The following is a 72,089-nucleotide window of genomic DNA, read 5'->3' as shown; positions in this document are numbered from 1 at the left end:
ATATATATATATATATATATATATACTAGCAAACCCGACGAACTCCGTTTCGCCACCAGATGGTTTTGTGAGAAAGATTTTATATTTGAAGTGTTTTTTAGTTGAACTTCTCTAAGTAAATGAAAGTGAATCCGCAAATTATCCGTTTCATTGAAGTGCTTTTTGGTAAACCACATTTTTTAGTTTTTGGTCTGACGTTAACACAAACAAAGCGGATGGTTTCCGAACTCGTGAATAGGCAACGTATAACTGACCATGTGAAAAACAATGATTTTCTAAATAATCTATTTGAAATTTATCCCGCAAACACTAAGCGACTGGCCTTGCGACTTATTATTGCGAACGCAAGGTGAACTGAAAATTGCAATCGTTCGAAGTCAAACGGAAGACCAGTCGGAATCATCGGTATGTCACCAAATCGCCAGCAATTTTTTATTGAATGGTGAAATTCAGTGCGTGTACATCATTATTCTTCGCGAAAAACCCGACTTATTTTTATATATGTATAGATATATATATTATCGGGCATAACATCAATAAAAAAAATATTTTGAGAATTTATTTTATATCCATACGCTTTGGCTATAATCCTAGTCTTCATTCAGTGGTAACTAAAATACAATTTAAAAACTTTTTGCTAGTTTTAACAATCAGATTACTATATAATCTATATATTTAAAGTGATGGTATTAAAAATCAAAAATAGATTATAGAAATTAAAGAAAAGAGAAAGAATTAGATAATTGAATAATAATAATAATGGTGGTAGAGATCACTGGACCATTTTCTTTTCAGGTGTTATCGCAAGTACAAGGCTTTGGTGTGGCTTCTCAATGAAATGATAAGGTGTTGAGATTTCTTAACATCAGTTTTTATGTTCCATTTATTTAGCCATAAGTATGTCGTAGTTTTTCTTAAAAACCTTAACTGCTTTTCTCCTCCACCAGGTCCTGGAGATGTAAAATCATGTCTTATAACTGGAGATATACATATTTTTTAAATGGGTCATTAAAATGGACAATATAATGAAAGTCATTATATTGACTGTTTTATAAGAAATATATGAAAACCATCAATTGTATACTATAGTATGATTACGTGGTAATAAGCGATCGGTCAATAATCCAGGATCATCCAGGTTCATACTAAGCAAATTCTACTGTATACTTCACTATTTTTTGAATTGTAATGAGAATTACTATTATCAAAATAAGCTGAAGATTTTTACAATATTATCAAAATCTTCAGCTTATTTATGGTAAATTAGAATTTTATAAAGTGCTTCATAGATAAGAAGGCTCAAAAAGTAAAATGGCCTTCTAAACATGTGTTCTTGATCTGAATGAGCCCCCGGCGCACATCATTCTATTTGAGTTGTAAGTATTATTTTTGTATCACTTATTTTATTCTATTTTTGGTTTCCTTCATTAGTTATTTATATTATTTTTAATCGCGCCATTTTGGATTATAACACTGGTATCAACTGACACTGACAAAAGTAAATTGTTATAACTCAGAGTGCTAATAGTTTGAATATCAGTAATTCCGATTATGATATCATATAAAGAAACTGGTTTGTAAAAGAATCCACAAATTGTTAATCAACTATAACTCTATTTTGTTATGAAAACATATTAATCAACATTTTAAATTTGAAATTTACCCTATTGACAGTTATGGACAAGAACTCTTTTACGCTTTGCGGCCATTTTGTATCAACAGATGTCACTCGCGTTCCTTTGCGAGAAAACGATATGACGATATCTTTGTTGTGATCGAAAACACAAATGTCACTTTAATTAGCCAAAGATTAGAAACTGATAGCATTACATTTGTTTATGTGAAACATAATACATTATTATTACTGCATTTATGTGTGTGTTAATTTATTAAAACTTAATTAAATTAATCATTTATAATATGTTGGGCAAACGTTCGTCAAATGCAGGAAAAAATCGATCATCGATCAAACATGATTCTAATAATCAAATGTCTCATAAAACTAGCATTTCCATGGTGCCTGGATTAAATAAGCAACAAAAATCTATTGTTGATGACAGAAAAATGCGAGCAGAAGCAATTGCTTCTCTTCCTGTTTTAACAACACGAGATATTGCAGAACAGTTTCCTACCTATGCAGCAGGTACATTTAAAAACGCTTTTACTTACTAATTGATGTTTAAGTGTATTTTTGAAAATAGGTAATAAGATTTAAAACTATTACCTTAAAAAGGCAATAGTGGTAAGGATTTTATTAAACAATTATTACTAGAATGTGTTTATACCCGATCTTAAGATTATTGAGTATTTGAGAAACATACCACATAAAATAATCATAAATAACAAATCATAAACTGTCTTTATAATGTATATGTTAACAGACTCAAAATACTATATATTATTATTACTCTAATTCCTATTATATCATATTTAAAAAAATCGTACTTTGTTACACAATATATGTATGATCTATCCTAGAGATGGGCTTATTATATCTGAAGCCGGAGCAGTTTGATTTGACTCCGCTTCAGAAAGGAGTCATATCCACTTAACAACTCCACAACTCCGACAATTTTGTAACATAATACTTGACACAAATGTGTTCTCTAGTGCGTTGTTAACATATCTAAGGATTTGAAAATAGTTTACAAATAGTTCAAACATTTTTATTCATTTTATTATAATAATTACTATTTTATGCATTTCAATATGCATACAAATCTCAAATTGACAAAAAAACTTAGGAATTTTGATTTCTAAGCTTGATTTTGATCAATTTTGTAATTATTTTTGAAGAAAAAAAAATAGAATTCTTTGAATATGTTTATTTTTATATGAAAATAATGCAGTGAACCTTATATATGAAATGAGAACAAATCTTTATGTATAATATTTTTCACAAAATAATAATACTTACCTCACATTCTCTTATTATTTCCTTTTCGAGAATTAATTTTACATCCGGTAGTTTGATTAGCATACTGTTACTTTTACACAATTATAAAATCATAATTGTGTAAAAGTTATAATATAATACTAAATATTTTTAGCTGGTTGTACACCTGGTTGAAAGAGCTCATTTATGGACAAACATTATCGTATACAGAATATAGAATACAAAATAGCATTATTTTGAGACATTATATACCTGGAAAGTCCTAAAACTGGGCTGTGAGACGAGAAAAATACCACTTTTTTCGAACCAATTCTTTGTATTAGTCAAAAATCTCAAGCAAATATCTTCACATGTTAACAGATTTAGTACCAGTTTAGGGAAGTCGGATATGACAAATCCTGTGAGACAACTCCACTCGGATTCGCTCCGAGAGAGGAGTTGTATCAGAGTGATAACTCCGGAGTGTGTTGCCCATCTCTAATCTATCCCTATAAATTTTGCAAATTACTCTCTAGTATTTCAGTAATAATAAATTTATCACATATTTGCAATATTTATTACAAATATCTAGTACATTTAAATACTACATGCATACATACATTTTAATGTAATTTTATATAAATTTAAACATGATTTATAGTTACTGAGTAATTGTATTCCGTCACAGTATTAGCTAGATCAGCCACAAGTGAAACAGTATTAGATGAAGAATTGGAATCTCTTCAGTTTGAATTGGAGTCTCTTCTTTCATCATTAGCATGCAAAATAAATTTGATGCATATTGAAATTGATGTTGAAGATTATATTCAAAAAGATCATAATAAACGTCTGAAATTGAATGTTAAACAGGTGAAATGATTTAACATTGCAAACAAAAACTTAATTCAGTTCAAAATTGTTTCATACATTAATAAATATTTATGTTTTTAGTCATATTTTTATAATTTTTTCTAGACACAAGCTTCTGGGAATCGAAGAAAAACAACTGATAAAACAGTTCCTCATAAAGCTGCAAAAGTTAGCAACAATGTATATAAATCAAAGAATTTTAAAAAGGTCCGGAATTCAGGGATGGGTGAAGTGATGTCCGATATGAAATCGGATCTATCAAAACCTGTAGTAATCAAAAATGATACTGCTTTTAAGTTTTGGGCTTCTGTGGATCCTTACTGTGCCCAACTTGGAACTGCAGACTTGGATGTAAGTCTATTCTTAAAAAAAATCACATTGTCGTGCTTTTTCTTAACTAGATTTTTTAAAATATGCAATATATACACAATTAAAATTTATTAAATATGCTTTCTATTCTGCTATAAAATGTGAAGAAACATATGATGATATTTATTATTCGCTTTTCAGAAATTAATGAAAATTATAAATAAATATGAAGAACCTTTACCTGCAATACCTGAATTAGGACCTCATTACACACAAAGATGGACTGCAGATGATTTTTTAATGGAGCAAAATTTTTCTTCATCAGAAAGAATGCAACCAAAGAATATAGACATGAACTTAAATATTCCAGCTCATATTGCTACAATGTTGAAGCATACTGAAGAATACAAGTAAATATATATTTTGAATTTTACAATTAATTAAACTATTTAAATCAAACATATTGAACAAATTATAGGCTATAAAGACAGAGAATGGGTGATTTTAATATGTATACAAACATGTCTAATTCTAAAAAAGATTATCATTTTTATGGATATATATTGTCTTACAATTTTTCTTTTTAATAGCGAAATACCTGGGCCACTCACACAAAGACTTCTGTCAGCATTATTGAATGTACCTGAAATTGAAAATATAGAACATAAATTAAATAGCGATACAGAAAAATATTTGCGAAAAGAATTGATTACTTTGGGAATTATGGATGAGGATGATTTTCCAAAGGTGCTTAATTCGATGGAATAAGGTTTAAGAATGAAACTTGGCATCTATTTATTTTATATTTTAGCCAAATCCAAATGATGAAGTTTGGGAAGAAACAAAACGAGTTTATTTAGATTTAACTGCATTAAATAAACAAAATGTTCAAAAACTTAAGGAACTTCATGCTGCAGCACAAATTGAAGTGAAAAAGACATCATTAAGGAAAAAGTTAGAAGTGGTTGATGGTCAGGTAAATATTGTTAGACATTGGTTTAGTTTCTGTTCAGTGACGATAGCAATATGTATTTGTAAGTCTCCTAATGTAAGGAGATTCTGTAACTTTTTTCTTTAATCAATGAATTCAATAAAAATAATTTAAATTTTGCAACAATCATAACATTTATATTTCTATATTTTATTTTGAGTAAGTAGTTTGTAATTTTCTTTGTTTCATTACTTATATTTTATATCATATTAGATAAAAATTAATGATGAAATACTTGCAATAAAATTAATAAGATTATTATCTTTAATTAAGGGCACAAGACATTTATTCAACTTTGATTTAAAAATTTATAATAGTTTAATGAATGCTTAATTTAATTAACTTTAAACTAATGATACTGTTTAATAATGTATAATAATGTTGTTTCAGATTTTAGAAGTTGTCAAAAAGTTTCAATTAATGAAACAGGAAAACAAACCAATAACCGAAAAAGATTTACAAGAAGCTGAAAAGCTTTTGAAAGAACAAATAATATTGAATGAAAAAATTATATCGATGCCTTCAACAGGACCTCATTGGGTTTAAATAATATGCACAAATGTTCTCTTATATGTTATTATCTAATATATGAGTAGATATATTTATAATAACAGAATATAATAAGAAGGCAAATTTACATTAATAAAGATCAAAACCAGGAAATTTCACAAATTATATGAAATTTAATTTTATAATTTTAATTTATTGCTGTTTATTACATTGTATTATGATATGTAGTCTTTCTGCAAAGTCAGTTCTGATCTTTATTTTTTATATTGAATAATAAAAGAACAGGGTGTTCCGAACCTTAACGTCAATCAGAAATGAGGTAACAGTATTGACCTTAACTGTTCTGAAAAAAATTGGAAAAAAATATCTTAAGTTGTTTGGAAATTATGAGCTTGTAAGTGCAACCTTTAAAATCGGTCTACATTGATAGGCCCTACTTTGAAAAAAATGTTTTAAGGTTTGTTGGCAAGTTTTATCAAATGTTGGCATATTTGATCATTTTTGTAAAATTGTAATATACTTATATAATAATATTATTAATGAATGATAATTTTATTATTGAAAATTTTCTAGTGCTCACTTTCCTCTTAATTTCCAAGTAATGTGAGATAATTTTTTGAATAATATGACCTAATTTTATTTCTAAAGTAAAGTATTTCTAAAGGTTAAGGCAATGAATCTAGCAAATTGTATTCTAACATCTCATTACACTATTTAATTTAATAAAAAAAAATCAATAAAAATTTAATGAAAGTGTTATAAGTAAATAATGTAAGATTGCACTAATAAAGGAAAATAAATCTGTATATTCAATGATAGAATTACTGAAACATTCATACTGTATAATTAAAAACCTTATTTGAGATTTAAATTTAATTATACTATGATACCTAAACACAAAACATGCATTACAAGGTAGCAGATTTTGTAAAAGCGGATTCAGTTGGCAAAACTTAATTTTTTGGTATTAAATGTTAAAATACAATAGTAAATTCAATTAAATCTTATATTTTGTTTATGGAATATTATTCATGCATTTTTGTGACAACTTTTACATAGCTATTTTAGCATAATTTATAAGTATTATTTACACATTTAAAGTAGAATTAAACAAATTGAGATGTCACCAAACATAAATGCAACTAGGCCCTTGAGATACAGAAAATGAATAATATTGTATATATAATATAATATAGGTCCCATTTATCAATATATATATATATATATATATATATATATATATATATATATATTTATATTTATGTGTGTGTGTGTCTTTCACGTTTTGGAAGTACCAATGTATGTATTTTTATAGATAATATGCAAAACATATCGTGGCTGAGATGGTTAGGCCGTAGGGACCATTGTTAAGTTCGAATCCTCAAATCAACATATATTTTTCTAACATGTTTATTTGAAAAAAAATAGGCAAATTGCTTCTCGAAAATATCTAATGGTTCTTAATTATGTTTGGCTGTTGCCACTGCAAGTTTCCTTGGAAAGAGATTTTGTTGAAATTGGAAAACATGTTGCCAGTCTATAAATATTTTGGTTTTACTCTATGTTTAATTTTTATTCTGAAGATTATTATAAAAATAAATGAACAGTCCCTGCTGAGCCTTGGTTGAACAAGTGTCTTTATCATAATAATAAATTTTTATATCATAAATGATTGATTAAAAGCTAAAGGCTAAAGTGTTATTTTCCATAAAAATGTGATTTAGGCAAGTACCACATAATATTTTACATTTTAAATTTTAGGCGAAGTTATTAAGATTTATGTATTCGTAAATATTTCAAAATAAATTCAAATAAGCTCAATATAATTTATTTTAAGCTTACATTGTTACATTTAGTAAATCCAAAACAATTTTTATTACACGTTTAAACATTAATTTAAACTAATTTTTAACTTTACATACAGTTTTTGAGGTTAGAAACTTTAAATGTCAAACATGTTTTGACAGTTATTTTTTACTAGTGTGTAAATTTTTTTGGCAGTTATTTTTTATTTAGTACACTGTACTGAATAAGTTTGTTTTCAAATGTGTTTAAATTTAATAATTGATTAAAGAAATACCACATACAAAATAATATTTAATACTGTTTTTCATAGTTTAATCAAAATGTGTATTATTTATAGAAGGAAATGAGTTTATGTTTGATTTTGATTGAAAAAAATGATTTGTGTATTAATTTTTGTGTTAAGAAGTGTTATCATGAGAGCAGTTGTTATTAATACTTCAATATTTACATCATAAATGGATCAAAAAATTTATATTTATGCAATGCTCTTTGTAAGTGATATTTTTCCTTTTAAATCATAAGTGCCTAACTGATAAAATCAAAATTAATCGTTTAATTTCATCTATAATTAACATCTAAAATTATAATTATTTGGAAATATTAGTTAATATTTTTCATTTTACTCAATTTGAAAATATCTTAGTTAAAACCATGACGGTTTCTTTAAATAAATTTATATGATTTATTTGAAGTTGAATCCATGGATACTATCCATGGATTGTTTAAAGAGCTTTTTTTTAAACTTTGGAAATGATATCAAGTTATTCGATTAACATAAATGATGTGCCTACAAATTATTCGAATGTTTTTATTTTTTCACTAAGTTTTTGTGGTTTTATTTTCAAATAAAATATTCAAAGCTTACTTATTGTTACTAGTCTGGTATTAAGTAACAAATAATTTTATTTTAAATGTACCTATATCCTTAGAATGAATATTTATTCTTATTACAGGTACTTATGCACTTATAGGAACAGGAACCATAAAATCTGGGTCTCCGCTATACTAAAAGAAATTTATCATCAAGAACTTATTGGACAAAATTTTTTGATGATTTTTTATTACACCAAGGACGAAATTATCCTATTTGATGAGCTTTCAGGGCGTGTACCACTGGAAAACAACAAAAACTTTGGTTGCAACATCGGAATTTTAGCAAAAAAATAAATTTGTTTTGACTGATTCCAAAAGATTTTCGGACGCTGATTTCAAAAATGCTATCTATTTTTGGATAAACCCACATACAGCCCGCGAAAAATCGAAATCTTTGGTTGCAAATCTTTGGTTTTTTTTTTAAAAAAAAACGGCCCTTTCTCGCGATTTTCAAAATGTTTTGATTGGAAAATGATTGGTTTTGATTGATTTTGGGATGCTGATTTCGAAAATATTATCCGTTTTTGGATAAATCCACATACATCCCTCAATAAATCGAAATCTTTGGTTGCAAAATCAAAATTTTACTAATGAAATGAACATTTTTTTTCGCGATTTTTAAAATGTTTTGACCGATTCTGATAGTTTTCGAGGCGCTGATTCCGAATATGAAATCAGTTTTTGGAAAAAAAAGTTTTTCTGCCCTTGGTACCAATTTGAAGTTTGAAAAATCGCCAACTTTGAAGCTGATTTTAACTATGAAGACGATGATAAATTTGTAATTTTTTTGGTTTGGTATAAAGATTGTACTTTAGTCTACACAAAGCATTAATTAAAATTATTACTTTCATTCATTAAGGGCCTCAAAATTGCATTTGAAAGTCACGATTTTGGCCAATTTTGGCTGCCCCTGATAGACTGTCTTTTTAACGAAAAAAAAATAAGATTTTTAAATTACACCAAAGTAGGTTTGGTTTACTGCTAACCAGGCGTGAATATGAGTTTATTCAAAATTATCCTCCTCCTACTATTTCTTATTTTTTATATATTTATATATATATGTATATATATATATACATATACATATACATATACATATACATGCGTATATATATATATATATATATATATATTATATATATGCACATATATATTATGTCGATTTTTGTAATGCTGACACTCAATAAATTTAATTATTTATCTATATGTCTTATTTATTTACAGAGCTAGAAAAATTATTGAATATAAATTTTTTTCAGATAAATGGGGTTCGATCTGTCGATCCTCGAATTGCTATTCTGGCCTAAACCGTATCTTTACGACCTCGGCCATTTGCACATTTGACACAGAACATTTTTAGGAAACTTATATCTGTCAGTTTAGAAATAACACTTTATATTTTTACAAAAGACTACGATTTTTTAAAACCAATTGGCCGAGATCGTTAAGTGACCACTGCTCAGCGTGTCTCGGTTCGATTCCAGAAGAGGCACAAAAAATCGAACGTCTAGTTTTTCATAATAATCAAATATTAGTTCAAAATATTAAATTCAGGTGTCGCATTTCGACCTTGACACTTAGAATATTTCTGAAAAACAAAAAACTCAAGTTTCGCACTTGACATGTAAGAGAGATACATAAAGAGAAAAAAAAAAGAAAAAAAAAAGAGGAAGCACTGGGAAAAGAGAGGGGTAGAGGCAGATGATGAATAAGAGAGATGTGTATGATACATATTCTTTATTAAAATTCAATATTAATACAATATGAGAATGAAAATAACTTTTATGATCAATAACACAAATAGCCGAGTGGTTTAAGGGACCGCATACTCGGTGAAATAACTCTGGAGGCACAAGCTGAGCAGGATCGAATCCGGCCTAAGGCGTCGATAAGGAACTCTGAAGCAGAAAAAATGGAGCAGTGCTGGTGGCTGGCTGTTGGCGAGCGCAAAGGGTCCTGAAACGAACACACCAAGTGATGGTCAACCTGAGGTCCATGATGCGAGAGGTTACACGCAGAGAGACACATTGCGGAAGATGCATGCCGAACCCAGAAATCTACCCAAAAACCACAACATGCGAAAAAAACACCAAAAAAGGAAAAAAATGTGAAAAAAAAGCGGAAAAAAGGGAAAAAAAAGGGGAAGGAGGAGGAGGAGGAGGGAGAAGGGGGAGGTGGGAGCCTAAAAAAAACCCCCCTAAGTCCCAGATCAATTTTTCTCTTTTCTGTTCAGCGTTGAAACTTTTTTATGTTTTTTAGTGTTCCCTCACACCAATTCCCAAAGCCAACACTCGAATGAAATCAAGTCCACGTTGAAATTTTCACAACGAGAAAAAATTACTGGGACTTAGTTAAAATATTTAACTTTGCCCCAATAAAATTTTCTCGTTGTGAAATATTCAATGTGAGCCTCATTCATTCGAATGTTGGCTTTGGGATAATACAGCATGCATAAATAACTCGTCTGTCTTAATTGAAAAGGTTTCAGAAAATTTGGACTTAGAAAAAAAAATTATCTGAAAGAACTTGGACTTATAAAAAAAAAATTATTCGAAATAATTATAATCAGAAAATTTAGACTTAGAAAAAAAAAAATGATTCGAGAGAATTATTTAATTAATCGATGAAATGAAATGATATTAATCGAATCAAAATTGTTTATACGACTTGATAAAACATTTGAAACCTTTACAATTAATCGAGACAAAAACAAATTTAGTTGACTTGAATAATATACAAATTATTAGAAAAAGCCATGAAAGAAATTCAATAAAACTTGTAAAATGAAATAATGAAAAATGTTCGAAAACTGTTTAAAGCTGATTGTTATCCTTTAGAAATCGAGTTCAATAATTTTTACAACTTGAATCGAATAATAAACTTGTAAACAAAACTATATTTTGTCTAATCATTCAAGTCAACTCCTTGAAACTTTGATTGCAAGTTTTGATCAAAATTGTTTTTAATAATAAAAAAATAAAAATCTATCATTTAGCGATGCAGCAATATAATTGAATAAATTTAAAATAAAATTATAGTAAAAGGCTTTTAAAAGCTGCATTCAATTAACAATTTGGTAAGTCGTATTGAGTATTTGAAATAATTTGATCAAAAACAACAATCGTGTTATCCATAAATAAGAATGTACATGCAATCAATATCGCTACAGGGAAAACACATGATTCTTGATACTGGAAATGTAATTTAAAAAATTGTTTCCGAAGGATAATGAACAAGAGGTGTCACAAAAAAAGAGATTTTTGTAACAAAGTAAATTTGTAATTTGTAATAAAATACCATCAATTTAGGAGTTACCTAAGGAAGAATGCTAGGGCCTCTTAAACAAATGAGTAATCGATGCTTACAAAAAGCTGTATTGGTTAACTAATAATTTGGTAACAAAAATTTAATATACATATAAGAATTCTGAATTCCACACAAAATCAGTTCATAGTGTTATTTATAGAGCAAAGGAATCTCTGGTGGAATATTATTATGGAATTGTCATAATATAAATTACTTTCAATGTCTTTGATACATACGAGAAGTACAAACTTTTATCTTTTATATTGATTTAAAACATTCATAAAATTTTAATTCATAAGTAAATTAAAAAAACTGAATCAACATGTTTTCCCCATAACAAATTAAATAAGAATTAGTCTTTTACACATATGTCTGCCAAATTAATTTAAAATCTTTTATTCATATAATAATTGTAGTTAAATAAACAAAAAAAGAATTGTATTTTACGCATTAAAAAAAGCTACAAATTAATAAAGTTTACCAAGTTTAACTCATTAGAAAGTTATATTGACTTAAATATAATAATATAAACAATATTTTCAGCAGATATATGTACATAATTATATGAATGATGCACGAGCCAGAAAGTATTTCATAAAATATATACAGACTGCTTATCGGATATCAGATAAATAAAGGACAAGATATCAAAGGACTTTCCAATTTACTTTTTCATACAATATTCATTCATATATTAATTCAATATAACCAGCAGTAGATGTAAATAATATCAAAAACAATAATATCTAACACGATTTGAGAATTGAGCAAAACCCTAATAAAATATAAAATATAGTAAAACCTATGAAAATCAAATTTCATTTAATCTAAAATCGCCTTGCAATAGCTCAATAAAAGTGATGAAACTAATGCAAAACATAACTAATTTAATATTTATTATTTGAGCCCATACATTCTATCAAAAAAAATCTAGCCTTATCCGAACAATTAGTCAATCAGCCTTAAACAAAGATCCTTTAAATAAATATATATAAATATCTTTTAACTAAAAGCAAGATCGCAAATATAATTCTTTTGCAAAAAATAATGCACAGATCTGGAGGTAGTACAGAAAACTGCTCAGAAGATGAGAATATATTGAAAAAAAAAAATGATCGTATTGAATAGCGCTTCCTTGTTAATTATGACTAAATCATATTATTCATGATATCTATATTACTTCTTTAAAAAAATTAATAAATAAAACAATATTTAGTAAATAATCATGATATTTAGCATGTTTTTCAAATTCTTGGAACGTAACCCCTTTTTTTGTACTAATTCTTTGTCCCGTATAACACAGATTCGCATAACGGTGCATCAGATAAATGCCTGTATATGATTCCTGAAACCTATTCTTTAACTCGATTTGTAAAAAAAAACATGCTTTGCACTTACATTGTTGTAAATCCTCTGCAGCAGCTCCCAGAATACATAGCCATTACTCGAACCACTTCTAGAGCATCTGCCAGAAATCTCAAGTACTCGACACAAAGTAACTACTTTAGAACCACTACATAACAATCGACATGTCGCAATTGTCTGAGTAAAGTCTTTACACAACACACAACACACGACTCATACAGGGACTTTTGTGAATTTAATTTTCGATTAACAGATATGTGGTCGAAGTGAATAAGTATAACCTACAAGAGCACATATATAAATTATACTATTGATAATTGCATATATAAATATATATAGATAAAGGATACATTAGCACTGTAAATAAAATGTTTAATTATAATATTGCATCAAAATGGAGGCCCTGAAAAAGGTACACCCAAGCACTTCACACATATCCATTTTTTTGACTTTTTATGAACATTTCGCGATGATTGTTTTATATCAGATTGATCTACTGAATTAATTAAACAATTTGATGTACAAATTAAGGAAATCCAATCAAGGATTTAATTAAAAACTCTTAATTAACGCGAGAACATGTCAATTCACAAAAATCTCTTTGACATTTGAACTAACTGATTGAAGTTAGCAAAATGACCGCTGTATCAATCTTGTAAAATTTAAAGCGCGAAATTCAAGCAGAAAGTTTAATCTTTGCGAAAATATTTGTATTCATCAAAATAAAAAGTATTGCTATATAAAGTATATTTTTCAATGTGTATAAATTTGCCTGAAAATAGAAATTTCTTCAGTTAAAATTGCTTTATGAAATTATTTTAGCTTATTAACTTCCGGTAAGAAAATTTCAAGCCGTTCTGAATCTAATGAGATCAAATTTGAAAATTAGCTTCAATATGAACATTACCGTATCAATTGTTTGACTAAAAAGATCTCACTGGAGATTTTCTTAGATATCGCTCTCAAATATTGTCAATTTAGCTTACAGGAATCCGTATTTCTGATTGCTGAATAAAACAGAGTTTAAAATCAATTCTTTTTTTTAATATATTAGATATTTATTGCGTAATTAGTCATTACATTATAGTATAGTAAAAAAATAACATCATAATAAAGCTACCATTAATATTAAGTAAAGGTGAAATTAATATAAATACTTAACAATTCTAAAACAGTATGCGTCTTCAATAGGTAACATACTTTCATTATTAATTTAAAAATATAACAAAAACTGGTATAAATTATTAACAGCAAATAAATACTTTTTAAAAATTAATAATTTTACTTGTAACTAATATTAGTAAAATAATTTAGTTCATAAATTAACAGAGTACATATTTAATTTTCACATACATTGATCCTATACAATTATTGTTATTTAAATAACACTGTTTTATTTTTGAATGTAAACAGACCCATTTAATAATAACAGCAATAAATTATTTGATACAATTCAATTTCATACTTATTGTGAAAAATTAAGTTGAAAGCATTTCAAAATATTTTGCAAGAACTTTAAATAGTTAAGTAATATTTTTAAGCAAGGCATAGCATACAAACTGATGCATTGCAAGTAGACAGTCAATGTCTGATTATTTTTTCTAAATATATCCCTCCTGATACTTAAGTATGATTAAAATACGTAGAAATTAAAATGATTGACTCAAACTTATTAAACTTGAAAGACCATATTATAATATGGTATAATTATAAATATATATAAGTCGAAACCATACTTTAGTTTTCATCTAGTATTTGTAGGAATGATAAACTTTAAAACATATAAAAATATACTTTAAACACACTTAAAATAAAACAATTCGTTGAAAACTAAACGAATGAATAGAATTAAAAATATAATATTTCATTATTTGGCCTAGTATTATTCTATAGTTAATGGCATTAGTATAAATAGTTAAAAATCGATTAAATATATAGTTCCTATAATTACCTAAGTTTTCATAATTAAATAAAATGCCCACCATGAGATTTATGAAAATTAGCATCTACATTTTTTATTAATATTTAGCGTAATTAGCAGTCTATTATTATAATGCGCAAACTTTGGCAACTACATTTATATGTTATAATTGATGAAAACTTTAATATGATTGATACAATTCTTTTTAAAATGGGTTAAAACTGTAATGTTTTTTCCTTTTTACCATATCTGTAATGATTTATTTATAAACTGTAATGATTTATTCCTTTTTACCATATCCAATACCGTTATGCTTTGGCCTGCTTTTTAGACCAAGTTTAGATCTTAGTCATAAAGGCTTGTTGACATTCTCTGAAAACTGGCCGATGACATTACCGCGGGGCCTAGAAAATCAAATAGGTAAAAGTTCAAATATTAAATAATTTTTGTTAAAAAAATAAAATAAGTTCTCTATTGAAAAAAATATATCATCTGATATCTAAATAATAATGAATTTAGAAATTGTGAAATTTATTTAGGACGCAAATAATAAATATGAAACGTTTATGTTTTTTCAAAATTCATGTAAATGGAACTAAAGTTCATAATAAATAATTTTTGATTATTCATGTCACTTTAAATTATAAAGTTCATAATCAATTGTATACATACCTATAGTTTGCAACGACATATATTTTTCCTCTGCCGTTACTGGAAACAGCCATTCCAAGTTCTTTTGTTGCTCTCCATATGATTTGTGTAAATTGTGCTCCACCTCGCGCTTTTTCCTAAATAATTAATGATTAATTATATTATAGTTCTTAAATGCTTATAATATACCGTACTGAAATACGTTACTCAATATACTCATTACAGTTTTACCTTGGCATCCCAGTCATATTCACGCCCTTCTTCATACCAGCATCGAACAACATCCCTGGCTGAGACATGATCGCTGACATCAGATGACCATACCACAAAAATATTTTCTCCAAATTCACAACCAGGCTTATGTTTAAATTTATTTAATCGAGACAATTTCAGACTCCAATCTCGTGCTGATTCACATAACTAAAAAAGTTACAACCAGCAAATTAATGAATTGTTGTTGAATAAATATTAGAAATCTGTCTTACCTCTTGACTTAAAACTAAATTTGGCACACCGTGTTTTTTTCTATATTCATTGTGAACTTTTAAGCCTTGTAAAACAAATTCATCCCATTCATAAATTTCATGTAATTTATTATTTATAATTCCATTTATTCGTGCAATATTTTTGTCATTGTATTCTTGCATTTTATGCCTTTCAATGATTTTTTTTCTAGATTTTGCGGAACCATCTTTATGGATTTTTCTATTCATGTCATCAGATTCACCACTGCTTTCATTATTGTTCTTACTTTTTCCATTGCAGATGTTATCTTCTTCTTCATCAGAAAGCATTGTTCTAAATCCTCCAATGGGCGGAACATTATGCGTGAAACTGCCTAAGAAGTTACCCGGTGGATGGTAGTTTGCCACGATGAAAGTTTGTCCTTGTTTATTTGTAGCAATACCTACACCTGAATTAGGAAAAGAAAAGATTTGTTAAAAGTTAGGATGATATTATTTATACTGATTAGGGTTTGTCGGTTTTCAAAAACCGGTTTTAAACCGGTTTTTTGGCGAAAATGATGGAATTCGAAAACCGGTTTTTTAGTCAAAAAAGTCGGTTTTCACTGTATATGAATAGAAAATGACAAATATAGCCAAATATAAAACATAGATGATTTGATTCTTGAAATCATATTGGTTCAATAGCATTTGATATATTATTATCAGTTTGCAACGGTTCCCAGAAAGGTTTTGTATATTTAATTTAGATTTTTATACCAGTGTACATATTAATTTAAATCAGTGTGTCTTCTTCTTGAAGAAGTAACTTCCTCTACTCAAACTTAAAAAAAAGTTTTGATCTCTAGAAGCCACAAATAAAAGAATTTTGTGAGTAAACAAAGGACACGTCTAAGTAGCAATTCGATAGACGTTCTCAGTTTTTTGAAATCATATTTTATTAAACAAAAAACAATTATAATGTTTAATGTATAATGTTTTAAAATTAATTAATTAAAATTCCTCGGAACAGACAATACCCGAATTTAGCTGAATTGTTTTTAAAACTAAAATTGATATTAACAAGTATGTATCCACATGTATCTAATATTTTTTAAATTTTTTTATTTAATGAATGTTTTTTATTTAAAAATGTATTATTTATATTAATTCGAAAACTTTCCTTTCTATCATAGAAATATTTTCATTCTTATATGTGAAAATCATGCATGAATAACGAATAATTATTTTCATAGTTATTTAATATATTAAACCCATAGATATTTAACCAAGATAAACTATTATTTTTTAGTTCTACTAATTAAAATTAAAATAATTTTTTTTACTATCTATAAAATTAAACAATAAATAAATTCAGTGAAATACTACTCTAATTACACCAAATTTGTGGAAAAATTACAGAATATTCAAGCAAAATTTATTTCTATATAAAATTCGAAACCGGTTAAAACCGTTTTTTAGTAAAATCAAAATTCGAAAACCGGTTTCCTGAAATGTCGGTTTTGTATAAACCCTAATATTGATACTTACCTAATTCTCGTGAATCATTCCACACAACTTGTGTAAAATGGCCTGTGCGTAGCGTAGTCGGTTCCTTATAGAATTCATGCTGCCCAACTTCCGCGTACCATCGTTCTACTGCCTCTCGGCCGTTCGGTGGCGTGTGCAATCTCTCCGGAACACTTCCTGAACATAAAGAAGCAGTTCTTATCTGGCGCCTTTCAAATGCTGATGGCCTAGGAATGGTGTTCGAACGCTGAGGAAAAACGCAAGATGATCTACGGACAATCTTGGATCCTAAGCCTGGTTTTGGTGGCGCTGTCACTGGCCGTTCTGGAATAGAGCGAGGCGATTTCTTCAGCGATTTGCTGATATTTGGACAAAATTTATATTTTCCGTTGACAGATGCCGATTTGAAGCCGACGCATGGAGATACTTTGCCGGAACATAAAGATGGTAAATTATCCGAACAAGATGAAGTTGCTCTGGAAGTCGTCAAAAATGTTGTTCCGGCAGGCGATGTTGGTGTTTCATTTGATAATCTGCTCTCTGATCGTGCCTTTTGCGCTATAGCAGAACTTTGCTTCGTTTTTAGACTATTTCTTGATGCTCCAGAGAATTCAGATGTTATTTCAGAATGACTCCATGAATAATTTGATAAATCTCGGCTTACATTTTTAGATGGTGTAGAATCAAGGTCCCAAGTACAATATAAATTTTCCCCATATTCAGAATGCGGTCTGTGCTCCAATCGTCCCCGAATTGCTAAGGTATTGGCCCATTGTTGACTGTACCTATTTTATATGAGTAAATAAAAATTCTAAATTATGATAGAAATCGGTAATAATTTTAATGATATAATAATTGTATGTATAAATTCAAAAGATTAACTTTACACATATAGCTATTAGGCAATAAAATTTTAATTCATCATTAATATGCGAAGAAAGAAAATAAATTACATGCAATTATTTATACGCATAATCAATTTAGAATCATATGCAAATTAATTTAAATTCAACTAAGAACACTATACTTACTTGCAGAGTCGTTTACTCAATCGAAGTGGAGGCGCCCCTGCAAAGCGCGAAGCTTATTATGAGTTCTCAAGCATTCTTCGCGAAAATTTTCATTATTCTGGTAATTGTGAGATTTGCAGAAATCTGTAGAATCATAACTATCAAAACTTTCTAAGCTTTCACTTCTAGGTAAGTTTTCATAATATTGACCCATCAAATTGCCTTTAGGTTGAAATAGGGCCACAGCCACAGTTGCCGTTTGAGCTGCAAGATAACGCTATTCCAACTTGCAGGCTAGATTTCCATAACATTTGAGTGAAATTAGCGCAATCTGTATGTTTTGCATTTATCATTTTGATGTACAATTAGACGTACTAGCATCAGATTCGTAAGCTTCATTTTTTTCTGTGCCATTTGTTTTAAATGTTCGATTAACAAAATCCCGCTTAAGGTTAGATCCATGTCCATTATGCAAAACATTTTTTTCATGAGGTGACTTTGTGCCATTTTGTTTTTTGGAAACTTCTTGCATCTCATGTTCACTTTGCGAATGATCAAATTCACTACTAGATCGAAATTGGTCATCACAACTTTCTGCTCTATTCGAGATATAATTTTTTCCTTCTCCATACCAATGAGCTAATATTCTTGTAGGTGTAATAGGTGTTCCAGCACTTGACCAGTATACATTTATGCCTAGATTCTGATCTTCCATTTCTTTAGAGGCATCATTAATAGATTTTCCAGCAGCTATGGAATCTGCTAAAGTTTGCGAACTCTAACAAAAACATTACACGATTACTACATAAAACATTTTAATAAAAAAATTAAATTGTGCAATCTGCTTTAATATCAGTAAAACTAAAGTTATGAAGTCAAATCAAATATTGAATATTATTTCAAGTTTTCAATAACAAGATGTTTTGCTAATTAATCAGTATATTTTCTTACATTTCTCAGTCGATCAGAAATATGCAAATTTGGCGAGCCATGCTTATTTCTTAATTTGTTTATGGCACGTAGAAAATTTTGTTCGAAGTTTTCCTCTTCCAATGGCGGATCTGCAAGTCATAATAAACAATTAAATTAAAGAGTTTTTAAAAGCGAAAAAACGATACAAAAAATAAAAAAATAATATTCAAACCATGTTTAAAAGCGCGTCGCATGTTTATGACATATGTACATATGAAACTAATTAATAAAAAAACATATTGAAGTCATCGATCTTTATACCATTTAAAAATGATAGTATAACACGGTATAAAATATTAAAATCATACTCAAAACTGATCTGCAAAACAAAATATTCATTTTCCTTTGTTAAATCAAATCATAAGTATAATTTAGTTACGCAAATTAATTATTCAAAATGCAATAGGTGTGTAAATAATCATTCACATTAAAATTGGTTTAATTATTTTCTTACTGCAAATATTTACATGTCATATAATTAAATGAACATAATAAAAAATATCTAAAAATACCTATTGATATCAATATTATTATTATTAGAAACTGACCTTGCAACATATTTTGCGTTGCCAATTAGTTCATAATAACCATTTAAGAAAACAATATAGCCCAGCCTGGTACATTAAAAAAATGAACTAACAAATACTATTGAGTCATAAACCAAATTAGCTCAAAATTGTTTGTTTAAGATAATTTTAGTAATATAAATATAGTACAAAATAAGTGCAATAGTAGATGAGGTAAGAATGAATCTCCAAAACCCTTAGATATATCATAAAAAAAAATGCTCGCAAAAAATAAATTTCCAACGCCAGCATCTGTTTTTAAGCACGTGGTATATAATAGAAATTTTAATTTTATTGCGCTTAAGTACATAAATAATAATAGATTATATCAAACAAACTAGCAAATGTACACTATGTAAATAAAGCAACTAAGACTTAGTTACTAGGTAGACTTAGTTACTAAGTAGAAGCGCAAATGCCAATTGTTATCATAATATCGACTTCTAAACTTGGTATAAGCAAAATAATTCAAAGTAACTAAATGTATTACATTTGTAATAATTAAATCTTTTAGTTGTGATTTATATTTTATTGCAGGAATAGAAATCATATAGTTGGATGATAAACTAAAAAAGATAAATCTAAACAAAAGTTTGCTATTATGATATAAATTCTTGGTCGTCCCCTTTCTACATTTTTTAAAACGGTAGTTTTTTATTCGGTTCTTAAAATTTTTCGATCAACAGTCAGGTTGATCCGATTTATCAGGTATAGCTAATCCTGATATAATTTTGTCTATACTTTTAATATAAACTCTACACTAATTTTATCAAGTGATATGTTTTTAATCAGGGCAAAAATTGCCATAAATGGTAATTTAATTTTTGAGAGAAACGAGTGTCTGATTTAAATGATTCAAAAAACAATTCATTTGTATTGATGAAATGAAGAACAGGTGGAAATTTTGGGCATGTAAGTCTAGTGGTTTCAAAAATCCAATGAAAAAAGTGAAAAATTATGCCATTTGGCGGACAAAAATAATCATTAGGCATATGCACATAAAATTATCACATATTTTATAGATATTTTAATAATAAGAATAAATTTCGTTTCTACGCAGCTAACGTATCGCGATTGCTTTGAAAAAAAGTTCAAAATTTCCAAAATATTTTAAAGAATAAAAAAATCACATTTTTCAAAAATATCAACCGTTTCAAGAATTTTAAAAATATCTAAAATCGATTTTTTTCGATGCCATACACCACCAGTTGCATAATTTGATTTAAATTAATTTATATATTACCAAAATTTAGATATATAATTAGTGAACTCACATAACAATTATAGAATCGCTGAAATGAATAAAAGTAATTCAGAATCATACATAAATAACTTCCCGTAGGGCAACTTATAGTAATCGCAAAAAAATCGAAAATGAAAATTTTTATATATCTTTACGTTTCAAAGGTCTCTGAATATTTTGGCACACCTTAGAAAAAATGGATGTATGTGTGTGTGTGTCTGTATGTGTGTGCGTGTGTGTGCGGATACAAATTTTCGTCGACGATTTCGGGAACACCGATCAACCGATTTAAATAATTCAAAAAACATTCAATTCGTACTAATAAGGAGACGTGCTGATTAGTTTTTGACGGGGGCAGGTCTAGCCGTTCCAAAGGTACGGGGCAAAAGGTGCCAAAAACTGTAACACGGTTTTTAAGAGAACGGAGCGTCCGATTTTCAAAATTCAAAAAACATTTTACTTATATTAACAAGATGAAGAACTGATTTTCATAAAGGCTAGCGGTTTCGGAGATCTAATGAAAAAAGTAAAAAAAATGCCATTTGGCGGTCAAAAATGATCATCAAATTATTAGACATTTTATAGAGATTTTAATAATAAGCATAAATTTTGTTTACATTTTTATGGGTTACGTACCAATGTTTATCCGTTAGACGGCGACGCGGCGCTTCGATATTTCGTCTTTATGCAGTAAAAGCAATACGATTGCTTTGAAAAAAGTTCAGAATTTATAAATATTTCAAAATAAATTTTTCTTTTAGTCTTTTTTCAAAAAAAAGTAAATTTTTATCAAAAATGTATAGTTTCTCAAAAATCTAATTTTTTCAGAGTAATTTTTTTCAAAAATGTTAATCTTTTGTTTTTAAAAAAAATTCTACGGAAAGTTCCAGCAATTTGCCTTAAGGCACGATGCCATGCGCCCCATTAGTTTTTCAATTAAATGAAATGCCATATCTAGTATACATTATAAGATAAAAATACGTTGAAAATATCCTGGGCGCATTTTGAATAAATATACATCGATAAACAATTATAATATTTTCAATAACAATTATTTTCAGCCTAAAAGCTTTAAAACCGATTCAAATGGCTGCAAAAGTACTACCTTAAAGGTTAAGCTAATAAAGAAAGCGTTTAAACTAACAGTTTCTGCATGTTCAGCATCAATATTAAATCCAATTAAGTTTTATGGAAAAAGTTTTCATTGCCAAGGATTTTACAAATCGATTATACATTACACGAGCGCATCCTATGTATTTTTATATATGATTTATAATATCGAACTATGTAAGTTTCAAAGCATATATTTTGTACATTTCAAAGTTCCATAATACATTTCCTATGCTCTTCGTTTGCAAGTTTTATTGATACTGTAAACCTTGTACTTAATTTGTATTAACAATTATAATTTACACTTATATGGAAACCTTTGTTCAATATATAACTATTATTTGAACTCTTAATTTGCCGGCGCCAGTTTAACGCTAAATGAAAATCTAAATATAATTAACACAATTTTATAAGTAAAAGTATTTCGTAATACATAATTTGCTATAATATTGAATCTTCATGTCAAATAATGAAATTGAACTAAAAAAAATAAAGATTAACCAATTAAAATAGATCTGAAATATACAACACTATTTTCACTCATATAATTACATGGTGCAACTTATGAAACTGTACAAGAATATAAAAAATGCATCCTGATGCATAAAATAAAAAATAATAAAATCAATCGAATGTATAACAATTTACACAATCCAGAATATTGACCATTAAAATAGTGACAAAACAAATTCTCACCTAAAAGTCTCATAAAACATAAAACAGCAAAAAATTACATGATGAAATAAAATCAATCACTGATTTAATGATTCAACAGTGAAGTACAAGATTATAAATTGGGTTATTTAACGTTCTCAAGAAACAATAAAGGACACAATCTACCTGATGAAATAAGATACATTAAATTAAAAATTAAAGGAACGATGAGCAAAACCAATGTCTTTCTACCCAGAAAAAGAAGGTTGATTGCTCTGTTCTTTATTTTAATGACTATGTATGTGTATATTTTTAAATAGATTTGAAAAATATTTAAATTTTTGACAATAATGTATTTTAATAAGATATATGTGTTAATATTATTACTTATTACCTTCAGAGAGCGAATTGGACAAATTTGAAGGCAATCTGGCTAGTGAGTTTGGCTTCAATAACCTGGTAAATTTTCGATCCGTTTTCTCATTACCACGAAATGTTTCTATCGTTTCTCTCGTAACAATTTCCTATAATATAAAAATATTTATATTTTTATATATTCACATTTGATTATTAAATTACTTTTTTCTATATTATATTAAAACAAACAAAAAACAAAACAAAACAAAACAAAAAATTAAAAAAAAATGATGAAAACGATAAACATACAATAATAATAGGTGACATAAATTTAGATTTAATACCCATTAACATATACAGATTCAAATAAAGAAGATTGAATGGAATATATAGTATGTAAGATATGACATTAATTGTAGTGTTTGTTGATTTATGATACAGGGGATATTATATATTTCATTTGTATTAATCATGCTTTGCGTTGATGCATGAAAAGAATTACTTAGAAACAAGTTAATTTTCTTAAGAATAAACAAAGAATAACTTATTAAAAATTTCATTGTCATTTGTTTAGAACTAGCCCCAAACACTGGGTAAGTTGCAGCAACGCACTTTTTTTAGAAATTGATTAGTTGTGAAATAATAAACAATAATTATAAAATTATTTTAACTGGTTTTGGCATAATAATAGTTAGAGCATATATTTATCTTTATTTCTTAAAAATATAATCAGTGGTCAATATATATTAATTAAAAAAAATCTGTTACAACAAGCCCTTAGCTCCTCTATTCATATATGAGTAAAATCTTGACAGGATTAACATCAAATAAAAAGGATTGAGTCATTATGTATCTAATATACTTAAACTACTTTAAATACATATTTAAACACTTTTAACATATATCTATATATTTAGCGTAGGGCGGAGCATAAAGGTCCAACTTGACCTTGAGCAATTATATTGTGAAAACCAAACCAACTATATCACAACAAATAATACATATCAAACAAACAATTATCTGACTATATTCAGTGAAACTCACAGATAATTTATCATTGTAGAAATGTGTTTTTTACTTTTTCTCAAAAATTTGTCGCGAAATCCTTCTTACTGAACGGCCAGGAGGCACTAGGTCCAATGTCTTATTTTCCATTTTGAAGGTAAATTACGAACAAATAGCTACATTATTCAACCAAATATAAATTTCATGGGTGCAGTTTTTACAGAGATAACACGGAACATCACCTTCATCTGGTATTTTGCCAGAAATATTCATCAGCAGAGTTGGAACTACTATTTATTTAATTCATCATTTGTAAAATTGTTTTCTTAAATTTAAATTACTTTTTTATTTACTACTTTATATTGTTTACGCTTTTTTTCTGGATGAAGATTCAGTTGGTCTTTTTTACCCCACTCATCCACAAGTAACATTTTATATAGTTTATATAATAAAAACTGTTGAAACCAACTCAAAATTAGCAATTCATCTAATAAAACAATTAAATAACGTTCAAAAACTAAGGTTTACTAAACGTTTAAATATTAAGGTTTCGTAAACTAAGCAACAAATGGTCACAACTAAAAATCTAATTATGAAATCAAGGTGATGGCTGGATATACATCTTTGTCCGTCTACTTTCAAATATTGTTGTTAAAATTTTTTTACTTTACTTGTGTTTGAGATATTGGTGGTGAACCTTTTTACCCGCGGAACTTCAAGCCTCGCTCTACCCCATATACACATACACACATATTATATATATACTTTATACTCTCACCTGTCCATTTTTCGCTTTGAATGTCCTCTCCTCCAGCTTCCTGACCATAACAACGCGGTTGAGGCCCCCAAACTCCGCATGTCCGTGGGCAGAAGTTCGGAAACGGGACAAATCAAGAAGGCAGGACCTGTTGAACATTGAGATTTATTAGAGTCACATAACTATTACTATTGCAGCGACACTAGCTCTCCTACTATTGAAAAATAGTAGTAAAGAGCTACACTAGCCTCCACACTATTAGGGACCCTAATGTGTGGAGGGGGTCAGGCTTCCAGGTATATAACCAAAGCAGCTACCATCCTCGATCTCTTTTCTCTTCTACTGGTCGAGCAGGCAACACCTAGATAAACTACGGAGTCCAACCAAGGAATACCAAGAATACCGGCATTCAACCAAGAAGATTTTGTAAATTATTATAATTTTGTAATAAACTTTATTTTTCATTTATAGTGTCTTGATTTTTATATGTGGGACCACTCCACATAATTGGTGACCCCGACGCTGAATTGGACCACATAATTGGTGTGAGCTGAATTACTATAGAGCACTATCCGTACAGAAGACAATAAAAAACAATGAATAAAGACATGCAGGACACTAAAGGGGAACTGGATGCAATCTCACGCACTCCGCATCTACCGCCATTTTTAAGTGAGAAACCGACATTGTGGTTCACAATTGCCGAAGCAATATTTTCTCGATGCCGCATCATCAATGACCTGGCTAAATATGAATTTGTAATAGCTCACCTAGATTGCAAATATTTACTCCAGATAGAGGACGTGATAAATTCTCCGCCTGCAGAGAACAAATACATAAAACTAAAGGAGGAATTAATCAAAAGGCTATCAATTTCCGAACGGCAAAGGATAAGACAATTACTTTTGCAAGAAGAACTTGGTGATCGAAGTCCTTCTCAGTTCCTACGTCACCTTCGTTCATTGGTCGGAACAACTACAGTCGACAATTCACTCCTACGAGAAATCTGGATTCAACGACTACCGGCACAGACTCAACAAATACTGCAAACCCAGATCAATGGAGACCTAGAAGAACTTGCATCGCTCGCCGACAAAATATGTGAGATTGCACAACCACCAGTAGTCGCAGCAACTAGTAACAACCAACAGCAAGACATCATACAAAAACTAATTGATAAAAATGATCAACTAACACAGCGTGTGGAAGATCTTACAGAGCAATTAGCCAAGTTAACCTATCGTAGCAGACTCAACCTATCAGCACATAGAAACTGTAGCCCATTTCGACAAGACAGGTCTAACCACTTCTTCAGGCCGAGAAGTACTTCTAGATCGCGCAACCGAAAAACATTCTGTTGGTACCACGCCAAATTCGGAAAGAAGGCAAGAAAATGCGAGAGTCATTGTTCGTTCAGAGAGGAAAACTCCAACGGCAAGGAGTGATGGCGACCTATCCTTGCTCTTCATCAAGCCGTCGCCTCTTCATAAGTGATCGCAGAACTAAGGTACAGTTTTTGGTCGACACAGGTTCAGACGTTTGCGTGTATCCAAGGCGCTTAACTGCTAAACCTAATCCTCAACTAAACTATACTTTGTCTGCAGCCAATGGAACCAACATACGCACGTACGGGGATATTATTTTACAATTAGATTTTGGACTAAGAAGAAATTTTACTTGGAGATTCATCGTAGCAGACGTAACAATGCCTATACTTGGAGCAGACTTTTTGGCGTACTACAATATCATTATCGATATAAAGAATTCTCGTCTACATGACAACCTGACATCACTGTCATCTCCAGGATGTGTCACATTCTCTCGGATACAAAGTGTCAAGTCTATATTTGGAGATAGTGCTTACAATAAATTATTAGCTGATTTTCCATCCATCACCAGACCATCAGGCTTGTGTCAAGAAAGCAAACACAAAACATTTCATTATATCAGAACCACTCCAGGACCTCCAGTTTCTTCTAGACCACGGCGCCTCAAGCCAGATTTACTTCGAGTAGCCAAAGAAGAATTTAAGAATATGGTAGAATTAGGCATTGCAAGACCCTCCGATAGTTCTTGGTCTTCACCTCTACATCTGGCACAGAAAAAGGATTCGACGTGGCGTCCATGCGGAGATTATCGGCTACTCAACTCACGAACAATTCCAGACAAATATCCTGTTCGTCATATTGCGGACTACGCCCATAATTTAGCAGGATGTACTATATTTTCAGTGATCGACTTAGTGAAAGCCTTTAAGCAAATTCCAGTCCATCCTGATGATATTGCAAAAACAGCAATAATAACACCATTTGGGCTGTTTGAGTTCCCGTATATGACTTTTGGACTAAGGAATGCAGCACAAACATTTCAGCGATTTATAGATGAGGTTACACAAGGTCTGGATTTTTGTTACGCATACCTAGATGATATTCTTATATCATCTACATCGCTAGAAGAACACCAAGATCATCTCCGCCAATTATTTGAACGCCTGAAAGACCACGGCGTTGTCATTAATCCAGCGAAATGCGTATTAGGTGCACCCAAAGTTACATTTCTTGGTTATGAAATTTCTAAAGATGGAACTTTGCCACCACAAGACCGTATCAACGATCTCCAAGAATATCCGCTACCGGCAACCTACTCAAAGCTGCGACGCTTCATAGGAATGATTAATTACTATCGAAGGTTTATTCGTCACATAGCTGAATTTCTTGCTCCGCTACACAAGCTGCTCTCAGGATCTACCAAATCTGGATCACAACCAATTTCTTGGACCCCACAGCTTCAAGATAACTTCGAGACATGTAAGAAAGAATTGGCTAAAGCAACATTACTAGCACACCCAGTTCCAAATGCTCAAACAGCATTATTTAGCGATGTATCCAACCATTCTATCGGTGCAGTATTACAGCAGTACATCAATGGCACTTGGCAACCTTTGGGCTTCTTTTCAAAAAAACTATCTGAGAAACAACAACTTTGGCCAGCATATTATCGAGAACTTTTGGCTGGATACGAAGCAGTGCAACATTTTCGAAGCTTACTGGAAGGGAGACATTTCATTTGGTTTACTGACCACAAACCTTTAATTCACGCCTTTTCCCAGCGAAAGGACAAGCTGCCGCCAATACAATTAAATCAATTAAGTTTTCTGTCGCAGTTTACAACAGATGTTCGCTATGTTAGTGGACAACAAAACATTGTAGCCGACGCTTTCTCAAGAGCAGAAGCCATAACATCGCCTTTGGATCACTCCGTTATTGCTAAATCGCAAGACGAAGATGAAGAATTGGTAACGCTCTTAAAATCAGATACTGCTCTCAACCTGAAACGCATCGCTATTCCAGGAACCAAAGAACAATTATATTGCGACATATCTCAAAATCGATTACGTCCTTATGTTCCTGCTGAACATAGACGACATATTTTTAATACTCTGCACAATCTATCTCATCCAGGTATAAAAACCACAACTAAACTCATCACGGGTAGATTTGTTTGGCCTGGCATTCGCAAGGATTGTAGAACCTGGGCTCGAAGCTGCATCTCATGTCAACGCTCCAAAATTGGTCGGCATATAGTCACACCACTTGGAGAGTTCAAAGTGCCACCCGCCAGATTTCTGCATGTTCACATTGACATTGTCGGACCACTTCCACAATCAAAAGGCTTCAAATACCTATTCACCGCTATAGACCGTTACACACGCTGGCTTGAAGTTTTTCCTCTATCAGATATTACCGCAGAAAGTGTAACCTGGGCTTTCTTGTATTCTTGGATTTCACGCTTTGGTGTTCCTTCTCAAGTAACTAGCGACCAAGGACGGCAATTCTGTTCAGCTGTTTTTCAAGGAGTAACCAAACTACTAGGAATTTCCCACATTCCTACTACAGCATATCACCCGCAATCGAATGGATTGATTGAAAATGCTCACAGGCCACTGAAAACAGCCCTCATGTGCCATGCAGACCCGTCATGGATGGATTCTCTACCAATTATTTTATTAGGAATTCGAGCTTCTGTTAAAGAAGACATTAAAAGCAGCAGCGCCGAATTAGTATATGGAGAGCCGCTTCGTCTACCTGGCGAATTTTTAATCAGCACACGCAAGGAGATACCAACAATAGATTTATTGAGAAATCTACATCGACATTTCGAAACAATACATCCAACTCCTACATCTGCACATGGATCGAAAAAGACTTTTGTACATAAAGAACTAAGTAATGCAAAATTTGTATTCCTTAGGGAAGACGCTCTGCGACCAGCGCTTTCTTGTCCATACAGAGGTCCGTATGAAGTCATAGATCGAAACTCCAAAACATTGAAAATTAAAATTGGAGAACGCAATGTAAGAGTATCCATCGATCGTGTCAAGCCCGCTTTTACCACAGAAGACGACCAAAGTACGAGTCCAACTCCATCCAGAGCTACTGAACATACCTCCAATCAATATAAAACACGGTTTGGACGGGTAGTTCGTCCTCGCATCCAATAAAATTAATACAATTTTATTGACTCGCCAGGGGGGTATTGCAGCGACACTAGCTCTCCTACTATTGAAAAATAGTAGTAAAGAGCTACACTAGCCTCCACACTATTAGGGACCCTAATGTGTGGAGGGGGTCAGGCTTCCAGGTATATAACCAAAGCAGCTACCATCCTCGATCTCTTTTCTCTTCTACTGGTCGAGCAGGCAACACCTAGATAAACTACGAAGTCCAACCAAGGAATACCAAGAATACCGGCATTCAACCAAGAAGATTTTGTAAATTATTATAATTTTGTAATAAACTTTATTTTTCATTTATAGTGTCTTGATTTTTATATGTGGGACCACTCCACACTATTTATCTAAATTAGAAGCAAGTTCTTATTATAATGCTGCATTCATAACACATATGAGATCATATATAGTCGAATAAGTTAGATAACTTGAAAATATATATGGAATATACCTTAATATTTTGCAAATAATATTACACATTTTTTTGTGTCAATACTTGTTCTTGGTATAATTTTCTCTGTAGATAGATGTATCACGAATGGTTCCAAACCGAATTCAAGATATTATGTTTATCAAGTCATTTCGGAGGTTTCTTATTGATTTACTTTGTTTCTTTGATTTGCCTGTATCTTTTACCTTTTTCTCGAATAATTCAAAATTGACTTTTTAAATTTTAAATGCAACAGTTATAACTCAGTGAATGAATATCTAGTACTGGTTTCGCTAACCAAGGTTTTGAACACCAGGATAAGTTGATCTTTCAAAGTAACAATCACAGATATAATTTATATAATTTATTTCGTTCCGTAACTTTACTCTAAATTGTTTTTAATGAGAAAATCAACTAAAACAATAATGATAATAAATATTTTTACAGAATAACAATTACGCCACTTCTGGGCCCATAATACTATTTATTTAAATAGTATTTAAACTCTTCTCGGTGCGTAATATTTAGGCTTAGAGCTTAAACGTACATCACAATTGCCTAGGGCGGGGTACAAAGGTCCATTTTAACTTTGAGCATTTATATTGTGGAAATCTAACCAACTACATCAAAACAAATAACACATATCAAATAAACAACTATCTAACTACGTTTGGACTCGTTCGTAGGTGAGTGGCTAGAACGACTGGACTTGGATCAGGGGTCCCGGGTTCGATACCCACTTCGAGCAGCCTATTGTCAGGCAGCAGTGACAACAATTTTCACTTGGAAATATAGATAGCAATATGTTTCCAAGTGAAAATAGCCCTAATACGGCATTGCTGCACTAATAAAAAGTCATCACTATTACAACAATTGTAATAATAAAAATTCAGCACATAGAGATGAGACAACTGTTTGGGTTGCTATCTATAATAAAAATAAACGTAGTTTGTAAGAGATTCATCACAACAGCTCATAGAACCCATAAGCTCCGGTCGCTGTTCAAATAAATTAAAAAAAAAAAAAAAACTACGTTCAGTAAAATTCCCAGCTAATCGTCATTATAGAACTATGTTTTATTTGCAAAACTATTTTTCGAAAATTTGTCACCTGGTTCTTTTTACCCAATAGGCGGGGTAAAAGGACAGACACGATGCAAAAAATTACCATTTTATTTTAATTTAGAAGAGGCTTTATGGAATAATATTACATTATTTAATCGACGCAAAGCTGTTAAATTATTAGGTTGAATAACAAAGTTAAAAGCCATAATTTGAATATGTAATTTTAAACATAATAAATGAAAAGACTTATCAACTCTTACTACTATAATAAATCTTGCTTTGGTAGGTATTTCTGTATAACTTATCATAATCAGACTTATGTATATTAAAATACAATTAATGCAAATAAAGTGAATTCAACTTCTGATTGAAATACATATTTTATAGGTTCATTTTTTATAAAGATCCAACCTTATAAATCTTTGTCAAAAGAATTCATCATCAAAGTCGAAATAACTATTAAGTTAATTTTACTCTTGCAAAATTGTTTTTTCAACTTATTATACATTTTTAATTATCAGTATCTTATTGTTTACACTTTGCCAGTATAAATAAGTACTACGCCAACCACTTGTAATTACAAGTCCTCTATAATAATATACTAGCTTAAGCTATTATGGAGGTTATAGCAATAAAACCGTAGAATTCAATTCCAAAACGGAAATATACTTAAAAATTAAATTCAGGTATCTTAAACTAAATAACCGTGCTCAAAAACGAAAAAAACTTTCGTTACAAAATTCAAAATGTGGCCGTTTATCTTGTGGTAGCAAAGTCGCCGGATATCAGGCAGTGGCTGGTTACAAATCTTTTGCCCTCCTCTTTAAAATATTGTTGTTAAAAAACTTTTCTTGTTTCTATGATCTGGGTAGTGGAATTTTTTACCCGCGGTCTTTCAAGCCCCGCTCTACCCTATATTATATCCATATTTTACTTAATTTCACTCTCGGCGTTGCTAGTTTCAAAATCATTATAAATTACATCAAATTTTCATCTCAGGCTTATCGCCTTGATTTATGTGCACGATAATTTCCATATTGTATTTGATTACTTGAAACACACCTATTCTGAAAATAGATCAAAGCCGAGCGATAGGATAGGATTCATGGGCGGTTTCCATCAGAAGATTACTGATTACTCTGCAATAATGATTAATTGACTAATTGTCTTCAGATATAAACTTGATAATGTCAAACGTAATAAAAATTTATGATGTAAGATACTTGATGTAATATTGTAATAGCTCTTAAATGCTAAGAATAGTGAGCATGGGATTTAATAGTTGAAACTTAAAAATTTTTAGATATTATATTTCATATATACAGTAGAGAGTAGAGCATCGGGGCTAGTGCCCAGGACGGCAAATTTTCTAGGGCAGCAAATGATTTTTACTAACTATCAAAATAGTTTAATTAATTTATTTCCATAAATATTTAAAAAAATAATATTTTGATTTTTAAGAACTATCAAATTTATGTAGTTTCTCTGACTAATCGAATATTTATCATGTTTTTTTTTGAAAACAAACTTTAATTGATAAATGATGGGGCAGCAAAATTTTAGTGATAGGGCTCATTTTTGTTAGTGCCCTCGAGCAAAAATTTAAATCCGGCCCTGCGTATATAGTTGAGTTAGTTAAGATTCACATGAATTCAATTTTTTTTCTGATCTACATCGAAACAATCATTCAGTAGAAAAATTTAATTGTAAAGGATATCATTACACAGTGGTTAAAACCAAGAAATATACTCAAACGTAATGAACATGATGATTAAAAAATAAAAATTAAAACTCTATGATCAGTTATAAAAGTTTAAAAACTAAATGAAGCTTTTTCCAAATGTATTTAGTTAAATAAAACCGAACCGAATAAAATAGGTTTTTCGTTCAGTATTTACTCACAGTAAAAACGTGGTAATCAACACCAAATTTAAAAATTGATACTCTTTTATAATAATTGAAATCTGAAAATTTCCAACCATCTTAGAATATACAAATCATACATTTTGGGAAGGTGTTTTGCCATGTTCAGCAGAAATACGTATAAGAAGAACAAATATACAAAGCATGAATTAAAATTAGAGTTTGTACCATTAGTATTAATATTTTATATTTATATTCATGTACTAATTTTTTTTTAATAATGTATTTTATTATGGCTAGAAGATCAAAAGGGTCCAATTAAAACAGAATTATTATATACATATTGAAACATCATTTAACTTTCAAATATGAAAAATTCTCAAAGGTTGTCGACCCACAGAACACTCTATATTACATTCATGAGTATTGAAAACCCCTAAAGTTATTCAATATATATTATATACCTCGCTTCTAAATTTGATAGGTAGTGTAAATATGTTCAACAAATAAAACCGCTGCATATACACATAGAATATATATATATATATATATATATATATACTCATGTGTATATCGATAAAGGTGTGTACATGCAATTACATGAAACCGGCATTGTCATTAAAATTCGCTCATGCGTCATATTTCACATGGGTAATCAAGTTTTAGAATAATACTTTTGTTCACCAACACATGGCAAATTTATAAAACAAATGCTAAGAAAAAATACTAAAATCACCAGACACAATAATAATACAATATTATTATTAGTATACAGCGATGTAATTAATACTTTGTCTCAATACATGGCGCTCATCGTTCCAAGAATTGTTTAGAAACTCAAACTCTATATTGGTCTAAAAACATATACTCTTTTTTTATCTATGGGTCTAAGCTAAAAATATTTCAAATTAACTTTCAGAAATGCTTTATTATTTTTATATTTTTTGCAAAATACATGCACATACACAAGTTTTTCTTAGAAATTAACATCTATTCAATTTCAGTTCGAAACTGTATAGAAACTGAACATGTGTATTTTAATTTTAATTGTTTTTGAACAAAGATTTCCTATCTACAAGTGACGGTTGGTATCTACAGATGTCCAAACTCTTTCTGATTAATTTAACAAAACAACCTTTCCTAACAATATTGCGTTATTCATGATTTAGGGTAGAGCGGAGTTTAAAGGTCTGTGAGTAAAAAGGTCCACCACTGAAATCTCAGAAACCAGTAAAGTTAAAAAAAAATTTAACAATAATATTTTTAAAGTAGAGGAAAAAAGACAACCAACCATCACCTTGATTCTTACTGTGATCAGGATCCTGTATTGCTATCAGGAGATAAACGACAATGTTTAAAACTCCATAACAAAAGTATTTTCTTCGGTTGTGCCGTGGTTTATTTTACTAGACTTTAAGATATTTTTCAAGTATACGTCATTTAAATGTTTTATAATATGTATTGCTAATTTTAAGTTAGATTCAACAGTTTTTCTTATATAACTTCTATAAAAGCTTACACCTAGGTGGGTTAAAGTAAACCAACTGAACCTTTATCCTGGAAAAAGAATAAAAATTAAAAAAAAATCAAATAAAAAAGTTTAAAATCACTGACTTTAACATTAAAATTAGACATTGCACTTGTTTGTCCCTTGGCCGTCTTAATTTACCCCGCCTATGGGATAAAAAGGTCCAGATTCCAAATTTTTGAAAAACTGAGAAAAAACATATTTTTACAATGATAAAGTATAACTGGTTGTTTTACTGAACAAAGTCACATGATTCGTTTAATATATGTTATTTGTTGTGATATAATTGGTTTGATTTATTAATATTAATATAATTGCTTAAACTCAAATTGGACCTTTGTGCCCGCCCTACCCTATTTCTATTTTCGACAATTGATTAGCCAGTTTAGTATCCTGATATTTAGCATTTAAGTAGTCGTGAATTGATTGAGTCAATGGCATTGATTTCCTATTGAAAAAATAAATTTTATCAGAGTTAAATTCTGAAGCTTCTGAAGTAAATAAAATACTAAAATCAATTAGAGTAGTGTCTTTTAATATGTGTTATTTGACTTTCTGATGTGAACATAATGTCGATATGCCTCAAATTAAAGGCCAAGTTCTTAAACAGAAATATAGCTATGACAAACAATTTTTTTGAAATGATTTATAAAACAAAAATATTTGTATCAAAGAAGCAACCTTTATAGATAGACTAGAATATATATCATTGATACAGTTATAAACAATTCAAGATAACTATATAATATAATTTGAAGCTTGTATATGTAGTACTAAAAAATTGTAGTAATTAAATAAATAGGTAAAAGCATATTTTTATGATAAGTAATTAATATTAGTTATTTCTCTAAACTGCGTTTCATTAAATTACATACATTTGAGTATTCTTAATACTATAACTCTATTACACCAACCTTTAGAATTATGTAATATAAACTTAAAGGGACTTGAATTAACCTAATAATTATGATCAGTTAGTTTTTACATAGGTTTATGATCTTCTTGCTATTCTACTCTAAGATCTTTAATCGATTTATAATCTATTATCTACCATATTTATAAATGTATCATTCTAATTTCTGGATGTCCAGTAGAAGACGGATTTTAAATTATATTGGAAATAAAGACGTACATATGTTATTTTTTGATATTGGATCAAAGGATTATCATTATCTTTCATTATCTCGAAAAGTTTAATTATAATGTTATTATCGAATCGGTAGATAATATTTTGTCTTCATGTGTTTTGTAATTTTTCAGTAATATAGATACATTGAAAATTGAATCAAATAAAAAAAATGTTATCTACCTATCCGTGTTGTGGCTACCTATCATGTCTATTATCAACTAAAATTTTATCGCCGATATGTTCTCACGTATAACTAATAATATTTGTGAAATTTAGTAGGTAGTTATAAATTCTTTGTTATCTGCGATGAAAGTTCGACGTAGTGTACTAAACGAATAAATTATAACAAAGATATGATATCGAATTAACTTCTTCAGTTCAGGAAGTTTATAATAGTTTAACTCATTTAAACATGCACGCAGGTACGCCTACACGCACGAAAGATTCATATGAAGCACAAACACTGATATATATATATATATATAAATATATATATATATATATATATATATATACATATATGCCCCTATAGAAAAATTAGGTTTCAAAGTGCAGCTACGGGCGTAAAATGGCGGATTATGGGAGAGATTCTTTAAGCATAATCGTCTTAACGAGATTCTGTTGTGTTTGTATATAAAGACAACCATTCAATTAATATAAAAAAAACTAACATTTCTTCAATGGATGTTTAATATTTGTAGTTTTATCCATGGTCAGATTGGATAAAAAGTAGGAAAGTCCATGAGCAAATTTTAAAATTTAATTTTCTTTCTATTGGGGAAAGGCGGGGCACAAAGGTCCAAATTGACTTGCAGTATGTTCAGTAGAATTCCCAGTTAATTCATAATTATAGAATTATATTTTTGAAGTAAAACTTCTTTAGGCGCGACTAGGGAGTAAAGCAGTACAAATGCAACTAAGGATACAAGAAAGAAATTGGAATGTCATTAGTTTTGAGGTTACATCGTAGTACAAATCTCGATTTAATAAAAAATACCTGAATCAGAATAATATTTTACACTGTACCCCGTAAATAATTATAATGAAAACAATAAAACAAATGAAACATTTGCGCCGTCTACGAAACGTAAGTTTATTGATATAATTTCTATATTATTCGTAGTTTTTATAAATCTTTGAAGTTATTCGAAATAAAAATATTTTTATAGGCAAGACAGATATTACAGCTGCTCAAAGAATGAGATTGTATCGTCAGCAATGAAGTAAAATAAAATACATGCAGTCAATGAATGCATGTTAATTTTGTTACATGAAGTTCTTCAAACATAATTACACGATGAGTGAAATTGTGAAAACAATATTTCTTCAGGCGTTGTTTAACATAATCCACTGTGTGAACGATTATTATAGAATTTATTAATCAGTAATTCCTTCATTTTGTCTAATAAAGGTTCAAGTTCTAAATGCTAATTACAATGAAAAATCAATCATATCATATTTGAAGTAGGTATGACTTTAATTACATTATTGTTTTCAAATATTATAAATATTTTTAATGCTAATATGAATATATAATTTATAATTTATTTTTATATAAATATGCATAATGGGTGAAATTAATAAATGTGTGCATCACGAGTGTTACAATATTACTAATAAACATTATTCAAAATTGTTTTATGATGTATTTATTTTTAACTTAAATGCCATCTCGCACAATAGTATAAAAGTTTTGCGCGCACTCTTTACTATTTTTCTAAAATTTGTCAATAACAAATTTTTAATTTTAAGTAACTTTACGGGATCATAGGAGCATTATTCAACTAATGCAAATTACAAATTTCTTAGGCACATTTTTTACAAAGATCACATTGTATAAAACCTTGATCTGGTATGTGGTCAGAAACATTCATTTGCTAAGTTAGAATACTTATAATTTAATTTATTTATTGTAAAATTGCCTTTTTATTTAGTATTTTCCTGTCGTTTACAACTTTGCAAGTGTGAAGATTTAGTTGGTCCCTTTTACACTACTCACATAATAAGCCTTTATAAAGGTTATATAAAATAACTTAAAAATAACGATACATCTTATAAAACAATTTAATGGAGTATACTCAAAAATTTAAATTCAAGTGTTGTAAACTAAAGTTGTAAAACAGTGCACAAAACCAAAAAGATTGACAAAGGAAAAAAATACTTTCTTTTTGAAAATGGCCGTTTATCTCCTGATAGCGACGTTGTAAAAATTAAGTAGATTGTTAGTTATACATGTAATGCATCTACTTTAAAATGGTTTTGTTAAAAAATTCTATATTTTACTTGTTTTTGAGATAAAGCTGATAGTGCCTTCTACCCGCGGACCATTAAGCCCCGCTCTACCCTTTATGGATGCTAAATTTTTTTTGTATGTATATATCTTCCACTACCTAAATATGTAGGTGTATATTAGTGATGGGCGTTGAAACAACGAACGGTTATTTTCAACCGTTTCTTCTTCGTTAACTAACTAACCGTTTCGTCGCAACGAAATAACTAGTTGAAAATCAACTGGTTTCGAAGCAGTTGAAAACATGGCGGCCAGTTAGTTTTTTCAACGATATAGGAATTCGTTTGTTGTCGAAAACGAACGTAGGCAGGTACCTGCGTCGGAAAGGATCAACTAATACTATGAAAATCGCTTATTGTTAGGCTACTGCTTTTATAATATTGCAAATGTTCATGTACATCTTAAAAGAAACTTGTGACACGCGCCAAATCGTTTAATTTTAGAAAATCAGTTACATTTATTATAGTTTTCAATGGTTAATATTTTTCATAAAAATCTCATAGCATTTGTCTTGTAATAATTTTTTTAAACTAAACCTGAAAATTGATTTTTTATTTTTCATAACATTTTATATAACTATACATTTTTATATTGCTATTTTTATATAACATGTAAATTCGATGTTTTAGTATATGGCTTTGCTATAATGAAAATATTTAAGTTTTTTGAATTAAACCTTTATTTATTATATATATATATATATATATATATATATATATGTGTGTGTGTGTGTGTAATAAATGTGACAATTCACATTTATTTCTTTTTATTCATCAAATCCAACGTCAACTTGACTTTTATAAGAACAAACTTCATATTACCAACTTTCAATGGAACAGTTATTTCAACTATCAGTTTCTTAACGTTGCCAACGTTGAATCGTTAAAAATAACTATAGTTGAAAAATAACTAGTTATTTAACTAGTTGACGAAACCCCGATAACCGTTTCGTTTCGTTGACGGCAAAACCGTCAACGACCCACCTCTAGTGCATATATAAAAATATGTATATGTATATATAAAATATATTCCTTTTATATATAAAATGACAAATAATATTTTGCCTATTTACTCATGTATAATTCATTTTTTATTCATGACAATCCATCAGATTTATGATAATTTTGTATTCATAATAGTTCATATCAGTCAAAGTTAAATGCTTTTTAAATGTTACGGAATAAATTACATTTTAAAGAGGAATTACTCACTCTGACCCCAGAATTCATTTACAATCTATTTAAATGCAAAAGATGGGATTGGAAAACATAAAACACAACTGTAGTTTTGCAAATTTTCAATAAATCGATCCAGTCATACTCAAATGTAATTATAAAATTATCTGAAAAATGAATAGAAAAAAGGTACGTGAAGTAAAACTTAAATGATTAAGACCATAAACTATTAGTAGTTCTTACTAAAATTACAAGTGATAATAAAAATGTCCAAAATAAGATATTTAATATTATAAACGCAGATAAAAAGGTGTACATTTATAACTATATATATGCAAATATTTATCTTTTATCAATTGTTGCAGTGTTTTAACACTTTTGTATTAAAACAATATATTCCTTTTCTTTGTCATATATAAATGAAATTAACAAGTGCGTTAAAAATACACCTCATTATTTAACATGCGTCAACAAAATAATTAACACATATTATGAAGATAAATACAGATGATTTAATGTTGCTATTTAAGTTTCGGAAAAAACAAGTGGCTTTTTTAAATATGAACTGAACAATTTTTATGAATCATTTACTATTGATTTATTACTAGGCGATTTAGAAGTTATATGAAGACAAGAAGTGAACTGCCAAATGGTAATATAATGATATGATTCAATTATAAAATATATTTCAATATAAATTCAATATATATTAGAAATATGTTATTCGATTCAATTATAAAATATATTTCAATATAAATTAAATATATATTACAAATATGTTATATGCATATATATAAATATAATAAAAATTTTATAGCATTTGTATAATAATAATTTTATAATAAGTATTAAACATGAGAATTTTAGTTCTTTCTTTGTACCGTTTGGTTTATAGAAAACTCGATATTAATTAAAATATTTTTTTGTTTCAACTGTATTCGAGATTTTTGCTATAATAATAAAATATTTATATTACGTAAATAAATATTTTTTTAATAATAATTTAATTATTTGTTTGGTCTTAAAGGTCGTCCAGATTTTTATTACCTCATCTAATAGATAATTAATAATAATTTTAAGCAAATTATTAATAATGTTAGACAGAGTAAAACAAAATGAGCTAAGTATTTTGCATACAAGAAAGAATAAAACTTAAAAAAAACGTTTAAAATCAAGTTAGTAAAAATTATTAAGCATATGTATTTATATTAAAATGTATAAACGTATTTATGAATTAACCCAATATTGACATGATTGAAACTGCCTATAGACTTAATTTAAAAAAAACTGTTTTCCATAGTCAACTGCTTATTGGAGCAATCACTAAAATTTTTTTCATTTATTTATTTTTCTTTATTTGTAATTCATTTTCATTTATTTATTTATAATTATTTTTTCTTTTTTTCTATGATTTTTTTTTTATTATTATATGTAATTTAGCCATATAACTCATAGGGTCTGTAAATAACTCTTATTGTTACATAATATGGAATGAATAAAAAAAATTGACAAGATAACTTGATACTTTAATTTAATATTAATTCTTAACTTCCCGTAGGGTATGTTATAGTAATGAGCCGAAAATCGAAAATAAAAATGTTTGCATATCTTCACGTTTCAGACGTTTCTGAACATTTTGGCATTCCTCGGAAAAAATGGATGTGTGTGTATGTATGTGCGGAAACAATTTTTTGTCAACAGATGAACCGATTTGAAAAATTCAAAAAACAATCGATTCCTATTGATAGGGAAATGTGCTGATTACTTTTTGGCAAAGACAGAAAATAGAAACCGAGTTTTTGAGAGAACGAATCCGATTTGAATGGATTTGAATTTTTAGTCCTTTCTGAAAACACCATCTGATTTTTGGATTTCATGATTGTGTTGGCAAAACAATTGTTTTTCTTTTTCGAAAAACAATTTTTTTTGAATATCGAAAATCATTCAGATTTTAATTTTAATTCTGGCTTGCAGTTTCTCCATTGCAGTGCACATGCCATCCGCCTATAATCAGGTCGCCTAATGCTAAGCTTGGCTATAAATGCAAGTAATAAGCAATTACATTTAATTTAATCTAATTATAACTAAATTAAATATAACCCAATTTGAACCTTAACGCTTTAGATCTGTAATAAATTAATCAATTTTAATTCGTTTTATCGATATTCGCACACCAATTTATATTTATCCCACACGTAAGCTGCAGTTAAAAGCAATCTAATGATGTCAATAAATCGCAAATGAAAGAAACTTGCTGTTCACCTTTAAAGATCTTATACATTTTAGAAGTAATAAAACATGTGTAACTTGGGTCAGAATGAATGGTTGACACAGTTGAAAAAGTTGGAAACCATAAGATTGAGTTTTGAGTTCTATAATATAGATAAATAATTTTCCTTCTTGCATATACATTTCGATGAATAATGTTTATTCTATATTTCTCTAAATGTTACATTTAGAGGCAACATTTGGAGGATATTTAGAAGCGAGAAATCGCAATATTAGTAAGTAATTTTATTTTTTAACCATATTGGGGTAAAGAAGAAGTCATTATCTTACATTATCGAACGAAATACTTCTATTGAGTTGCTTGTCCCTATATAAATGCAATATTAAATCATTTATTTTATATGAACAAATGTGAATCCATAAATAAATTTAAAGAAAACCGATTTTCTTTAATGGTGGTCTCGCTCTTAGGTCTTATCAGAGGTCCTAGTTGCAATCCCCGCATAGAGCAGCCTGATATCAAACAGCAGTGACATCAGTTTTTATTTTAGAATATATTTAGCAATATTTATATGAATAAGCTTTTACCCGGCAATAAAAAAAGTTTTATTATGACAATAATTATAACAATAAAAATTATCACATATAGATGGGAAAACTCTGTTTTGGTTTCCATTTAAAAAAACTAAACGTAGTTTGTAAGAAATTTATCATAACAGCTAAAAAATTTCTACATTTTACATATAATAAATAAATATAATATAAAAATCATAAATTTTATATTCATATAGTTTGAATTCAACAAACATTTGCGGTTTTCTCTCTATATAATCCACATATTCAGATTGGAAAACAACAAATTATATTGCAGCAAATAAGGGGGCGTCTATTAATCACGTGAGCGAGCTTTTAAGGATTTTTGGACCCCCCTCCCTTGGTGATACTCAAAATTACCCTTCCTCCCCCACCAAACATCACGTGTATTTTTAGTTACGTGAAAAAACTATTTTTTTAGAATTTTTTTTGAAAATGTTTGAATTTTCATTAAAAAATCTGTTAAAAAATAAATACACTTGATATCTTACTATACACCTCCCTCCCCCACGTAATATTTCGTGATTTTCTGTCAAACCCCTTTTTTGTTAAAGAAGAAAATATATACACTTGGACAATGTGGCAAAAATAAAACTATTAATCATAAAAACTGATCAAAAACAAATGAAAATATTAAAAATAGATCTAATAAGGAAAATGGCGAGCATAGCTCATTTAGTTGCGTTTTCGACTCACGCGACAGGGATCTTTGGGTCAAATCTTGTCATTGACTTAATATATATAGTTAATTTGAAATTAAATAGAATTGGATTTTTTAAATAGAATTTGAATGAAAATTAGGAGTAAGAATATAAATTACAAAATTCGAATAGCTGAGTTGTATTAGGAGTAAGAAGAAAAAATATAAGAACTTGCTGAGATTAAAAGAAGAGAATGAAGAAATAAAATAGAAAGAAGATATGAGTTAAATAGAATTAGAAATTTGAAAAGAAAGTGCAAGAATTGAAGAGAGATTTTAAAGAAAATAATTGAAAAGAATTTAACAGAAAAAAAATTAAGAACAAAAATATAGAATAGGATATATAAGATTGAATATAATATAAAAAATATTATAGAATGTAAATAAATAAAATGTAGGTGGATAAATGCTCAGAGCAGAGTAAGCGAGGTCAAATACAATTAAAAAATAATAATAAGGAAGATGATAAACAGATTAAAATTAGTGATTCAGTAGAAAAATAAATCATGCATAATATAGTTGTATATATATGCAACTTTAAATAGTATATATTTTGAAGGAATTCAAAAACTAACACTTATAGAAAGAAATTTGTGAGAGAAACAAAGAAAAACATTATTTTTGAAACAATATGTAAGTACAATTCGCCCATATAAAAAGTTAATATAATAAAAAAAACAATAAAATAAATCCAAAATGTTTTCGATTATCTGTTTAAAATTAAACTTTTTATCCAGGTTCTACAATTGCTTATATTTTCATTTAACTATACTATTTATATCCCGTTGATATATAATTTGTGACAAGACAAAAACAAGGCACAATTTCAAATAACATATACACAAGAACAATAATGCTTATTTGTGATTCTTCAAACCGTCAACATGAAACTGAGGTAAAACAATGAAGCCGAATTGACTTGCATTTTGCATTATTAAAAATATTATATATGATTTATACAAAATTAGATCAATAGAGTATTCATTAGACAAAGTGGTTTGTGCTAAATCTGATCACGTACGAATTGTATGTGGAACTTTTGACTACTGCACGATCGACTATTCTTCTGCTCACCTTTGTACTTTTTCATTTTAAAAGCACAATCGTTCAGTTGCTAAAATAAATTGGAAACATTGATTGTGTATAGGAATAGCAATTGGAAATTAATTCACTTAAATTTATAAAACAAGTATATATGTTAAACAATTACATATGGAGGCATTTGGTAATTATTTTGTGTTGGCACTTAGAAGGCTGCCCAAAGGTTGTCCTTTCTAGTTGTGACCACATTTTTACGTTTTGCGCAATGATACCAGAAAAGGCCATTTGTACTTCGAAACACATTTTTAATCTTTGTTGGAAAATGTGAGAATATTATTATCATTAGAAAATGAATATTATTACTTCTTGATATCAAGATTCACGCAACGCGGGATTTAAACTTGGAGCCTTATGGTAAAGCATGTAGTTAAATTCTACTTTATCAAAGAAAATATAAACTCTTCATTTCATTAATCTTGCAAAAATAGATAAAATAAAACATGGACAATAAAATCCACTTCAACAACCATTCAATTCAACCATTTATCAAGTATAGCGAATTCTGGTGTTATATAGTTATGTGATTTTTTTCAAAGAAAATTTAATGTATAGGGGAATGTCTCGTAACGCCGGACAGCACCAAGAACCGGACACTCTATTTAACACGTATTATTTAAGCGAGTATAATTCTTTGCATTTCAAAATACAAATGAAAGGGGGCACATAGGTATAAAATAACGCACAAAGCCTCGCCTGTGAAGCACACGGCCACGGCGAGAGCAACCCTTTCCTGTTTTAGGCGCAAAATCACGGCGTCACCTAAATATCAATGGAAGTAATTCTAGCATATTTATGCATTTACATTTGAGTGGTATGCAAAGATAAAAGTTGTACTTAATTGTTATCCGTAAAATGGTAAAATATTATTAGATCTTTTAACCAATTTTAGTAGGCGCCACCAAATGAACGAAAATGTCTGTCCCTTAGCACCGGACACTAAGTCGTCCCTTAGTGCCGGACAGTAAACATATTGATATTTCTTATGAGAATATACGTAATTTATTCCAATTAGTATTTAGTATTTAATTTGGTTCTGTATGATTGCTAATGGTCACTACATACCCACATTTTTCGTATTTCCTAGACAAAGAATGAAAAGCTTATGGTGAATGCACCAGCTGAGAGCATCGGTGTGGCCCAGCCAAAAGGGTGGACAAATAGTGACTTTTTTGCAATATCTTAGGATATTCGTCAAAAACACATGTGCAAGCATTCCAGAGTGTGGAGATGGCTACATATGTGATCAATGCAGGTTATTTTGAAATGTCCGGTACTATGTGCCACTGTTTAAAATTATATTTTTTGATACCAAAGTTTGATTGATAGTATTAATTATTTTTTTAGCAAAGAATGCGGTTTTGTTAATTTAGTTTGATTTCTAACTTTGTTATCTAACATAAATCATAATTTAATAAACATTTCGTAAAATATTTTTTGATTTATTTATAAATAACCTTAGGTGTCCGCCACTAGGAGACTTCCCCCTATGTATATTTTAATTTTTTGATTGAATGTTTAATAATATAATAGATAATATTCAATAATAACTAAAATTTAAAGCAATTTCAATCTACCATAATCAAAAGTCTAATATCTGAATTGGCTTCCAATTTAGACAATCTAAGCACTACCAAAAATTTGCTGATGATCTATATAGAATAGGTGCAGATATTTGAAAAAAAATGAAGTCTATACCTTTATATCTCTTTTAAAATATTTAGATTTTTTATTTTAACCATATAATTCACAACAGAACTGTTCTTAGTGGACATCTAAATCTAAAGATAATTAGGCAATATAATGAAATAAATGATATATAAGGACATATGATAGATAAATGACAATAGTGGAAGTATAGCCAGTGTTACTTCTACTATACTCAATGAATAACAATAATTTGAACTAGCTGTAAGTGGAATTCTGTCTTAAGGCAATTAGGGCATCGTGCCTTAAGGCAAATTGCTGGAACTTCCCGTACCAAAAATTCTTATTTTTTTTAAAAACGATTAAAATTGAAAAATTGAAAAAAAATTACTTCGAAAAAATAAGAAACTATAAATTGGATAAAAAATTACTTTTTTTTGAAAAAAAATTTTTTAAAAAAAAAAATCTTTTTTTAAAAAAAATTTTTTTAATTTTTTTTTTTTTAAGAAAAATGTTTTCTTTATTTTGACATATTTTGGAAGATCTGAACTTGTTTTTCAGAGCAATCGTACTGCTTTAACTGCATAGAGACGAAATATAAAGCGCGTAAGCGCGGCGTCGCTGTCTAACGGGTAAACATTGATACGGAACCCATAGGAAAATAAACAAAATTTATACTTATTGTTAAAATCTCTATGAAATATCTGAAAATTTGATGTGCATATGTCTAATGATCATTTTTGACCGCCAAATGGCATTTTTTTTTACTTTTTTCGTGATATCTCCGAAACCGCTAGACCTGCCTTTATGAAAATTTGATCAATTCTTTATCTTGTCAATACAAGTAAAATGTTTTTTGAATTATTAAAATCGGACGCTCCGTTCTCTTAAAAACTGAGTTACCGTTTTCGGCACTTTTTGCCCCGTATCTCCGGAACGGCTAGACCTGCCTTCGCCAAAAACTAATCAGCACGTCTCCTTATCAATACGAATCGAATGTTTTTTGAATTATTCAAATCGGTTGATCCGTGTTCCCGAAATCGTCGACGAAAATTTGTATCCGCACATACATACACACACGCACACACACACACACACACACACACACACACACACACATACATCCATTTTTTCTAAGGTATGCCAAAATATTCAGAAACCTCTGAAACGTAAAGATATATAAAAATTTTCATTTTCGATTTTTTTGCGATTACTATAACTTACCCTACGGGAAGTTAATAAATAAAAAAAACAAGTTGCACCTTTAAACACAAACAATATTTAACTAAACATATTTGGAATCAATTTTTTTTTTTCAATAATAGCAGCTATTCAAAGTAATATAACTGTAGATCATATATTCTTCTTCAGCAAGAGATAATTTTTAATCCATTGGTACTTTTATAATACTTTTTTCATATACCCTAGTATTATTAAACCCAAAGGAAACGATCAAAATATAATCATCTACAAAGTCAGATATAATTACAAAGAATTTATTTTTTATTTTTTAAGGCGCCGAGACTATAAATTTGACGAGTATTTCCTGTGAAGAAAATGGACTACTGTTGTCTCGGGTGGAAACTATTAAATCAATAATGGGTTATAAATTACAACAATAATATATATATATATATATATATATATATAATATTGAATGATTTTATATAATTATATTTTGTTGGTCAAGGTAACGTTTACGTAATTCCTGTACATGATTACATATGAATGTGTGTGCGCATTTGTTATCTAAACACGTGTTTTTTGTTTAACAATGACTTGTTTGCACAAATACATATGAGAGAATGAAATGTGTAGGATTATTATTTTGTAGTTGTATGAAGATGATCTTTTTGATTTCATTACATATTATACATTATATGAAATAGATTAGAATAATGGATATTTTTAGTATTATTCAGTATCAAGTAAATTCTAAAATTTAATGCAATTGGACTGAACAAGTAAAAGGTTCGAAAAGCATCAGCAAAATTAAGAAAGGCTTCTGCTAAGGACCTAATTGGGTAACTATATTTTTGTAGATTTGTAAGAATCTAATAAAAACCTAATTCATAGGAATCTACAAAAATATAGTTACCCAACGCATATAAGAATATCCTATGAAGGCCAAAAGTAGAAAAAAATCTAATTATTTTACCACTGAAAAATAATATAATATAACTATAAAAACCTACAAGTTTTATTCAATTGTTATTATCTTTATTAAATTAAATAAAAATATGTAATAAACTGAGGAAAAACCATTGAAAATCTCCTTATTGTTATTTTTTTATATTCTGTCAATTTAATTCATAAGAATTCATATGTATTTGGTATTTCCAATTGTTATAAAATAATGAAGTGTTATAAAGCAACTATAATTACTATTACAAATTTGCATTATTTGTGAACTATTTTAGACACTTAAACTTATAAAAACAAGTTGAATAATAACGTAGCAAAAAAGTTGTTAAAACAAATTAATAATAAAAAAAATTAAAAAAAATCTAACGACCTAATTTTAGTCTATCAATAAGCAAAAGTTCTATAAGTCATTTTACTGTAAAAAACTTCATCACTAAACGTAGTTCATAGATTTGTGCTGTGTACTTTATAAACACTTGAATTAATGTTTTATGTGGATAGTTGATCAAACAAATAGAAAATTGATGATTTTTTTTTATTTTTTGCATACATTATAAAAAAATAGTTGCTGTAATATATATTTTTTTTAATATTTTCGAACTGTAATCAGAACTTAAAAGTCCTTTAAGTTGTTGGGCTAATTTGACTTAATACTACGTCGGTTTTGCAGATGGCAATCAAAATAGTCTCTATGTGATATTTTTTTATTACAATTTCTGTAATAGAGCAGATATTTTATTGATGCAGCAATGCCGAATGAGGGCTCTTTTCAATTGGAAACATATTGCTATCCATATTTCCAAGTGAAAACCGATCTAGCCGTTCTAGCGATTGATCACGTAATATTTTTGAAGCTTTTTGATGGATATAAATATTGTACAAAAAAGGGTAAAATCAAATGATTACCAATATTACCACAAATTTTGTCCAAAATTTATCTTTTTGTTATCCAAACCGCAAAGTTGTACTACGAGTCATCTAATCCTTATTATTTCTGTTTCTCAGGTATAATCATTTTTGTTTTTGTTTATTCGTGTGAATTGCGCTATATGCAATAAGTTTAGTTTAGTAACTATTTCCATAAATAATTTGTGATAACATAGTTATTTTACAATGCAAATACGTCAAGTGTAGTTGTGCCAATTTCGAGTTATTCCGATAAGTTGATATAACTGTTATTGACAAGAATACTTAAAGAAGCCAAATAATGGTCGCATTGTCAAAATAGTTTAGAAATTATTTCATTTTATATTTTTTTTTTTTTTTTTTTTATTTATTTATTTATAGCAATCAAGATACAATTTATCTTATAAGCTATTGTGACACAAAGGAGAAAGAGAAAAAAAAATATATAATAAAAATAATAACAACAATAATAATAATGAATAAAAAAAAAAATAATAATATTTATAATTATATTAAAGAAAAAATAATAATAATAATAAATAAATAAATAAATAAATAAATAAATAATAATAATAATAATAATTAACTAGAGTTCACTCCAATGAGTAAAGCCTAGTGTTTCATATAAGGTCGCTTGGCCAACATCTTTTCAACCTTCTTAGTGATGAAGAGCCGATTAAAGAAGCAATGAGCTGGTTGTAGTGACACTCAATTTTTGAGAGGTAGATCGAGCTTCTGTCCTTGATGACATCTGTGACGTATGGAATATCTAAATCTTTATGAATAGCATGGTTAGTTATGTACCACGGTGCGTTGACTATATTTCTTAGTATTTTGTTTTGACATCTTTGCATCATTACTATATTGGATTTGCTTGCGCATCCCCATAACTCGATGCCGTAAGTCCAAACGGGTTTAATAATGCATTTGTATAGGAGTACTTTATTATACAGCGAGAGCTTCGAGTTTCTTCCTATAAGCCAGTTGATTTCTTGGGCTTTGAACTTGATTTGTTGAATTTTGGCTTTGATGTGTTGCTTCCAGGTTAGTCTGGAATCCAAGTGCATGCCCAGATATTTGACTACATCGGTTTGTGGTATTGTACATTGGTTGAAGGAAACTTGAGGGCAGGTATCTCTTCTCAGCGAAAAGGTAATATGCTTCGATTTGGCCTCGTTGATTTTTATTTTCCATTTTTTGGACCAGGTCACGATTTTGTTAAGATGACATTGCAGTTTCTGCGAGGCTACTTTAGGATCGAGATCAGTGGTTAAGATTGCGATATCATCGGCAAAAGTACAACAAGTAGAATCACCGTATTCTGGAAAATCACTTGTGTATAATAGATAAAGAAATGGACCTAAGACACTGCCTTGAGGAACACCTGCGTTTACCAGTTTGGGCTCAGTTGTTTCTTGGCCGATTTTTACTTGAAACTTTCTTGAACATAAGTAAGATTCGAAGAATTTTGTGTATGATGGTAAAAGATTTCTGATTTTATGTAGAAGACCAAAGTGCCAGACCTTGTCAAACGCCTGGCTTACATCAAGGAACACGGCGGAACAGTACTTCTTGGCTTCGAAAGCTTTGTTGACAGTATCGACTATACGATGACACTGCTGTATAGTGGAGTGTTGTTTACGGAAGCCAAATTGATGATCCGGAACTATATTTGACTCTTTGGCAATGTTTTCTAGTAGTAACTTTTCAAATACTTTTGAAATTATTGGCAGTAGGCTTATTGGCCTGTATGAACTAACAATGTTAGGGTCTTTTCCAACTTTTGGTACCATTATAATGGAAGCCAATTTGAAAGAAGTTGGCCAGTAATTTAGTCTCAGTATTGCATTGAATACATGAGTAATGAAAACATATCCAACTCTCGGAAGTTGTTTGAGCATTGTAGTTGATATTAAGTCGATTCCGACAGATTTGTTGTTTTTCAGTCGATGGATCTCCTTGTGGATTCTTTTCACTGTGAAGAAGCGAAAGTTGCTAGGCTGGCTTACTACTGAGCTCTCAGGAGACAAATTGTCGTGATTAGAATCCATGACATTTGGTGTAAAAACTGTGGATAAGTGATTGGCAAAAAGGTTACCTTTCTCAGCATCACTTCTAGCCCAGTTATCATGAGTTTCAGACCGAATAGGAGGGTTTTTTCTTGGAGGACGTTTTTTGTTGCGTATAGGTTTCCACAAGGAGTTGTCAAATCTGTTTAGGCTCAATACATAGTTATTGAAATTGTTGTTGAACATTTCTTTAATTTTGATTCTAATAGAATTACTGATTTGGTTCAAAGCTGATTTATCTTGTGGTGCATGAGTTCTCTGCCATATTTTCCTAATCTTGCGTTTTCTGGCTATTAGCTTCTTTATTTCTAGCGTTACGGTTGGACATTTACTGACACTTGGATTCTGTGGAGTGCAGATTCTAACTGTGTTTAGCAGAAGTTGTTTGAAGTTTTCCAACGCACTGTCAACATCATTTGTACATTTAAGGGGAATTTTCAAATTAATTTGGTGTTTGATTGTATCTCTATATCTGTCCCAATTGGTCCTAGAATTGTGAAGCTTAGGATTTGAGGAGATGGGCATAACCGAGGAACTTAGGGAAGCAATGATAGTTGAATGGTCGGATGTCAAATCATAATTGGGTTGGACTTCTATGCATTTGTAGTCAATTCCACTAGAAATAAAGAAGTCAAGTAGGTCCGGAATCTTAGCCGGGTCTGAGGGCCAGTATGTTGGTGTACCAGTGGAGTGCGAGGCGTAGTTATTTTGTTGAATAACATAATTCAGCTCTTTTCCTTTCGGATTAACAAGTCGTGATCCCCAGTTTGGATGCTTGCTGTTGAAGTCACCACCTGCTAGGAATCTTGTACCTAACGTATCGAAAAATTCTTGAAAGTGTTCTCTCTTTATGTTGTGTCTTGGCGGACAGTAGACAGCTGTGAATGTGAGGTCGTAGGGAAAAGCTTTTACTTTGACCGATGTAGATTGAATATAATTTGTGTTGAAATGGTTCATCTCATAATGTGAAATGCTTGATTTGACGATAATAGCCGTTCCTCCATGAGCCGTTCCATCCGGATGTGGCGAGTGATAAACGCTGTAAAATGGTACAGAAAAGTGACTGAATTTGGTTAGATGAGTCTCGCTTACTAGTAGAATGTCAATTTTGTTAAGGGGGGCGATACATGTAATCGCCTTAATTTTTACCATTTTTTGAGGACTTTTTAAACTGGGAAGGAATGATTGAATCTTTTTGAACTTTTTTAGGGTTATTTATTATATATTAAAATACACAAAAAAAATATTTTTTTATTTTTTTTTTTTTAAATGGCTGCCGTAAAAATAAATCTGCCAAGACCCTCTCGGAAAACGCCATCAATTTGCGGGCGTTCTCACTTTTCGTACGGTGATCTGAATTTAAAAAAAATTAGTTTGTACGTGTTCATAAAACATATATCTTCTAGTTAAACCAAAAAAAATTTAAAAAAGTCACAAAATCGTAAATTGGCACACCTTAGAAAAAAAAAGTTCGATTTTTCACCTTTTTTTCAATGTTTTTTTTGGTAAAAGGGTTAATTTTTGATTTTTTTTTGGAATGTTTGAGGCTTAACTAGAAGCTATTACTGTAAAGTAGACGTGTGCAAAATTTCATTGGAATCGGTTGAGAACTTTTTGAGTTATCCCGCCCGCAAATTTCAAAAATGTCGTTTTGAGAAAAACGCGTTTAAAGTTTTGACACAGAAACAGATAAGAGTACAATAGCACTCAAGCGTCGAGTTGAGGCGTGGCACTTAAATGAGTTTTTATTGTATAAATAATGATAATTTTGTTTTGAATATTTACAGGCATATTTTTGAGATGTTATTGTAACGATTTATGAAAGAAAAAAAAATCGATTTTTTTTTTCTTGTTACATGTATCGCCCCCCTTAAGAGACAGAAAAATAGTTAGCTCATTTTTATGTGAAATAAGCCCATTGGCGTTCCATAGTGCGATCCTTAGAAACTTAGCCATTATTTACGGATGTTAGCAAGAGAAGATAGCATGTTTAGAATCACGCTATTTTGGTTCATAAGTTGTTGGAACAAGTTTTTAAATTCTGCTAGAAATTGTGTCAAGATGTTTTCGATTTGGCCATCACTGTTAATGCCCGATGACACTAGTTGTTTAGCTACCTGCGAAGAACTTAAGTGTGCCGCATAAACCGGTTTGTTTACATTGTTTTTAATTACGTCACTGTAGCTGCGGTCCGAAGTGACTTTGCTTGAATTGGTTGATAAGCCGGGTCGTAAAATTCTAGATGAAGGATTTGATTCACAGTTTGGCATAGATGAATTAATGTTATTATCGGTTCCGTATTTGCGGGCGTATAGTTCTTGATAACGCTCGCAGCCTTTGTAGTTGGCTGTATGACCTTGCTTGTAGCATAAGGCACAAGTAGGTACTGCGTTCTTCTCAATAGGGCAATCTTTTGTGGCATGGTTCGAGGCGCAGCGGCGGCAGATAAATAACCGGTTGCAAAAACTGCGAGTATGGCCAAGCAATTGGCAACGTCCACACTGAACTATACGTTTTCGCTCGTTGGGCGGTTCGATTTTAATTATGCAGTTGAATAGCTTGTTTATTTTGTATATTTCTTTGTTATTGGCTTTAGGTTCCAGATCAACAAAGAATAAGTTGCGCGGTTTGTTAGTAATTCTGTTACGCGGGTTCAATATGTTTCTGACCTTGTGTCCGAGTTTAGCGAGTGCTGTAGTAATTTCTTCAGTAGTGGTTGAATGATGCAGGAATCTTATTACCACTCGAAACGCCCTATCCTCTTTCAACTGGTAAGTGTGGTATTCGGCTTTGGCTGCTGTGAGTAATTTGGCCATTAATTTGAATGTGTCCGAATCCTGACATTGAATTTTCACAGTCTCGTCAGGCAGGCACTTAGTGTAATACTGATCTTGTTGAAAAACTGAGTTAATTTCTTGTTTCATTAATTTAAAGTTATTGACGTCATAGACGAAAATAGGAGGAGGTTTTGAGGAGCGTGGTTGAGATGTAGAAGGGGTGGGATTGTTTATTAGCGGTTCAAACCTGTTATGGGTGTTGATTGCAGTATAGGTATTTTTAAGAGTACCGTTGATTCTTCGTTTTTTTGAATATGAAGGAGTTTGCCATGCAGGTTCATCTTGTTCCATGGATTGATTATCAGAAGTACTATTAGTTTCTGTGATGTCTGAGTTGTTTAAAACATCCAACGCTTGCCCCACTATTGCAGAGGTAGACGGTTCATTGTGTTCCCCCATAATGGGGAACAACTTTTGTTACAACACGCACAAATTTTGATTAATATTTCACTTTTCTGTTCACTAAAATTGTCACAATAAAAACGAAAATAATCACGTCGAATCAACACGAGTTATATACTAGTTGAATACGAGCTGTATGAATACTTAATTTGAACACCTGATAACATTTACCGGGAGGTCTTACCTGCTCGGTAGCTGACGAGCGAATGATTTCATTTTATATATTTACTACTTATTAGATTTCAGGAGGAAATTGCAGATTCAGTAAAATTAATAAGCACAATAAAAATTACCAGTAACATAAATCATTTTAATAAAAAAATGTGATACTGATTTTTTTATATTTACTAGGGCGTGATTAGTAAATATTAGTATTAGTAAATTAGTAAATATGGTAAAATGATCTAAAATGTACAAGGATAATTTAAGTATTATTTTAATATTTTTAAGAATTTATATTTAAGTATTTTGTATTAATTTAGTAATATAGCAAAATAATCAATACAAAGTCATAATAAATATCTCTGTGAATTTTCTTTACAACTTCTAGTAAATTAAAATGACGACAAACCCACATTTATAATATTAAATAATCGCAAAAAATATTTTACATATTTATATATTAGTACAGCTATATTTTATATCTTTTATAAATTAGTACAGATATTATTAACTTCCCGTAGGGCAAGTTATAGTAATCGCAAAAAATCGAAAATGAAAATTTGTATATATCTTTACGTTTTAAAAGTTTCTGAATATTTTAGCATACCTTAGAAAAAATGGATGTATGTGTGTGTGTATGTGCGTGTGTGTGTGTGCGCGGATACAAATTTTCGTCGACGATTTCGGGAACACCGATCAACCGATTTAAATAATTCAAAAAACATTCGATTCGTACTGATAAGGAGACGTGCTGATTACTTTTTGGCGGCGGCAGTTTTAGGCGTTTCAAAGATACGGGGCAAAAAGTGCCAAAAACGGTAACACGGTTTTTAAGAGAACGGAGCGTCCGATTTTAAAAATTCAAAGAACATTTTACTTGTATTAACAAGTTGAAGAACTGATCAAATTTTCATGAAAGCAGGTCTAGCGGTTTCGGAGATCTAGTAAAAAAAGTAAAAAAAAATGCCATTTGGCGATCAAAAATGATCATTAGACATATGCGCATCAAATTATTAGATATTTTATAGATATTTTAACAATAAGTATAAATTTTGTTCACATTCCTATGGCTTTCGTACCAATGTTTATCTGTTAGACGGCGACGCGGCGCTTACGCGCTTTGACGTTTCGTCTCTATGCAGTCAAAGCAGTACGATTGCTTTGAAAAAAAGTTCAAAATTTCCAAAATCTGCCAAAATAAAGAAAACTTTTCAAAAAAAAGGATTTTTTTTTCGAATTTATAGTTTCTCAAAAATCTAATTTTTTCGAGGTAAATTCATTCAAAAATGTTAATTGTTTTTGAAAAAATAATAATTTTTGGTACGGGAATTTCCAGCAATTTGCCTTAAGGCACGATGCCATGCGTCCCACTAGTATAAATTAGTACAGCAATTAGTTTTGAAAAACTATCATTAGCAATTAGTTTTAAAAAACCAAGCCAATATTTAAATATAATTGGATAATTATCAAAAGATTTATAATTATAAATGGCGTTGAATATTAATTAATTCGACTTATTCACTTTGCAAATATTATATTACCAATTAAACGTAAATAATTATTTGTGTTTGACGTGAATGGAATACGAGATATACCATCAGCATTAATCATGAAAGAAAAATAATAATCATTTATTTCAATTAATTGGCATAAATTAAAACTATGTGCCATAAAATCTTAGATATTTCGGATATTTTATGTTATATTTTATGTACATTTTATGTATTTTATATCCTATTACTATTTTTTAAAGTTGTGAAAACTGCTGAGAACACCTTAAGATTAGAAATCTAATAGTAATAAATAATTCTGTACAACGTTTTTCTCTTGTAATTGTCCGGCAAAATTATAATAGGAACCTTTCTGATAATTAAATTGATTTTTATGATTTCTATCATAAAGTATATATTTTTGTAATATAAATTTTGCTTCTTTCGCTAAGATATTTTCCTACGAATAATTTGTGTAATTAGTTTTAATAAAAATATTGTTCGAAAATAACCATTAATAATTTTATGTAATCATTGCCTAAATGTTTACTTGTTTTTGACTAATCGATAAAAACCCAAATCGATTACTTTAATTACAAATTAATGATGAAGCTAAAAAAAAAACTGGAAATCATAATTTAACTTTATTAGAAATTTGTGGTTTTTTATTCTATCCGAAATAAGCGAACTTCCTACTACCATGACACAAGAATAATCAGTACGGCGCATTTTATCCATAATATAAAATTGATCGTATCAAATAATTATTTGTAAACATTACGTGATATTATATATAAATTCGAGTGTTTTTTTTTCAATAGAAACACATGCAAATCGACTAATATATATTATTTTTATTAGCTGTGTAAGAGTTATAATACTAATTAGTTTTTAATTTTTTGCAACAAGGGCAAAACTTATTATCTTAATCTCTAAAAATTCAATATAAATAAAATTCTCTAAAAATATGTATGTTTTAATAGAATCATTGTTAAAAGTCATATTTATATATTTAGTTTATTTTACACCTATTTGCCTACATATATTCAATTTTTAAAGCATTTTTTATAAGACTCTTAATTATTTTTGTACCTATTTACTTAGTATCTGTATAGTTCCCATTAATAATATAATAGTTGAAATTTTTAGTGATTATTTTCACATTAAGAAATTTAATTATTCCCAATTTTCACTGAAGTCAATATAAATTTAAGTATTAATATTATGACGGTATATTTCGTGCATATTTTTACCAATTGAAGAGACCTCATAAAAAAGTATATCCATTAAATGAAAATGTTTTAAAAAATAATAACCAATATTTATTATTGTTTATAAAGTAAAACGAAAAAATATTTTAATTATTTATATTAACTTCCCGTTATAGTAATGGGCCAAAAATTGGAAATGAAAATGTTTGCATATCTTCACGTTTCAGGATTTCTGAGCATTTTGGTATACCTCAGAAAAAATGGATATGTGTATGTGTGCGTGCGTGTGTATGTATAGATGAACCGATTTGGAAAAATCGATTCCTATTGATAGGGAGATGTGCTGATTAGCTTTTGGCAAAGGCAGGTCCAGCCGTTACGGAGATAAAGAGCCTAGAGTTCAGAAAATAGAAACCGAGTTTTTGAGAGAACGGAGTATTCGATTTGAATGATTCAAAAACATTCAAGTTGTAATGATTGGGAGAAATTGTGTTTAGTTTTTGGCAAAAGCTGATCCAGCCGTTTTGGAGATACCGAGCTAATTGTGCAAAAAATGGCAGTTTTTGAAAGAACTAAGCATTGGAGATGAATGATTCAAGAAACTTTCTGCTTGTTTTGACAAAATAATTGCTCTTGGAAAAAAAATTATATATTTTTTTTATTTTTTTAAAAAACATTTTGTTTGTATATCGAAAATAATTCAGATTTTAGTTTTAATTCTGGCTAAGGTTCTGAAGCTTGCTTAAATACTTTAAATAAATAATATTAACTTGGTAATTTAGTTTAAATAATTCTTATAAATATTAGAAAATATATATAATTTATTTGGAAACATTTAATATTCCTCGAACATTTCATTACGGTAAGGAAAGTTCCATACATCACTAGTTTAATATTTGTTTGAACAAAATTTTAAAATAACTAAGATAGCCTAATGAATTCACTAAAATTAAGTATTTAAAGAATTGTTTTAATTTACTATGCATTTTATATAAAATAACCGATATTAAGTATTATTGAAAGAAACATTGAATAAATTTATCATTTGTTTTATGTGTTATCATTAGTTACTATTATAAGTTTTCAATTTGTTATGGATTTTATTGTGTTTTGTAATTTTTGTAATTATGTATTTATGTATGTAATGTACTATTCTATGAATCTGTTTTACACAATTATAATTATCTTTTAATTTGACTATCATTTTAACTATATGTAATTTATTGTAGTTCCAAGAAAAAATAATTATAAGACATACGTTCTGTAAATCTGTGATGTAAATAGCAAGTAAAAAAGCGTAGCAGTTATATTTGATCGTTAATAATAACATTAACCCTTTCTACTCGTAAATTCCGGAATTTGTATGTATTTTGCCGACGAAGCGGCGGCATCCGAGTCGAAAGGGTTAAAAATCTAGGTAATATTTATTAATAAAAAAAATTTGACATTATTTATATAGGGATATTCGTAATACTGTGGTGATAGTCCGGATTTACAATCACAAAGACTCGGTTTCAAATAAAGACAACTTGATATCAAGCAGAAACGCTTTCCATTTTCAATTGATATAAACGATTAAAATATGTTTTTACGCAAAAATAATTCTTCTCAACATTGCTGCAATACTTATCGTATCATGATTACAAAAGACAACCGTTGGGTTGTCTTCTAAAAGTCCACATAATTGAAGGAATAGCGATACAAATTATAAAATATTTTTATACTCAATAATTTATCAATAAATATAAATTTTGTTTGATTATTGCAAATACATTAAAAAATAAAAATATATAAATGTTGTGCTTTCTTAGCACAGTTCTCAAAATTGATTTGGCCAAAAAGAGTGGCACAACTCACCCACCCCCCTTTATGGATTTTCGGCATCGCGTGTTTACATCAAATTAGTTCAATGGGACAATCATGTGGCTAAATAGTTTGTGGAGACTTTTGTCAATACATGTGACATCATTTATATCTGATAAATATGTGTAATAAGCAAACACACTATTTCAATCTATCGACATGTGAAAACTCTTGAAATCGATTCGAAATCGAAATGAATTTTTTATTTTCTTTATTTTTCCTATTTGTTTTGCAAAGGTAAATATGAAACTTGTTATGATACATAGTTTTAGATGAAAGGTTTAAAAATAAAATTACAAACAATATTCATAAATATTAATTCAGTGGAACAAATACTTCGAGTATATTAATTCGTAATAACTAGATTGGACAACTACTGGGTTTCCAATCCAAAATTCAATATTTTCATAAATTACCTAAATTCAACACTGTATTATTTTAATATACAACATAACCACAGGCTTCTCACTCCAGAAAGTAATATCTGCACTGTTAACTTCCCGTTAATGTAATGGGCCGAAAACAGAAATTGAAAATTTTTACATTTCTCGACGTTTTTTTATTTTTTAATAAAAAGATAAACATAGATATTTTAATAAAAAAAATAGATAAAAATTTAGTAAAGTATTCTGCTTGTCTTAAGAAAATAATTGCTTTTGGAAAAAAAATTGCCTCAACTTTTTTTTTTTTGAAAAAAATCTTTTTTTATATCGAAAATAATTCAGATTTTATTTTTAATTCTGACTATAGTTCTAATATACTTTAAACAAATAATTTCAACTCTGCAATTCAGTTTATATAATTCTTATAAATATTAGACAATGTTACAATATTTATAACAATCTATTTGAAAACATTCAATATTCCTCGAACATTTCGTTACGGTACGGGAAGTACGGTTCCAGCAATTTGCCTTAAGGCACGATGCCGTACACCCAACTATTTTTTTAAATTTATTTAAATAAGATCATACTAAAAAATAATGCGGCCCTACGACAACTCGTTTAACTTCAAAAATTCGTCAAAGTTTGCAAAAATTGGTATCGTTTTTTTGGCATTTGTCAAAATTAGACCTTTGATGTTTTTTCAAAAATGCCCGAACCGATTTCAGAAATTTGATGTATCTCAATGAGGATACTGCCGAATTGATTTTAAAAAATCAAAAACTGATTGAAAGAAATTAGTTGGGAATGATACTGATTAGTTTTAGGTGAAAATCTACCGAGCCGTTTTCTTGTAATTAACTGTCGAAAAAAAAATTCAAGCCGATTTTTATGGAACTTCTTCTGGCGATATATATCATGGTCTTATAGAACTTACTGAAATATTACGGCCTTATGACAAATAGTTTAATTTTAAAAATTAATGAAAGTTTGAAAAAATGAGTAGTTTTTTGACGTTTGTTAAAATTAAAATTAGACGATTTACTTGATAAAACGATACAGTACTTGGTCTTAATGAACATACTAAATCATTAAAGCCCTACGAAAACTGGTTCAATTATAAACATTGTTGATTTTTGAAAATTTGCTTTTAGAAAATACTCGTTCGTTTGCAATTATGTGTAAAAAATCCACTCGAAATACTTTTAATCACTCATAGATGAATTTATTTTTTATTGATTAAATCGATTATTTACACATGTCGACAAGTTCATGTAACTTGCCTCAAGGCAAAACAGCAATACCAACTAGTTAATTAAAATTTTCAAAATGCAAAATCTACCTATAAATATTTTTTTCGGAACAAAAAATATAATACATCGCTATTATAGACAAGTACATATAGATATTTATATTATTACTAATATAAATATTTTTATTATATTATATTATAAAAAATATTATTACTAACCTGTTGGTACTCATTTTTGCATCCCTTAAAAAACTTCTCTGAAGTTAAATGTCAAATCCACTGAAAATTCTGTTCATCTAGTATTTTCTGACAGCAACCATTTTAGTGCACTCGACATAATTTCAATTAAAAATTTAAACATTTTAAAATTTGAATTAAAAACTGCATACACTTGTTCACATATAATATTTTTAAATTTTCACCAACTATTTCTTATCAAGCGTAGATAACAGTAGATAAAAAATTGTTATGTACGTATAAAATCGTTAATATTTAGTGTCACATTTTGAATTTCTTTTCACTAGAACATCTGTTATAATAGAACATGACAGTAGTACTGTTTATTTTCTGTAACTTCGTAAATATTTATCATATTTTGTTCGTTTTGAACAGAGAAGAAAATGTAGTCTGTGCGTTCGTTGCTTTGGTTACTAACTAACCGACTTCATGCTATGAAATGATATTGATCGTGACTCGGCGCAAGTGTTGGTTTCGAATTTTGCATGTGTTAGGTTGGTAGATGGAGCGATAGAAGATATAAGGTCGAAATGGATGTGTGTATTGTGCATGGAAAATCGGTATAAACATAAAACAAAATGTTACGTACTTATTTTTCTTGCTTATATGCCAAATAGTTCATATATTATATAAAATGACTCTTTGCATTCGGACCGAAAAATCTTATCCTCCAGAATGTCTTGTGTATGTTTGTATGGAGTCCGGAAAAAGATTTTCCGGGAAAATCAGGTCGCAATGCAATCTTAATTTATGTATAAAGAAAATATATCACTGATTATGACTTAGCATTTCACTTGAAAACTTATGGAAAGTTAATGTAAAAAAGTTTTTTTACATTTTCTTTTTTACTTTATTTTATAGCCTCCACCCCCAAAGAATTTATTTATATATTGTTATTGATATATGAACATAAAACAAAATGTTACGTAGATACTTATTTTTCTTGCTTATATGCCAAATAGTTCATATATTATATTGGATGACTCTTTGCATTCGGACCGAAAAATCTTATCCTCCAGAATGCCTTGTGTTTGTTTGCATGGAGTCCGGAAAAAGATTTTCCGGGAAAATCAGGTCGCAATGCAATCTTAATTTATGTATAAATTCTTTATGGGCGTCCTATAATAGAACTGTATTTATTCCTAAAGATAATTATAATATATATATATATATATATATATATATATATATATTCACAGGGCCGGATTTAGAAATTTGGCGCCCCGGGGCACTGACAAAAATGCCGCCCCATCCCTGAAATTTTACGAACTTTCGAACTTTTTTTAAAGCAATCTCGCTGCTTCAGCTGCGTAGGGACAAAATATAGAAGCGCGTAAACGCCGCGTCGCAGTCTAACGGACGTTACAGAACGCATATAAATGTAAACAAAATTTATACTTATTAACATATTTTTAAAATATGTGATAATTTGATGTGCATATGTTTTGTGATCACTTTTGTCCACCAAATGTTTCTTTTACAATTTTTTTTATTGGATTATCGAAACCGCTAAACCTGCCTCCCACAAATTTAAGCAGTTATTTATTCTGTAAATTTTTTTGAATGATATTGGACGCTTCTTTTCTCAAAAACTGAATTATCATTTTTGGCATTTTTTGGCATTTTTTGACATTTCTTCAAAACAGTTGGACCTGCCTTGGCCAATAACTAATCAGCACGTCTCCTTATAAATAGGAATTGAATCATTTAAATCGGTTGATCCGTGTTCCCGAAATCGACTTAAATAATTAAAAAATATTAGATTTGTATTGATGGGGAGACGTGCTAATTAGTTTTTGGCAAAGGCAATTACGAAAAATGGTAATTGAGTTTCGATATTTCATCTCTGAAACAGCTGCGCAGCGCGATTGCTTTGCAAAAAGTTGAAAAGCTTTTTATAAAATGTAATTTTTAGTACGGGATGTTTCAATAATTTGTCTTAAGGCACAATGCCATGAGTCATTAGTTTAAATTTTTTTTCGACGCTATAAGCTTGAATGTGCACAAATTCGCCATTTTAAGAGGGCTCGAGAACTGAAGTAAATATTTTTCTTAAACTTTCAGCTTGTTTACGGATCTTCATATTAGCCAAATTGCCAAATTTAATAACCAATTTGATAATTTACGTTCGGAGAGGGAGGCAAGGCAAAATAATAAATTTTAATAATTGGTTATTTCAACCCAAATTTTGCATTGCAATCGTATTATGTTTTGTTAATTATATTTCTTGAAATATAAAAATGTTGGCAAAAAAATTTGATTATATTGTATAGAATTTTTTTCTCACTATCCAAATTTTGCCGCCCCCAAAAATTTGCCGCCCTGGGCAGTAGCCCCGATTGCCCCTACTGTAAATCCAGCACTGTATATTCATATATATATATACTATCTGAACCGACAGACGTTGTCCTGTAGAAATTCCAAGTATTTTAATACACTTTTTAGTTTGACAATACATTTTTATTACTCAAAATTCAACATAAATCAGCATTTAAATTAACTAATTAAATAGTAACTAGTAGTTTATGGCATCATGCCTTAAGGCAACTTGCTAGAACTTCCCGTACTAATAATTAAATTCTTTTTTTTAACTTTGAAAAAATTAGATTTTGGAGAAATTTAAAATTTTTGAAACTGATTGACTTTTTAAAAAAAAAGACTTTGAATAAAGATTTTTTTATATTCTGAAATAATTTGGAAATTTTAAACTTTTTTTCAAAGCTAAATATTGAAAATATCGAAGCGCGTAAGCGCCGCAACGCTAACGAACAAACGATATTACGGAACCCATAGAAATGAAAACAAAATTATACTTATTATTGAAATCTCTATAAATTATCTGATAATTTGATGTACATATGTTTAATGATCATTTTTGACCACCAAATGGCATTTTTTTTTACTTTTTTCAATAAATCTCTGAAACCGCTAGACCTGCCTTTCCAAAAATTTAATCAGTTCTTCATCTTGTCAATACAAGAAAATGGTTTTGGAATTTACAAAGTCGGACGCACTGTTTTTTTTATAAATTGTGTTACTGTTTTTTGGTTCTCTTTGCCCCGTATGTTCGAAACAGCTGGACCTGCCTTGGACAAAAACCAATCAGCACGTCTCCCTATCAATAAGAATCATTTCAATGTTTTTTGAATGATTTAAATCGGTTGAACCGTGTTCTCGAAATCGTCGACGAAAATTTATATCCGAAAACAGATACACACACACATACATCCATTTTTTCCAAGGTATGCCAAAATGTTCAGAAACATCTAAAACGCAAAGATATGTAAAAAATGTCATTTTCGATTTTTTTGCGATTATTATATCCTACGGGTAATGATAACAAAATAAATAACAAAAAATAATTATAAATAACTTGTGTAGAATGGTGTAGACGATCATTTTTTATAAATTAAAATTTTTAATATATATATATATATATATATATATATATATTTATTTGCCCTAACCTATGGGCGGGGCACAAAGATCCAATTTGACTTTGAGTAATTAAATCGTAAAAACCAAATCAACTAAATCACAACAAATTAAACATATCAAATAAACAATTATTGCACCATGTTCAGTAAAACTCCCAACTGATTCATGATTCTAGAAGTGTTTTTTTTTTGCTATTTTTTTTTCAAAAAATTGTAATCTGGTCTTTTTTAGCCCCATATTCGAAACGGGACAGCCAGGGGGCGAACAGATACAACGTCTTATTTTTAATTCTAAAGGGCTTTTACGAAATAATAGCTACAATATTCAATCAATGCAAAATATAAATTTCATAGGTACATTTTTACAGAGATAATACTTTATATAACCTTGATCTGGTATTTTGTCAGAAATATTTATCAGCAGAGTTGGAATAACTATTCATTCAACTATTTCTTAAATTGCTTTTTTTGAAGTAAATTTTCATTTTAATATAATAGAAAAATTGTTTTAATTGTTGGAAAATATAAAAATTCTTATAATAGTACCTAATCATTATTCAGTTAAAATTGAGTTTAAAATGCAATTTATTTTGGAAATGCATAGCCAACTCGCCAAAAAAATGTACTATCTTTAAGATCTTTCTGATTCTGAACTCTAAGAATAAATCTATCTGATTATCAACTCAGCGAATGACACTTAAATGCAAAACTATACCCACTCATATAATAATATAAATCTCGTAGTGATCCATTAAATAATATATTCTATAAGCTTACTCTATCAGGTTCAAATCCATATTATAAATAATCTTGTATGTTTAATGAAAATGAAAGCCAAAGATCAGATAAATTACTGTAAAATAATACCAGTAAAATCCGAAAAAGTGATTGTTCAGAAAATTTATTTTGAAATATTTTACTTTCATTTTCTTTTTAAGTTATGTTATGTGCGTTATGACCAATATCTTAATATGCAATTAGCTTTTGCAGGAGCTAAATTTAAGTGCCGTGGTAAGTTTAAAATTTTTGCATTATATTTAGGTTACAAATAAAAAAACAACATATCATGTAATAAAGAATTAACATAAACGTTCCTGCATCGTCAACCTCGGTTACAATTTTTGTTAGCGGTTCAACCTATTATTAATCTAACGGTTAATGCTGTATTCCACTTTTGTCAAAAATTGCGGTTAATTTCAACCGCGGTAAAAGTTACAATTGCATGATAATTACTTTTTACTAGTTTTCTGACAAAAATACTTGTAAAAATATATGCATAGAATGTAATTATTATATTCTATTTTATTGTATTACTTGCATCCTGGCTCACTTATTTGTGTAAATGATGTAATTAGGTAATCACTAATTAATGGAAATGCAGTTTATATAATTACTGTGACTGCTATGGTGATTGCGATTACATCAATATAATATTTTCACAGAAATAATAATTAATGAATTTAATTTTAATTTAGAACTAGAATTATTTTCAGAATTAAATGGTATAGAATAACATTAGAGATATTGCAGTAACATTCTAGTTATGGTATAGAATAATCTACTAAAAATGTAAGGTAGAGGTATCTAAAGACTTCTTAGCACTCTTTAATTTTTGATAATTTTGCTGTTTTCCTCATTCCTGAAACCTTTTCAATAGTATTTCATTGTTTACTTATGGTATCACTATTTAAGAAGACCTAACAATTTATGTTAGGTCTTTTTTAGAAGGTATATCAATTATTAAACACATATTTGCCGTATCATTCATGTTTATCATGATGTTATTCATTATTTTGAATTCAACTCTCACAGATGACTTAGCATTTTATGAATGGAATTAATTCGTTCAGTAGTTTTTATGTGAAAAAAGTCAGAAATTATGTACCCTATGAGTTGGCTTGATGATACTTCCTAATAATGTACCTTTTTTAGAAGGCAACCCAATCCTGCCCTATCTATATTTGATATATTTTTTATTAGAATTTTTTAATGATGATGATAAATGTTTAACTTAATGCACCATTACTGGAAAGGGCTGTTTACAAGTAAAAATGGATATCACTACTGTTTGATATCAGGTTGTCGAAAACGCAGATTTTAACCAAGCATTTCATGACGCAGCCGGGAGCTTAAGACAGCGCTATGAAATTTTCAGATAATTGTTAAAAATTTTCAGATAATTGTTTAATGTAATGTAAATAAATATTTTAATACTAAATATATATAAACCTAATGGAAGTTCATATTTCATATAATAATAAGAAATTTAATTTTGTTGGCGTTGAATTTGGAATTCATATTTTTTAATTTTAATGAAATATTTGAATCTTAATGATCAAATTAAATAATATTGAAGGTATGTTAAATATGTTGAAATTCATTTATTTTGCTAGATAATTGAATATAGTCCATATATAAATCTTATATATATATATATATATATATATATATAAATGGAGCTTAGTATTATGTTAAGTATGCTAAAAGCTCTAAAATGGCTGTACGGTTTCGACCAGTCTTAGTCTTGAAAAACTCGTGCTAATCCAGAAGTTGTGGGAAAGGTGAGATATTATTTCAAAACCGCGTAGAAACTTTAAATTTTGAATCTAGAAATTTTTGTAGAAACGTAATTTAAATGAAACAATGGACGACGGCTCATACGTCAAATGTCAAATGGTTTTGACAGATGATGTTCAATAACATTTAATAGGATGTTTTAGATGAATATTATTAAATTGTAGTAAGTAGTTTTATTTATATGCAAAAACATCTAAACGGGTCGAAGTGTTATTAGAAACTCAAAATATCAACTTTTTTGAAATTTTTGAAATGTCAATTTTTGGATTCTCTAGGAATTGTTTACAAATACCTGCTATTATAAAACAACGTTTGCCGGGTCGACTAGTATATATATACATATATATATATATATATATATATATATATATATAAAATTAGATGCATAATATGCTTTACTTCCGTCTTTTCTCATCTAGGAAATGAAAATCTGTTATTCAAACTTTCTGGAAACAATTTGCATATTCCTTGTGGTGATTTTGCACGGTAAGTTCATACGATACATATTTAACTTATTCAAAAGATTCGAAATAAATTATCAGTAAATAATTTGATAATATTCCCTGTTTGGTATAAATTTTATTTGAAATAAATTATAAATAAATTTGGTTGCAAGTGTAAAAGATATGTTCAAGGATCGATCTTTGAGTAGCTATATATTTCTCTAATTAGTATGATTGATCTCTTAAAAGTTGAAGTTTAAAATTAAAGATAATAAAGTTCTACTTTACGAATTTCCAAGCTACTACCATTGTATTTGTATTGATTATAATTTTTCTTTTTGCTAAGTAAACAATTCCATAGCAAAATTTTGATAGAGAATTTTAATTAACAAATTATCTTTTCGTTCTACTTATCCCATTATCATTTAAACATAGCTCTATTCTTTGCGAGAGAAATTGTTTTATTATCACCTAATTATTTCAGATAAAATGTAGGTATATAATAAAAAATTAAAAAGTGTTAGTTATATATTCATTTTCAAATATTAAAATAATATAGGTTTTGTAAAGTATTTATTTGTGTAGCTCAATTTAATAACCTCATGAACAACTCAATAATATCATGAACAACAATAAAAAGTTTCTATTATCTTCAAAGCTACTTCACTTTTTTAATAGATCAAATACTTTTAAATACCTATAAATGGAAGCAAAAGTTATAAAACCATTTTAATTCATATTCAATTAGCGTTTATCCCTTATTCAAATTATCTTCATTCATTTTCAATTAAGTTTATTACTATTTTAAGTATTTTTATGTGATTATGAGTATTTATTAAATTCAAATTTAATTAATTTATTTAATAAGTATATTAAAAGAGTAATCTAATGATATAAATTTTTAGTAATATTCATTATAAATATATTTACTTGAATAATCGTTAGCTGAAGTTACTCAAATTTTACTTATATATATTAATTTATATTTATATAAGTAACAGCGGTATATTAACACAGAAAATTATATTTTTATATAAATTAATAAGGTTCAACCATAAAGTAAAGTATAATATATTCATACATTACAAATGTATTATACACTCATAGATATAGTTTGCAGGCAATTCTTAATCCAATTATACATAGTCAATAATATAAATATTATAACGATAATTTAATGCAATATTAATTTCATATATCAATCTAAAATTACTACTATGGCCTAACAGAAATTTGATTTTAAAATCATATTTCATATTACTAATCTCGTTGAAAATGTGTAATAAATGATTCATGAATATTTGAAATTTTAAAAATTATTTTATTATTACACTAATTACATGTACGTCAATATTATTTCAAATAGAAAATAATTTAACAATGATTATGTTATTTTGTAATTAAACCATTTTATTATTCTTTAGCTGAATGTACTTTGTATAGCTTGCTATGAATAATAAATAAAAAAAAATAATAAACATACCGTAAGCAAAGTAAATTTAATGAGCAATTAGCAATATTTTCTCTATTTGATTCAAACAACTTTTGGAACATTTCTATATGGTGTAGAACAAATATTGCTCTACAAGGCATTGTTTCCGCCAAAATTATAAATTTAAGATAATGACAATGTCTGAAAACAAAAACAAACGTTAATATTCAAATCACCTTTACAACAACCCGAATGTTTTCTACACTTTAGCTAAAAATCAAGAATTTACCAAGGTAATCAATTAATTCGACGTAATACTAAGTTGCTGATAAGGCTTCTTTATGTGTTTCGAATTATCAAAGGTTTCCTTAGATGGCAAATCCTTGTACGAATGTGTTGTGAAATACTAATTATAAGAAATAAGTCACGGATTCTTCAGAAAAACATTTGACCCCGATTATCGACTTATGTATTCTTACTGCAGAGTCAAAGCTCTTCATATATATGTGCATATATATATTTATATATATATATATATATATATATATATATATATATATATATATTCATATATATGAATGGCTATAGCCATTAATTTATTTTGCTTGAACTGATTCTAAGAATGCACATATCAAATATTGCATTATAATATTAGCATTAGTTTATTAGTATTACATATAAATGAACATATAATATATATATATATTATATATATATATATATATATATATATATTTAAAATAAAATAAAAAAAATGGAAACAAAACTACCAAAAATGTACAAAGAAAAATATTCAAGCGTCAAAAAATATTACAAAAAATTAAAAACAAGAGTTGAAAAGTTACATAAAGAACAAATTTAACATAAAGATATATAGTGTAAGAATGAAATAAAATAAAATGTAGAAAACTTGCCACACAAGTAGTTAATACACTAAACACAACCAAAACATATCAAAGAACTCTTTTGCTAATATGCTCTGTTGCAAAGTAATAATTTCTTTGACATATTTTTGGTGTATATAACCACATGAGGAAGATCAAGGAAACTTTTTACTTAAAAAAATGCAAGGAAGATAGCAATTTAAATATTAGTGCTCTTAGGACAATATACTCCTGAAATCATCTGGTATAGTAAATGCTAGGGTTTATACAAAAACCGATATTTCAAAAAAACCGTTTTTCGAATAATCTTTTCGCTAGAAAACCGGCTTTCAACTTACCGTAGGGTAAGTTATTGCAATGGGCCTCGAACATGAAAATTTTTGCATATCTTCATGTTTCAGAGGTTTCTGAACATTTTGGCATACCTCAGAAACAATAGATAGGTGTATGTATATGTGTGTATGTGTGGAGACCATTTTTCGTCGACGATTTTGGGCGATCCGATTTGAATGGTTCAAAAAACATTCGATTCCTAGTGATGAGGAGACTTACTGATTTGACAAAGATAGATCCAGCAGTTTCGGAGATATGGAGCAAAAAGTGTTAAAATGTCAATTCTTAAGAAAATGGATCAACCTATTTGAAAGATTCAAAAAACATTCGATTCGTAATAATGGGTAGAAATGGTGATTAGATTTTGACAAAGGCAGATCTAGCACTTTCGGGGATATAGAGCTAAATGAGAAAAAAATGCCAGTTTTTGAGAGAACTAAGCATCCGATTTGAATGATTTAAAAAACTAAAATTTAAAAAAAAATGTGATTCTGCTTGTGTTCACAAAACGATTGTTTTTGAGGAAAAAATTCTTTTTATTTATTTAAATTGTTTTAATTTTTGAAAAATAATTCGGATTTTAATTCTGATTCTAGATAAAGTTCTAAACATCACTTATATACTTCAAATAAATAATTTTAACTTTGCAATTCACTTTATATAATTCTTAGAAATATTAGACAATGTTCTTCATTTTAAATCCGATTGATTAAGTTTTGTTTATTTACTTTTTATAAAATAATAATAATAAAAATTACATTATTTATAATAATCTATTTAAAAACATTTTAGGTTCCTCGAACGGAAAGTTCCAGCAATTTGCCTTAAGGCACGATGCCATACACCCACGAGTTAAATTTTATATACAGAATAAATTTTTCTGTAATAACAAAATAAATTGTTAACTGATTTTATTTATTGTTCAATTTTATGCATAGTAAACTTTATTTTAATTTTAATTAATAGAACAAAAAATAAAATCTGATCGGGATTAAATAACTTTGGAAATAATTACTTATTATTCATGCATCAGTTTTACATATAAGAATGTAAATATTTTTATTATAGTGAAAGCAAGTATTTGAATAAATAAAAATAATATATTTTTAAATAAAAAAACTCACTTGTTAATGTATGTTAATACTGCTACACAGGGCCGGTCCTGGGGTCCTTAGCGCCCGCATGCAACTTTTTTTCTAGCGCCCCCCCCCCCTCCTCTATTAATTTTCAGCGTTTTAACAGTTTATCATTAAAATTATATAAATTTTTAGATATTTTTTAAAAAATATTTTTAATTATTCTTTATTTATTATTTTCGATATCAATAAATAAAGCAATCCTTGTCATAATTTCACATTTTAGTAATATTCAATATGTAGTAGATTGGTTATAAGATGTAAATTCGACTACCATAGCAAAAGAATTGATATTTTTGTTAGATTAAAGTTATAGAATTTAAGAAATGCATTTCAGAAATAAGATCTTGATATCAAAATAATAAATCCTATTTCTGAAATGCATTTCTTAAATTCTATAACTTTAATTTAACAAAAATATTAAGTGAAATAAAAAAAATAATTTTTAATTATTCTGGATTTAGTGCACAAAAAATAAGATATAATCTAATAGCGTATAAAATATATTGATTTTAAATTTATTTGAAGAATCGAGGCTATTCGGGGGTTATAATCAAATATTTTTAAATTCTTAATTATTTTTAACGTATGAGCAATATTAATATTTGAGAAAACTAGCATTTCATTTTCAATCATAACACTCGTATTTCATGTTGGATTTTTTAAATTTTAATTTAATTTAATTTTTCGTCGTAAACTTCTTTTTATTGATATCGTAAGAGCCGTCATATTCAGTTTGTTGTTTTAAAGTTAAATTTTTAACGTATTTTAAAAGTATTGTCCAAAAATCAGTAAAAAATGCAAAGAAATTACACATTTCTTGAACTATATTGGAAAAAAACTTATTATATTTGATATGTATTATTTCTGCATAGTTAATAATTATTAAATTTAGAGTATGGTCACCACCAGGTATAAAAAAAGCCTTAAGATTTTCGTTCCAAAGTAAATTTTGCTTTCATTTTTCATATTTGTTCCATCTCCATAACCCTATCCACGCATGTCTTCAACATTTAAAATTCATCAGATGCGAAACATTTGCAACAAAACTTGTAATAAACATGCCATTTTCTAAGCACTGACCCCCCATTTTTTATTTTTCCGATTATAATTTGTTTATATTTTTTAACAAGTTCCGTTTCTAAACTAAATCAGCTCGCAATTTTTCGTCAATAATGCCCAACAATTAATTTAATCTTTTGCAGATTTGCGCTTATGGGATTGAACACTAGAAAATTTCTGTTTCGATTCCACGGTAACTTCAAACAAAGAAAAAATTGAATGAGTAGATTAAGCAATAAACAGAACTGTTATTTACTAATTTGCAGAATTATTAATCGGTTAATTGTTTCTACTGATATCACATTGCAAAATAAATATGCTTTTTGTGTCTACGTATGCCTATGTAAGTTAGATTGTTTATTATAATTTATTAAGTATTCTAGTTTTTATATAAATAATAAAAAATATAAATAATATATTATAAATCTAATTTTCGAAACTCGTTTT

At 28.8% G+C, this 72,089-nt stretch overlaps 3 protein-coding genes across 3 annotated transcripts; 1 reads left to right on the top strand and 2 right to left on the bottom strand.

The window, feature by feature from the left end:
* The first annotated feature begins 1,790 nt into the window (after positions 1–1,790).
* LOC113363411 (transcriptional adapter 3-A) lies at positions 1,791–5,935 on the top strand. Its single transcript, XM_026605913.1, has 7 exons — positions 1,791–2,143; positions 3,564–3,745; positions 3,851–4,096; positions 4,256–4,464; positions 4,645–4,801; positions 4,866–5,030; positions 5,436–5,935. Exons 1-7 carry the CDS (start codon positions 1,921–1,923, stop codon positions 5,589–5,591), a joined length of 1,338 nt encoding a protein of 445 aa, XP_026461698.1. The 5' UTR covers positions 1,791–1,920; the 3' UTR covers positions 5,592–5,935.
* A 9,053-nt stretch (positions 5,936–14,988) lies between these two features.
* LOC113385604 lies at positions 14,989–18,813 on the bottom strand. Its single transcript, XM_026623456.1, has 7 exons — positions 18,717–18,813; positions 18,482–18,518; positions 17,472–18,235; positions 15,963–16,390; positions 15,709–15,897; positions 15,499–15,614; positions 14,989–15,230 (listed from the first exon to the last, which is right to left on the bottom strand). The coding sequence occupies exons 1-7, from the start codon at positions 18,811–18,813 to the stop codon at positions 15,176–15,178; spliced, it is 1,686 nt and encodes a 561-aa protein (XP_026479241.1). The 3' UTR covers positions 14,989–15,175.
* On the bottom strand, positions 18,810–60,493 carry LOC113385595. The gene is made up of 5 exons (XM_026623448.1): positions 60,321–60,493; positions 25,146–25,272; positions 23,400–23,529; positions 19,412–19,521; positions 18,810–19,238 (listed from the first exon to the last, which is right to left on the bottom strand). Exons 1-5 carry the CDS (start codon positions 60,332–60,334, stop codon positions 18,810–18,812), a joined length of 810 nt encoding a protein of 269 aa, XP_026479233.1. The 5' UTR covers positions 60,335–60,493.
* Between the last annotated feature and the right edge of the window lie 11,596 nt (positions 60,494–72,089).

This window comes from Ctenocephalides felis, unplaced genomic scaffold (genome assembly GCF_003426905.1).
Source record: "Ctenocephalides felis isolate EL2017-DRISC unplaced genomic scaffold, ASM342690v1 CF-g0.4_SCAFFOLD_00845, whole genome shotgun sequence".
NCBI lineage: Eukaryota > Metazoa > Arthropoda > Insecta > Siphonaptera > Pulicidae > Ctenocephalides > Ctenocephalides felis.
The sequence above is the reverse complement of the archived record's forward strand: the minus strand, read 5'-3'. Positions and strand labels throughout refer to the sequence as shown.

Bases quoted from the DNA above. Each gene is read 5' to 3' on its own strand.
- LOC113385595 (XM_026623448.1), bottom strand. The intron at 23,530-25,145 runs GTGAGAGTATAA...TTTATATTATAG, and splicing joins TCAAAGCGAAAAATGGACAG to GAAATTGTTACGAGAGAAAC. The intron at 19,522-23,399 runs GTAATAAGTAAT...TATGACTTGCAG, and splicing joins GTCCAATTCGCTCTCTGAAG to ATCCGCCATTGGAAGAGGAA.
- LOC113385604 (XM_026623456.1), bottom strand. From the start codon at position 18,813: ATGATAAATGCAAAACATACAGATTGCGCTAATTTCACTCAAATGTTA. The intron at 18,519-18,716 runs GCAACTGTGGCT...CGCGCTTTGCAG, and splicing joins GTTATCTTGCAGCTCAAACG to GGGCGCCTCCACTTCGATTG. The intron at 15,615-15,708 runs GTAAAACTGTAA...TTAATTATTTAG, and splicing joins AATATGACTGGGATGCCAAG to GAAAAAGCGCGAGGTGGAGC.
- LOC113363411 (XM_026605913.1), top strand. From the start codon at position 1,921: ATGTTGGGCAAACGTTCGTCAAATGCAGGAAAAAATCGATCATCGATC. The intron at 4,097-4,255 runs GTAAGTCTATTC...TTCGCTTTTCAG, and splicing joins TTGGAACTGCAGACTTGGAT to AAATTAATGAAAATTATAAA. The intron at 5,031-5,435 runs GTAAATATTGTT...ATGTTGTTTCAG, and splicing joins TAGAAGTGGTTGATGGTCAG to ATTTTAGAAGTTGTCAAAAA.